General features: G+C 51.3%; 2 protein-coding genes across 8 annotated transcripts; both read right to left on the bottom strand.

Annotated features, from left to right (window-relative positions):
* Nucleotides 1–13,352: 13,352 nt before the first annotated feature.
* On the bottom strand, nucleotides 13,353–43,199 carry TRAIP (TRAF interacting protein). Of its 2 annotated transcripts, none has more exons than XM_023231625.1 (15): nucleotides 42,991–43,199; nucleotides 36,482–36,539; nucleotides 35,868–35,951; nucleotides 32,984–33,023; nucleotides 31,937–32,153; nucleotides 30,596–30,690; nucleotides 29,980–30,093; nucleotides 28,550–28,637; nucleotides 27,842–27,931; nucleotides 27,331–27,419; nucleotides 16,908–17,060; nucleotides 14,754–14,802; nucleotides 14,352–14,501; nucleotides 14,193–14,243; nucleotides 13,353–13,984 (listed from the first exon to the last, which is right to left on the bottom strand). In XM_023231625.1, exons 5-15 carry the CDS (start codon nucleotides 32,117–32,119, stop codon nucleotides 13,862–13,864), a joined length of 1,185 nt encoding a protein of 394 aa, XP_023087393.1. In that variant the 5' UTR covers nucleotides 32,120–32,153; nucleotides 32,984–33,023; nucleotides 35,868–35,951; nucleotides 36,482–36,539; nucleotides 42,991–43,199; the 3' UTR covers nucleotides 13,353–13,861. The 2 variants fall into 2 exon arrangements, with proteins under 2 accessions (XP_023087393.1, XP_023087392.1); XM_023231624.2 differs by having other exon boundaries at nucleotides 13,371–13,984; nucleotides 31,937–32,064; nucleotides 42,991–43,196.
* A 1,417-nt stretch (nucleotides 43,200–44,616) lies between these two features.
* Nucleotides 44,617–56,923, bottom strand: CAMKV (CaM kinase like vesicle associated). 6 transcript variants are annotated; one of them, XM_023231367.2, is made up of 12 exons: nucleotides 56,726–56,874; nucleotides 48,924–49,032; nucleotides 48,675–48,806; nucleotides 48,421–48,495; nucleotides 48,069–48,207; nucleotides 47,809–47,929; nucleotides 47,573–47,648; nucleotides 47,346–47,482; nucleotides 47,101–47,179; nucleotides 46,801–46,888; nucleotides 46,400–46,511; nucleotides 44,620–46,306 (listed from the first exon to the last, which is right to left on the bottom strand). In XM_023231367.2, the coding sequence occupies exons 2-12, from the start codon at nucleotides 49,016–49,018 to the stop codon at nucleotides 45,948–45,950; spliced, it is 1,413 nt and encodes a 470-aa protein (XP_023087135.1). In that variant the 5' UTR covers nucleotides 49,019–49,032; nucleotides 56,726–56,874; the 3' UTR covers nucleotides 44,620–45,947. The 6 variants fall into 6 exon arrangements, with proteins under 6 accessions (XP_023087133.1, XP_023087134.1, XP_023087135.1 ...); XM_023231368.1 differs by having other exon boundaries at nucleotides 45,891–46,306; nucleotides 48,716–48,806; nucleotides 56,726–56,871; XM_023231369.1 differs by having other exon boundaries at nucleotides 45,924–46,306; nucleotides 48,069–48,078; nucleotides 56,726–56,877.
* Nucleotides 56,924–65,972: the final 9,049 nt, after the last annotated feature.

The raw sequence follows: 65,972 nt of genomic DNA, 5'->3' as shown, positions 1-65,972 counted from the left end.
TCTCAAAAAAAAAAAAAAAAAAAAAGAATTGCGAAACGTAACCTCTTATGTCTATTTTTTTCACTTAGAATGTTTTCAAGGTTCACAGAGTTTATAGCCTGTATCAATATTTTGTTCCTTTTAATGGCTGAATAATAGTCCATTATATGTATCATACCACAATTTGTTTATCCATTCATCTTTTGATGGATATCTGGGTTATTTCTAACTTTTGGATTTGTGAATAGTGCTGCTATGTCCTTTTTTATTTATTTATTTATTGTTTTTTGAGACAGAGTCTCACTCTGTTGCCCAGGCTGGACTGCAGTGGCACAATCACAGCTCACTGCAGCCTCGATCTCCTGGGCTCAAGTGATCCTGCTGCCTCAACCTCCCAAGTAGCTGGGACTAGAGGTGTGCACCACCACACTCAGTTAAAGTGGTTTTTGTTTGTTTGTTTGTTTGTTTGTTTTTGAGACAGGGTCTTACTCTGGTTGCCAAGGCTGGAGTGCAGTGGTGTGATCATGGCTCACTGCAGCCTCAGTGTCTTGGGGCTCAAGCAATCCTCCCACCACAGCCTCCTGAGTAGCTGGGACCACAGGCATGCACCACCACATCCGGCTAATTTTTCTTTTATTTTTTTGAGACAGAGTCTCGCTCTGTCACTCAGACTGGAACGCAATGGCACGATCTTGGTTCAGTGCAACCTCCACCTCCTGGATTCAAGTGATTCTTCCCACCCAGCCTCCCGAGTAGCTGGGATTATAGGCACCCACCATCATGCCTGGCTAACTTTTGTATTTTTGTAGAGATGGGGTTTCACCATGTTATCCAGGCTGGTCTTGAACTCCTGACCTCAGGTGATCCACCCACCTTGGCCTCCCAAAGTGCAAATTTTCTTTTTTTATTTTTAGTAGAGACGGGGTTTTGCCATGTTGCCTAGGCTGGTCTCAAATCTCTGGACTCAAGCAATCTGCCCACCTCAGCCTCCCAAAGTGCTGGGACTACAGGTATGAGCCACCACACCTGGCTTTGGCTAATTTCTTAATTACTTGTTTCTGTAGAGATTGCGGGGTGGGTATTGCTATCTTGCCCAGGCTGGTCTCGAATGCCTGGCCTCAAGCGATCCTCCCACCTCGCCGTCCCAAAGTACTGGGATTACAGGTGTGAGCCACCATGCCCAGCCTGATTCTTGAACAAGTACTATATTGCCCAGGCTGGTCTCAAAATCCTGGGGTCAAGTGCCTCAGCCTGCTAAAGTGCTGGGATTACAGGTGTGAGCCATGGTGCCTGGGCTGTTTGCAGTTTTTCTGGGCATATACACAGGATTAGAGTTGCTGGGTCATATGGTAATTCTGTGTTTGTTTGTTTGTGTGTTTATTTTGAGACAGGATATCACTCTGTCACCCAGGCTGGAGTGCAGTGGCTCAATCTGGGCTCACTGCAGCTTCAGACTCCCTCCCAGACTTAAGTGATCCTTCTGTCTCAGCCTCCCAGGTAGCTGGCACTACAGGCATGCACCACCATGCCTAGCTAATTTTCTGTAGAGACGAGGTCTCACCATATCGCCCAGGCTGGTCTCAAACTCCTGGTATCAAGCAATTCTCCCACCTCAGCCTCGCAAAGTGCTAGGATTACAGGCATGAGCCACTGTGCCTGGGTTTGTGTTGAACTTTTTGAGGAACCACCAAACCGTTTTCCCCATTTTATATTCCTACCAGCAACGTACAAAAATTTCTATATATCCACACTGTTGCCAATACTGGTTATTTTTCTTTCCTTTTAAAAAAAAAAATTATAATCCCAGCACTTTGGGAGGCCAAGACGGGCGGATCACGAGGTCACGAGAGCAAGACCATCCTGGCTAACATGGTGAAACCCCATCTCTACTAAAAATACAAAAAAATTAGCCTGGTGTGGTGGCAGGCGCCTGTAGTCCCAGCTACTTGGGAGGCTGAGGCAGGAGAATGGCGTGAACCCAGGAGGCAGAGCTTGCAGTGAGCCGAGATCCAGTCACTGCACTCCAGCTTGGGTGACAGAGCAAGACTCCATCTTAAAAAAAAAAAAAAAAAAAAAAAAAAATTACACCAATCCTAGTGAATGTGAAGAGGTATGTCTTTATGGTCTTTTGTTTGTTTTCATTCAATAACATTTACTGGGTGTGACAGAAGTACTAGGTACAGAAACCAGGGCTGGATTTTGAAGTAAAATGCTATCTTTAATAGACTCCAAAGAGTATTTAAGGAAATTTAGTATCCATTCCTGCTTTTTAAAACTCTCATTAAAATAGAAATAGATAAAAATTTTAAATTGTGGTAAAATATACATAAGATAGAATTTACCATTTAAACATTTAAGTGTGTAATTCAGTGACATTTAAGTACATTCACAATGCTGTGTAACTATCACCACTATCTATTTTTAGATCTTTTTTTTTTTTTTTTTGAGACAGGGTCTGGCTCTGTTGCCCAGGCTGGAGTGCAGTGACGCCATTTTGGCTCACTGCAACCTCTGCCTCCCGGGCTCAAACCATCCTCCCACCTCACCCTCTGGAGTAGCTGCGACTACAGGCACAGTGCTACCACGCCCAGCTAATTTTTGTATTTTTTGTGGAGACAGGATTTCACCACATTGCCCAAGATGGTCTCCAACTCCTGAGCTCAAATGATCTGCCTGCCTTAGCCTCCCAAAGTGTTGGAATTACTGGTATGAACCACCATGCCCAGCCAAAAATTGTTTTAAATTAGCTGGGCATAGGCCAGGCATGGTAGCTCATGCCTGTAATCCCAGCACTTTAGGAGGCCATGGTGGGCGGCCTTAGGTTAGGAGTTCGAGACCAGCCTGGCAAACATGGCGAAACCCCATATCTACCAAAAATACAAAAATTAGCTGGGCATGGTGGCAGGCATCTATAATCCCAGCTACTCAGGAGGCTGAGGCAAGAGTATTGCTTGAACCCAGGAGGTGGAGGTTGCAGTGAGCTGAGATTGTACCACTGCACTACAGCCTGGGCAACAGAGTGAGACTCCATCTCAAAAAAAAAAATAATAATAATTAGCTGGGCATGGTGGTGTGCTTCCTTAGTCCCAGCTACTGAGGAGACTGAGGCAAGAGGGTCTCCTGAGCCCAAGAGGTGAAACGTGCAATGAGCCATGACCACGCCAGTGCACTCCAGCCTAGGTGACAGCCCTTGTCTCAAAAAAAAGAGGGGGGACAGGCATGGTGGCTCACACCTGTAATCCCAGCACTTTGGGAGGCTGAGGCAGGCAGATCACGAGGTCAGGAGATCAAGACCAGCCTGGCTAACATGGTGAAAACCCATCTCTACTAAAAATATAAAAAATTAGCCAGGTGTGGTGGTGGGCCCCTGTAGTCCCAGTTACTTGGGAGGCTGGGGCAGGAGAATGGCGTGAACCTGGGAGGCGGAGCTTGTGGTGAGCCGAGATGGCGCCACTGCACTCCAGCCTGGGCGACAGAGCGAGAACTCCATCTCAAAAAAAAGAAAAAGTGTGTCTCTCCCCATCCCCTCATTGTATCCCCGCATTGCATCCCCCATTGGCTTCTTCTCTTACCATGTGGTCTCTGCACATGCCAGCTGCATGTTGTCTTCTGCTGAGTACAAGCAGCCTAACGCCTTCACCAGAAGCAGATGCTGCTGCCACAATTCTTGTACAGCCCAGACATCTGTAAGCCAAATAAAGTTTTCTTTTTTTTTTTTTTTTGAGACGGTCTCAGTCTGTCTCCCAAGTTGGAGTGCAAAGGTGCAAACATGGCTCACTGCAGCCTCCTGGGCTCAAGGAATTCTCCCACTTCAGCCTACCAAGTAGCTGAGACCACAGGCGTGCACTACCACGCCCAGCTAATTTTTTAAAATTGTGTAGAGACGAGGTCTTACCATGTTGTCCAGGCTGGCCTCAAATTCTTGAAAGCAAGTGATCCTCCCATCTTGGCCTCCCAAAGTGCTGGGATCATAGGTGTGAGTCACCATGCTCAGCCGAGATTATTATTACGTTTTTTTGAGACAGAGTCTCAGTCTGTTGCCCAGGCTGGAGTATAGTGGTGCAATCTCGGCTCACTGAAACTTCCACCTCCCCAGTTCAAGTGATTCTCCTGCCTCAGCCTCCCAAAATGCTGGGATTACAGGTGTGAGCCACTGTTCCTGGCTGAGATTTTGTATGACTGATTCAATACCCTTACTAGTTATAGGTCTATTCAGGTATTCTATTTCTTCTTTGAGACAGTTTTTTAGTTTTTGTGTTTCTAGGAATTTATCCATTTCGACTATGTTATATAATTTGTTGGCATAGAATTGTTCATCATATCCTCTTATATTTTTTTTTTTTTTTTTTTTTTTTTTTTTTTTTTTTTTTTTTTTTTTTGAGACAGGGTCTCGCTCTGTCTCTCAGGCTGGAGTGCAGTGGCACGATCACAGCTTACTGCAGCCTCAACCTCCTGGGCTCAAGCAACCTTCCCATCCCAGCCTCTTGAGTAGCTGGGACCTGGGACCTGGGACCACAGGCCTGTTCCACCACACCCAGCTAATTTTAGTACTTTTAGTAGAGTTGGGGTTTCACCATGTTGGCCAGGCTGGTGTCCAACTCCTGGACTCAAGTAATCCACCTGCCTCAGCCTCCCAAAGTGTTGACATTACAGGTGTGAACCACCTTGCCTAGACTAGTTTGTTCTTTTTCTAGTTCTTTCAGGTATACAGTGAAGTTACTGATTTTAGATCTTTTTGTTGTTTGTTTTTTGAGACAGGGCCTCACTTTGTAGCCCAGGCTGGAATGCAGTGGCATGATCACTGCTCACTGCAAATTCTGTGTCCTGGGTTCACGTGATCCTCCCATCTCAGCCTCTCAAGTAGCTGGGACTACAGGCCTGCGCCACCACGCCAGGATAATTTTTGTATATTTATTTTGGTAGAGATGGGAGGTTCACCATGTTGCCCAGGCTGGTCTCAAACTCCTGGGCTCAAGTGATCCTCTCACTTTGGCCTCCCAAAGTGCTAGGATTACAGGCATGAACCACTGCACCCAGCGAGATCTTTTTTTAAAATACAGGTTTTTACAGTTATAAATTTCCCTTTTACAGCATCCCATAAATTTTGGTGTATTGTGTTTTCATTTTCATTCATCTCAAAGTGTTATTCATTTCCCTTGTGATTTCTTCTTTGACCTATTGATTGTTTAAGGATGTGTTGTTTGAAAGTCATGTGAGCTGGGCATGCTGGCTCACACCTGTAATCCCAGCATCATGGGAGGCTGAGGCAGGAAGATGACTTGAACCCAGGAGTCCAAGACCAGCCTGTGCAATACAGTGGGAAACTGTCCCTACAAACAAACAACAAAAAAACCCTCTAGCCAGGTGTGGTGGTGGGCACTACTAGTCCCAGCTATTCAGGAGGTTGAGGGGGGAGAATCGCTTGAGCCCGGGAGGTCGATATTGCAGTAAGCCATGATCATGCCACTGTACTCCAGCCTGTGTGACAGAGTGAGACCTTGTCTCAGAAACAAAATAAAACAAAAAGTCTTATCACGGAGGATGAAGGAGCAGAGAGTTCCAGGAATCCATCTCTCCACAGCAAAAATTGAGCTGGCTGAAACTATCTGAAGCAACCATTTTGGAAATCTGGTCTAGTAGAACATTTTCAGCATCCAGGGGAGAGGTTGATGAAGAGGCTGGTAAACTTCAGTAAATTTTCACTTTTCTCATAGCAGCTGCTGCCTCCAGTCCAGTGATAAGCATCTACGTGGAGAGCTCCTATAGAACCCTTCTTCTACACACAGTTTCCCCTATTGAAGTTGCTCCCAAGTTTTGGCAATTATAAATACAGCTGCCATAAATATTTATGTACTGAGTTTTGTGTAAACATCATTTTTTTAAATGCATTTGCTAGCTTTGGGTTTTTAAAAACTCATTTGGGGCCCGGCGCAGTGGTTCATGCCTGTAATCCCAGCACTTTGGGAGGTTGAGGCAGGCAGATCACCTGAGGTCAGGAGTTTGAGACCAGCCTGGCCAACATGGCGAAACCCCATCTCTACTAAAAATACATAAATTAGCCAGGCATGGTAGCAAGTGCCTGTAATTCAGGAGGCTGAGGCAGGGAGAATTGCTTGAACCCAAGAAGCGGAGGTTGTAGTGAGCCAAGATCATGCCACTGCACTCTAGCCTGGGCAACAGAGCAACACTCTGTCTCAAAAACAAACAAACACTCATTTTGGTCTTTGGAAAATAATGAAAAGCACAATTGCTGCATTAAGACTACATTTAGCTTTGTAAGGATGCCTTGGGTGTGGTGGCAATGCCGGGATTAAGACTACGTTTAACTTTGTAAGAATGCCGCAGATGTGGTGGCTAGGCCAGGCATGGTGTCTCACATCTGTAATTCCAGCACTTTGGGAGGCCTAGGTGGGCGGATTGTCTGAGCTCAGGAGTTTCAGACCAGCCTGTGCAACATGGTGAAACCCCATCTCCTCTAAAAATACAAAAAAATTAGCCAGGCATGGTGGTGCATGCCTGTAGTCTCAGCTACTCAAGAGGCTGAGACGGGAGAATCACTTGAACCCAGGAGGCAGAGGTTGCAGTGAGCCTAAATCAAGCCACTGCACTCCAGCCTGGGTGACAGAGTGAGACTCTGTCTCAAATAATAATAATAATAAAAATACAGGGCCGAGCGCAGTGTAATCCCAGCACTTTGGGAGGCGGACGAAGGCAGATCACATGACGTCAGGAGTTCGAGACCAGCCTGGCCAACATGGTGAAACCCTGTCTCTACTAAAAATACAAAATTTAGCCAGGTGTGGTGGCACACACCTGTAATCGCAGCTACTTGAGAGGCTAAGGCAGGAGAATCACTTGAACTTGGGAGGTAGAGGTTGCAGTGAACCGAGATCATGCCACTGCACTCCAGCCTGGATGACAAGAGCGAGACTCCCTCTCAAATAAATAAATATACAAAAATTGTTCAGGTATGGTGGCAAGAATCTGTAATCCCAGCTACTCGGGAGGCTGAAGCAGGAGAATCACTTGAGCCCAGGAGGTGGAGGTTGCGGTGAGGTGAGATCACCCCACTGCACTCTAGCCTGGGCTACAGAGCAAGACTCGGTCTCAAAACAAACAAACAAACAAACTGCCAAAGCGTCTTCCAAAATGGCCATATACCATTTTGCATTCCTACCAGCAATGAATGAGAATTCCTATTGCTTCACATCTTGTCAGCATTTGGTGGTGTCAATGTTTTGGATTTTAGTCATTCTAATAGGTAAGTAGTGCTATCTTACTGTTTTAGTTTGCAGTTCTCTGATGACATGTGATGTTGAACATCTTTTCATATCCCTACTTGCCATCTGTATATTTTCTTTGGTGAGATGTGTATCCAGATCTTTGCCCATTTAAAAAATTGGGTGATATGGCCAGGTGCAGGGGCTCACACCTATAATCCCAGCACTTTGGGAGGCCAACGTGGGACAATTACTTGAGGCCAGGAGTTTGAGACCAGCTTGGCCAACATGACGAAACCCCATCTCTACTAAAAATGCCAAAAATTAGACGAGTGTGGTGGAGCACAACTGTAATCTTAGCTACTCAGGGGGCTGAGGCATAAGAATCGCTTGAACCTGGAAGGTGGAGATTGCAGTGAGCCAAGATCACGCCACTGCATTCCAGTCTGGGTGACATAGAGAGACCCTGTCTCAAAAGGAATAAATAAATAAAAATAAAATTTGAGTTATTTGTTTTCCTTTTTTTGTGAGACAGAGCCTCACTTTGTCAGCTAGGCTGGAGTAAAATGGTGCTATCTCGGCTCACTGCAACCTCTGCCTCCTGGGTTCAAGCAATTCTCCTGCCACAGCCTCCCCAGCAGCTGGGATTACAGGTGCCTGCCACCAAACCCAGCTAATTTTTGTATTTTTATTAGAGACGGGGTTTCACCACATTGGTCAGGCTGGTCTCAAACTCCTGACCTCGTGATCCACCTGCCTTGGCCTCCCAAAGTGCTGGGATTATAGGCGTGAACCACAGTGCCCGGTCTGTATTTTTTCTTAGAGATGGGGTTTCGCCATGTTGCCCAGGCTGGTTTCCAGCTCCTTGGTTCAGGCGATCCTCCTGCCTCAGCCTCTCAAAGTGCTAGGATTACAGATGTGAGCCACTGCATCTGGTCTAATTCCAAAGTTTATATGGAAAAGCAAAAGGCCAAGAATAGCCAATACAATATTGAAGAAGAACAAAGTCAGAGGAATGACACTTTCTGACTTCAAGACTTACTATATAGCTATAGTAATCAAGACAGTAAGAACTGGACATGGTGGCTTACACCTGTAAGCACTTTGGGGGGCTGAGGCAGGAGGATCACTTGAACCCAGGAGTTTGAGACCAGCCTGGCTACACGTGAGACCTGGTCTCTATATTAAAAAAAAAAGGGCAGGGGGCTGGGTGTGGCAGCTCATGTCTGTAATCCCAGCACTTTGGAAGGCTAAGGCCGGCAGATCACAAGGTCAGGAAATCGAGACCATCTTGGCTAACACGGTGAAACCCCGTCTCCACTAAAAAAATACAAAAAAAATTAGCTGGGCGTGGTGGCGGGCGCCTTTGGTCCCAGCTACTCAGGAGTCTGAAGCAGGAGAATGGCGTGAACCCGGAAGGCAGAGCTTGCAGTGAGCTGAGATCGCGCCATTGCACTCCAGCAGCCTGGGCGACAGAGCAAGACTCTGTCTCAAAAAAAAAAAAAAAAAAAGATTCCTGTGAGTAGGCCATACTTCCCTGTTTCTTCATATACTTTATAGAGAACTGAATATTCTGGCCAGGCACAGTGGCTCACACCTGTAATCCTAGCATTTTGAGAGACTGAGGTGGGCAGATCCCTTGAGTCCAGAAGTTTGAGAACAGTCTGGGCAATATGGTGAAACTCCATATCTACTAAAACTACAAAAAAAATTAGGCCAGGCGTGGTGGCTCACACCTGTAATCCCAGCACTTTGGGAGGTTGAGGCAGGCAGATCACCTGAGGTCGGGAGTTCAAGACCAGGCTGACCAACATGGAGAAACCCCATCTCTACTAAAAATACAAAATTAGGCCAGGCACAGTGGCTCACACTTGTAATCCCAGCCCTTTGGAAGCTGAGGGGGGGGGGGTCGATCACGAGGTCAGGAGTTCAAGACCAGCCTGGCCAAGATGGTGAAACCCTGTCTCTGCTAAAAAAAATACAAAAATTAGCCAGGCGTGGTGGCAGGCACCTGTAATCCCAGCTAGTTGGGAGGCTGAAGCAGGGAATTGCTTGAACCTGGGAGGCAGAGGTTGCAGTGAGCCAAGATTGCACCACTGCACTCCAGCCTGGGCAACAGAGCGAGACTCCGTCTCAACAACAACAACTAACTGGGTATGGTGGCGCATGCCTGTAATCCCAGCTACTCGGGAGGCTGAGGCAGGAGAATCGCTTGAACCTGGGAAGCGGAGGTTGCAGTGAGCTGAGATTGTGCCATTGCACTCCAGCGTGGGCAATAAGAGTGAAACTCCATTTCAAAAAAAAAAATATTGCCAGATGTGGTGGCCCAGGCCTGTAGTCCCAGCTACTCAGGAGACTGCAGCCTGGGTGACAGAGACCCTGTCTCAAAAAACAAAACAAAACAATAAAAATAGAACAACAAAAAACCACCCAAAACGGAATATTCCGAGTATTTTTTTGTGGTAACTCTGGAAATCTTATTCTCAAATTCCTTAGGGATTGTTCAATTGTTTTTTTTTTTTTTTTTTTGACACTGGCAACTCTGTTGCCCAGGTTGGAGTGCAGTGGTACTATCTCGGCTCACTACAACCTCTGCCTCCCTGGTTCAAGTGATTCTCCTGCCTCAGCCTCCTGAGTAGATGGGATTACAGGCATGTGCCACTGCACCCAGCTAATTTTTTGTATTTGTAGTAGAGATGGGGTTTCACCATGTTGGCTCAGATGGTCTAGAACTCCTGACTTCAGGTGATCTGCCCACCTCGGGCTCCCAAAATGCTGGGATTACAGGTGTGAGCCACCACACCCGGCCTAAATTTTTGCTTGTTGAGGGCTGGAGCCATCTGTGATTTTTCCAAACTAGTTATGCAAAGTGTGTGTCTCCTGTATGTATGTGGTCACTGAAGTTTGTTATCTCTTATAATGCTAAAAACCTCAATTACTTTTGCACCAATCTAATATTTTATTTTATTTTGCAGCAACCTAATTTATTTATTTATTTATGAGCCAAGGTCTCACTCTGTTGCCCCAGCTGAACTGCAGTGGTATAATCACTGCTTACTGCAGTCTCCAACTCCTGGAATCAAGCAATTCTCCCGCCTCAGGCTCCCTAGTAGCTGGGAGTCTGCAGGCATGCACCACCACACCTGGCTAATTTTAAAATTTTTTTGTGGAGACAGGGTCCCACTATTTTGCTCAAGCTGGTCTTGAACTCCTAGGTTGAAGTATTCCTCCTACCTCAGCCTCCCAAAGTGTGAGCCGCTGTGCCCAGCCTCTATTATCTCTGTAGTCAGCTAGTGAGTGAGCTCACAAAGATTTTCTGGCTTAAAAAACAAACAAAAAAAGGCACAGGTCCTTTAAATCTTCTGTGTTGCCAAGGTGGGGTGGAGTGGGGTGTTAATGCAGGAATTGCATCTAAGAGGCTGAAACCAAGGCAAGCATCTCAGAGTACCTCCAGGTCCACCAAAGCACACAACCCCCCAATTTTTGGAGGGCAAGGTCCCCAGACCTGTTCTGCCACCAGTCAGCTGGTTTCAGAACTGGTGCTGTTATCCCCACAGCCGGGTGGGGCTGAGGAATGGGAGTAGTAGCTGCTTGATTCACACTACTCTCTTCATCCAGCAACCCCCTTGTTAAATGTCTGATCAGGAACCAGAGTTCTGAAACGGTTGATTATAATCACTGCTCTTTTCAGCTCAGTGATTGCTTTGATCCAGGAATCAACCCCTAGAGCTTCCAATTCCACCATTGTGCATGCCTTCGCTCCACACTCTTTTGATTACTATAGTTTTGTAGTTAAGTTTTTAAATTGGGAAGAACTTTATCTTTTCTTTAAAACAATTAAAAAAAATGTTGTGGCTATTCAGAGCCTCTTGCAATTCCATATAAATTTGAGAATTAGTTTTCAAATTTCTGCAAAAAACAAAGGCCATTGGAATTTTGATAGGGATTGTATTGAATTTGTAGAATGCTTTGGCAGTTATAGTCTTAATTACAGGCTCCGGCAGGGTTGCTCTAGCAGATAGTATTTTTTGTTTTGTTAGTAGAGACGGGGTTTCACCATGTTAGCCAGGATGGTCTCGTCTCGATCTCCTGACCTCGTGATCCGCCCGTCTCGGCCTCCCAAAGTGCTGGGATTACAGGCTTGAGCCACCGTGCCCGGCCGCCATCTTAATATTAAGTCTTCCAATCCATGAACACAAGATGTCCATGTATTCAGGTCATAAGTTCAATTTTTGGTAACCATCATCCCTGTCTATTTCCAAAACTCTTTCATCACCCCAGACAGAAACTCTATCAAGCAGTAACTCCCCTGCCCCCTCCCCTCTATCCCATGCTAACTTCTATTCTGTCTCTGTGAACTTGCCTGTTCTAGACACTTCATGTAAGTGGAATCATACAATAGTTGTCTTTTTGTGTCTGGCTTATTTCACCTAGCTGCCATAAGTTCTTAACCTATACGCAATACAGATCCCCACTTTATTTTTATTTTGGGGAGTCTCGCTCTGTCGCTCAGGCTGGAGTGCAGTGGAATGATCTCGGCTCACTGCAGCCTTTGCCTCCTAGGGTCAGGTGATCCTCCCACCTCAGCCTCCCAAGTAGCTGGGACTACAGGTGCACACCACCATGCCCGGCTAATTTTTGAATTTTTGGAGAGATGGGGTTTCACCATGTTGGCCAGGCTGGTCTCGAACCCCTGGGCTCAAGCAATCTACCTGCCTTGGCTTCCCAAAGTGCTGGGATTATAGGTGTGAGTCACCACGCCTGGCCCAGATCCCTACTTTACAGATAAAGAAGCTGAGCACAGGGGCCAGGCGTGGTGGCTCACGCCTATAATCCCACCACTTTGGGAGGCCGAGGTGGGTGGATCACCTTAAGTCAGGAGTTTGAGACTAGCCTGGCCAACATGGTGAAACCCCGTCTCTACTACAAACACAAAAATTAGCCAGGCATGGTGGTGCATGCCTGTAGTCCCAGCTACTCAGGAGGCTGAGGCAGAAGAATCGCTTGAACCCGGGAAGTGGAGGTTGCAGTGAGCTGAGATTGTGCCACTGCACTCCAGCCTGGGTAACAGACTGACTCTGTCTCAAAAAAAAAAAAAAAGAAGAAGAAGCCGAGCACAGAGAGGCCAGGTAATTTACCTAAGATCACTCAGCTGGTAAGGACAGTGCTAGCAGCCAGCCCCTACACTCTTAACCTGATGCTTCACCTCACATCACTAAACTTCCTTGGCTCAAGTCAGCTGCAGAGGGGCCAAAACTCATAACCAAGAATGGCACCTCCTTGCCACAAAGCCCCATACTCCTCCAGATATGCTAGAGATCAGCTGGGCAACCTCCACTGCAGCACTCACTCACTCCCTATGCTCTTAATCCCCATGCTGGGTCCTGGGAAAACAGGTGAACTCCTACCTAATAGTGGGAGAGGGAAATTTAGGGGACTTCACCCAGGCTAGGGGTCAAGAAGTGAAGCACTTGAAAGAAAGTGCCCTTGGCTGGGTGTGGTGGCTCACACCTATAATTCCAGCACTTTGGGAGGCCAAGGCAGAAGGATCGCTTGAGATCAGGGGTTTGAGACCAGCCTGGGCAACATAGCAGGATCTTATCTCTACAAAAAGTAAAAATAAAAAAATTAGCCAGGTGTGGTGGCACGTACCTGCAGTCCCAGCTACAGGTTGAGGTGGGAGGATCACCTGAGCCTGGGAGGTTGAGGCTGCAGTGAACTGTGATTGTGCCGCTGCACTCTAGCCTGGGAGACAGAGGGAGACCCTGTTGCAAAAAGAAAAAAAAGAAAGAAAGAAAGTGCCTTTGCAGCCAAAAGTCAAAAGCTAGTAATTTGGCTGGTAGCGTTTAAACGTGGGGAGGAACGGAAGGTAGTGGTCGCTGGTTATTTGCTGTGAGTATCCCTGTATAGATAGATTTCTGTTTAGTCATTCACTTTCCTACTTATGGCCTTTAGGTTGTGCCCAGGTTAGAGATTGTGAGAAAAGCAGAAGTGATCTCATTTTTGCTAGAGTCTTCCCGTGCCCCATGAGAAGGCACATGCCTAGGGAAGGAACTTCTAGGTCTGAGGCTAGGTGATATTCCTGCTTTAGAAAGTCATGCCAAACAGTTTTCTAAAGTGTTGGTGGAAATTTACACTCTCAGAACCAGGAAGAAGAGATTATTATTATTATTTTTAATTTTATTTTACATGAAAGTCTTCCATCCTCTCCATACATCCCATTCTATCCTCCATTCCCCAACCTACTTGGCCCAGGCTATGCCTAGCAGCAAGTCAAAGGCAGGTAGAAGCTCAGGCTGAGGCTGCCTGAGATGCCTCAAGTACTCTGGTCCACAGAGGCAGTCAACAAGCGACCGTGGTCTCCAGGCCCAGAAAGAGACCACATCTGATCATGGCTATAAACAGGAGCCTGGCAACAGGAGCAGGCCCTGCTGACAGGATCGGTGGGCTGGTCATGTCAGCTCCCAGTCATGGGAGTGGGGCAGGGTGAGGGCAGGAAGAGCAGTCTCTGGGAGTCACACTCCCCCTCACCTGTTTGTCTGCCCTTACTCCTCAGGCTGGTCCCGAAAGTGGGGCTCTGCCCACAAAACCCCCTGCCTGGACAGTCCTTAAATCCTACAAGTTGGAGGCATGTGTCTGGCCACTGGTCAGACTCACTGTTCTCACGACCACAGGAAGGTGTCCAGCTTGGCCTGGGAGAGAGAAGGCACTGTCTTCACCCTCACTCTCTGCTTAGCCTTGGTCTTGGGCTTAACAGGCAATGGGCGGATCATGGCTGTGTCAGTCTGGAAGAGCTGTCAAGGAAGAGGCTTGGAGAAAGGTCTGTAATGCAGGGCAAGAAAGGCTCTGAGCCGGGGCTGGGCAGCCCCAGTACACAGAATGAGGCCCAGCACTGCACACCTGAGGCTGTTGGCACTGGCAGGCTGGGAGTATAGGTGAGGCATAGTATGAGCTGCACAGCTCAGCTCAGCTCAACACCAAGAAAAAGGATACAGGCCGGATGAATTTTGTCCGGCCACCGAGCCCATCGAAGCCTGTCCTTACCTAGGGTGGAAAAAAGAGATGAGTGGGCCAGGCTAACGGACTGGGTGGCTGACCACCCATTTCTACCCAAGAGGGTTGGCTCCTGCCACTGTGAGAAGCCATACTCACCACATCTTTGCTGCGACAGGACTCTGACCTGGGCCTCTTGGGCTGTTTCTGGCCCAGGATGGCATTCCGGACAAAAATAGGGAAGGCACCAACCAGTTCCTCATCTGGCTCTCCTGCACAGCTCTGGTCACCCAGTGAAAGCTGGGACTCCTGCAGGGAAGACCCCAGGGCCAGACTTGATAAGCCAGATGTCAGCAAAGGAGAGAGGGTAGTGGTGGTGGAACAAGATCAGGATCTCTGATGCCTCACTAGGAGGCAGGAGGATAATGAGTAGAATCCCAAGAGTGGCTCCAAAGTACCTCAGTTCTGGACCAGGAGTGACAGGGCTCTGGCAAGACCGTGCCCTCCCAAAAGTCCAGTCCTGGCAATGGTTAGACTGTGCTTCTCCTAGAAAGCTCTTACCTTCTTGGGGCCTTTGCATATCTTCTTGGGGACATCCTGAATTGGGGAGCTACAAGAATAGAGAGAAGGCAAGGGGTAGGTAAGAAAGACATGAGGGCAGGTGAACCAGCCTCAGCACACGTACCTTGGGGAGTTACCATGTGGCATTGCTGCTGCCATGCCTGCATTCTGGGCAAGGCACCTCAGTGATCCCACCCCAAGTGCAGGTCTGTAACAGCTGGACAGTCATAGCCAGTAGGGTGGCAGAGACAGGGATGACTGGGGATGACTGGACCGTGTTCCAATCCTGTGGCTTCCACTCAAGGCCAAATTCCAATGCTCCTCAAGTCCTCGGGCACCTTACCATGTCCCAGGCTCTGTATGGGGCTGGAGAGCCCAACCAACTCACCACCCACAGGAGGAAAGCCAGTCATGCCCTGATATGAGCAAAAGGCATCTTATGAGCTCAGGCCTAGTCCTGCCTTCCCAGAGAGGGGACACTTCCTCTCAGAACAGAGGGCCAGGCCATCTCCCTAGAGAGTGTGTGTAGGAAGGGCCTGGGGCAGAATAGCGCATGGCCCCAGGCCCTGGCCTCCCAATCCCAGCCCCAGAGCTGGAAGATGGTGATATTTATTTATCTATCTATTTATCTATCTATCTATCTATCTATCTATCTATCTATCTATCTATCTATCTATCTATCTATCTATTTAGAGGTGGAGTCTCACTCTGCCGCCCAGGCTGGAGTGCAGTGGCGTGATCTCGGCTCACTGAAAGCTCCACCTCCCAGGTTCACGCCATTCTCCTGCCTCAGCCTCCCGAGTAGCCGGGACTACAGGCGCCTGCCACTAGGCCTGGCTAATTTTTTTGTATTTTTAGTAGAGACGGGGTTTCACCGTTTTAGCCGGGATGGTCTCAATCTCCTGACCTCGTGTGATCCACCCGCCTCAGCCTCCCAAAGTGCTGGGATTACAGGCATGAGCCACCACAACCGGCCTGAGAAGATGGTGATCTAAGACTGGCCCTGTGGCTTCTCAAGTCATAAGGACAGGCATGGGATCAGGGCCTGGTGGCTGACTCCTCTGCTCTTGCCTTAAAGGCCTGTGGTAAGGCTACATGACAACCAAGGCTCCAGAACGGATGAGCTAAGTTAGAGACTCTGAACTTCACTACCTCCTTCGCTACCTCCACAGGCCCTGAAGGTGGTAGAAATGTCTCTGAAAGGCCTGGCAGCCTGAAGACCCCAGATGTCCACCTTCAACCTTTACAGCGGAAGACGGGCAACGGGAGGAAGCCAGAGTACACAGCAGACACTGACAGGATCCCTGGGGACTGCAGCCCACGGGTCCTAGGTTTGTTTCTCATTGCTACCAGGCCTGGCCCTCTACAACAGGGATGCCCATGCCCCTGAGGTTTGGGAGGTTAGATAGCCCAGCTGGCTTGCCCTCTTGCTCCCTTCCACCTCCACTGTCTAGCATCTCAATTTCTTTCTCTTTCTCTTCTTTCTGTCCAAAGTCTTTGAATAAGAGGAAACCTGCCCAGCCCTTGACCAGCCTCACCTGAACAGTACCTGTATGAATGAGTATAGTCCTTGTCTCCACAGTGAACCACACTTGGCAAACCTGGTCAAGGAGACAGCCTCCCTTTTTCTGGTCCCACAGTACCCCAGAGCAGGTTCCACCTGCCCCACTGGAGTTCCAGACAGCTTCTCATGCCTGCCCCTGTGGGTCACCCCCTTGGGTGGTAAGGCCCTGGGCTCTGTGGTTTGAGATGATCCTCCGTCAGGCATGAGCCTCAGAGGCAAACATAGAAGAGGAAGTTCAGAGTCCCTGGCTCAGAACTCTGGTGGGCAGACCTTCAAGGTATTGGGAGCACCCTCTCCAACTCCACTGGCCCAGACCCACACCTTCTGGCATCCCTACATTCTCTCTAATTTGCATTCCAATGCCTTTGCCTTGAAGGGTGATGGTGAGGAATAATGAGACAAGAGAAGGGGTTTGCACAGATTGAGTGCTCAGGTAAGGGAACAAGAGGTAGCTGGAATCAAAGCCATAGCCAAGCCTAGGCAGTACTCACTGCCCCATCAGCCACTCAGAGCTAACAGCACAGGGCCTGCAGAGCTGTCTTAGCTATCCCCCCACCAGCCCATGGACAGTGGCAGGGACTACCACTCACTGTGACTTCTCTAGGCAAAGTTTTTTGGAGTAACCATGCTGGGAGCTGGAGGGCCGGGCTGGGGGAGTATCCACATCAAAGGTAGCATTGAGATCAATATCCTCACTGAAGGATGGCCGGCGGAGCTTCAGTTTCACCTCCACAGGGGCTGGGCTGAAGGCAGAGATGACCTGGTTACTTGGGGCCACAGTGGTAACCCAGAAGGACAACAGCTCCTCAAGCATCGGAGACAACTCAGCTCCAGGGACCTGGAGCCCACTCCTGACTCAAGGCCACCCCTCAAGAAAGCCCTACTCTCGGCCAGGCACAGTGGCTCACGCCTGTAATCCCACCACTTTGGGAGGGTGAGGTGGGTGGATCATGAGGTCAGGAGATCGAGACCATCCTGGCCAACATGGTGAAACCCCCATCTCTACTAAAAATACAAAAATTAGCTGGGCGTGGTGGCTCATGTTTGTACTCCCAGCTATTCAGAAGGCTGAGGCAGGAGAATTGCTTGAATCCGGGAGGCGGAGGTTGCAGTGAGCCGAGATTGCGCCACTGCATTCCAGCCTGGCAACAGAGCGAGACTATGTCTCAAAAAAAAAAAGCCCTACTCTCTAGAGAATAAACCACTTGACTCAGTCCTTTGCATAGTCACGGGACCAGTGAAAGTCTGGAAGACAAAGAAAGAAGCAAGCCAAAACCCAGAGAAAACCTAAATGTATAAACAAAAGCCTACTGCCCTTTGACCACATGGCCTCATGTCTCAGAATGCAATGTAAGGAGCCAGTCAGAGATGTCACCACAGATTGATGTGGAGGGAAGGTCTCCCTTCCTCTCCCTGTGATGTTGCTACTTATCCCAGCAAATGGTACAATATTAGAAACCATCAAAATGATTCCCTAGGGGACTGGCAGTCATAGCTTAAATATGACATAGGCAAAAAGTAGTGTTTACAGAGAGTAAATTTAATAACATGGGGAAATGTTTGTATGCTAGATTTATTTATTTTTTTGAGACAGAGCCGAAATCGCGCCACTGCACTTCCACTCCAGCACTCCAGCCTGGACGACAGAGCAAGACTCTGTCTCCAAAAAAAAAAAAAAAAAAAAAAGCATGCAACAATAATCCCTGATTGCACCACTGCACTGATCCAGACTCTGTCTTAAAAAAATTTAATTTGGGCCAGGCGCGGTGGCTCAAGCCTGTAATCCCAGCACTTTGGGAGGCCAAGATGGGCGGATCACGAGGTCAGGAGATCGAGACCATCCTGGTTAACACGGTGAAACCCTGTCTCTACTAAAAAAATACAAAAAAAAAACTAGCCGGGCGAGGTGACGGGCGCCTGTAGTCCCAGCTACTCGGGAGGCTGAGGCAGGAGAATGGCGTAAACCTGGGAGGCGGAGGTTGCAGTGAGCCGAGATCCGGCCACTGCACTCCAGCCCGGGCGACAGAGCAAGACTCCGTCTCAAAAAAAAAAAAAATTTAACTTGGCCGGGCATGGTGGCTCACGCCTGTAATCCCAGCACTTTGGGAGGCCGAGGCAGGCAGATCACGAGGTCATGTGATCAAGACCGTCCTGGCTAACACAGTGAAACCCCATCTCTACCAAAAATACAAAAAATTAGCCAGCATGGTGGCGGGCGCCTGTGGTCCCAGCTACTCAGGAGGCTGAGGCAGGAGAATGACGTGAACCCAGGAGGTGGAGCTTGCAGTGAGCTGAGATCGCGCCACTGCACTACCCTGGGCGACAGAGCGAGACTCCATCTCAAAAAAAAATTTAATTTAAAAAGCACACAAAACTCCATGTATAGTGCAATTACATGATTTGGCACCCCCCCACCACTCCCAACCCCACCCCCACATGCAGAAAAAGGAGTAGAATATTCCACATGTCAACCGTAACTACCTCTATAATTCCCTATTTTCCAAATTCTCAATGAGTGTGTTTTTACTTTTATAACGGGTGGGTGTTGGAGGGGGGAGTGAAGTTTTATTCTATTAAAAACTACAGCCCACAGGATTCTTCCAGCCCACCCAGACCTGGCAGGACTCCCCAGCTCCTGCCATACAAGGAGAACCCTGAGGAGTGGCAAGGGTAGCTCCAAAGATGCCTTCTCTCTTTCCTTCCTCAGGAACTTTTCAGGGCTGCACCACAGTCTCACTCTCACTGGGGTGTACACATCAGAGGGAGGAAGGCGACCTGCATTGATCTGGGTGGCTAAGCAATCCAGGCAGCCTGGACTATTTCTTCCTTTCCTTGTCCAGGACCCTAGAAGCTCTACTTCTGTCCTTGCCTGCAAGTGAAAATGAAGGCTGCACAAACCCACCTCAAACCAACTCCAGGCTGGCTGCTTTGCTTCCTCCTCTGGGAACCACAGCAGCCAGGACCACTCATGCCAACTTTTTTGCAGTATCCATATTCTGCCACCATTTACCAATCCCAGCAAGTTGAGGCTCAGGTTAGGAAAGGTAAACTCAAGAGGCAGGCAGGATCTCGTTGGGTGCTATGAATTTTACCGTCAAGGTGGCTCAAGGCAGGACTTCCTTTTTTTTTTTTTTTCAGACAGAGTCTCGCTCTGTCACCCAGGCTGGAATGCAGTGGCCGGATCTCAGCTCACTGCAAGCTCTGCCTCCCGGGTTTACACCATTCTCCTGCCTCAGCCTCCCAAGTAGCTGGGACTACAGGCGCCCGCCACCATGCCTGGCTAGTTTTTTGTATTTTTTAGTAGAGACAGGGTTTCACCGTGTTAGCCAGGATAGTCTCGATCTCCTGACCTCGTGATCCGCCCGTCTCGGCCTTCCAAAGTGCTGGGATTACAGGCTTGAGCCACCGCACCCAGCCAAGGCAGGACTTTCTACTCCCAGCCATCCCCTAAGGCGTTGCCTAGTGGTACCCAAGCTCAAGACAAGCCAGGCTTATTCACTTGCACCTCCTGGTCATCCACAACACTAAACTCAAGACTCAGGAGGTTCTCACGGTGCCTCCCTCACTCCCCATATCCACATCTGGATCATAAGGACACATTTCTTCTTCTCTTAGACTTTTTTTTTTTTTTTGAGATGGAATCTTGCTCTGTTGCCCAGGCTGGAGTCCAGTGGTGCAATCTCGGCTCACAGCAAGCTCTGCTTTCCGGGTTCACACCATTCTCCTGCCTCAGCCTCCTGAGTAGCTGGGACTACAGGCACCCGCCACCATGCCCAGCTAACTTTCTGTATTTTTAGTAGAGACGGGGTTTTACCATGTTAGCCAGGATGGTCTCGATCTCCTGACCTTGTGATCTGCCCACCACGGCCTCCCAAAGTGCTGGGATTACAGGTGTGAGCCACTGGGTCCGGCCTTCTCTTAGACTGTTTCTATATTCTTCTTCCTTTTTTTTTTTTTTGAGATGGAGTCTCGCTCTGTCGCCCAGGCTGGAGCGCAGTGGCCGGATCTCAGCTCACTGCAAGCTCCGCCTTCTGGGTTTATGCCATTCTCCTGCCTCAGCCTCCCGAGTAGCTGGGACTACAGGCGCCCGCCACCATGCCCAGCTAGTTTTTTGTATTTTTTTAGTAGAGACGGGGTTTCACCGTGTTAGCCAGGATGGTCTCAATCTCCTGACCTTGTGATTCGCCCATCTTAGCCTCCCAAAGTGCTGAGATTACAGGCTTGAGCCACCATGCCCAGCCTATTCTTCTTCCTTTATGAGCTTGAAACCTGTTTCCCTTTCTGCCAGGGGTCCACTATCTTTCCTTCCCACCTTCTGTTTGTCCTATAAGGAGGAAGAACCTAGGGCTTAGTAGTCCTTCCCTCACTGGTTGAGGCTGGCTTGAGGCCCTCCTGAGTGACACTATCACCCTTGGGACACCCACCCATGGTCAACTTACAGGGCTTCATGCCAGAGGCCTCAGCGGGTCAGGCAAGACACTCAAAGCTCCCCTTTCCAGAACATAGCTAAGGCTTGAGCAGCTCATTGCCTGTGTGGCATGGGATTAGTCAATGTCTCCTCCATGAACTCATGGCTCCTGGTAGCCTCACCCTACCCTAAGGAAAGATCTCCCTGGCTCTCTCCAGCCTAGAGTTCAGGGGCCCTTGGGGCCCATGAGAGAGATCTTCCTAACACTGACTTTGTAGTTGGGGTGGTGGCTACCTGCTGATGCCTCCCTAAAATGACAGGTATGAAGGGTAATCCTACTGCAACAAGTAGAAAGGGCAACCACCATCAGCCCTCAGAGATTTCCAAAAAATTCTGGGAGAGAAAGCATGGCCAGCGGACAAGAGACTGACATAGCAGCCAGAACCCACAAGGAGGGGTCCATGAAGGCAAGGGAGGGCCTTGCAAAAACATTAAACAGGCCTGAAAACTGGAACACTGATGAAATTGTGAGCTTGGCTCCACCCCATCCTAACCTCCATTGGTAGAACACTAGGCAGTCAGGCTGCTGCCCTGGGCCAATAAATAGAAGAGCTTTTCTCAAAGACACTAATCAAACCATGTACAATGACCTAGGGCAGTCAATATTACTGGACCCAACAGTAAAGCCTTCGGCATCCTGGGTTCATGTAAGACTCAACATGACGTGAACTGTCTGCACATCTCCCCCACACCCTACCCACATAGGTTGGCCTCCAAAGTAGCCAAGGACTACCAGGTATGGGAGAGGAGCCCAGGAGAAAGTCCACGGTGCACAAATACTGACTCTGAGACAAAGAGAAATATGAGACCATAAAACAAGAACATCCCCCATCTCTACTAAAAATACAAAAAATTAGCCGGGCATGGTGGCGGGCGCCTGTAGTCCTAGCTACTCAGGAGGCTGAGGCAGGAGAATGGCATAAACCCAGGAGGTGGAGCTTGCAGTGAGCCGAGATTGCGCCACTGCACTCGAGCCTGGGTGACAGAGCGAGACTCCGTCTCAAAAAAAAAATACAGGTTGGGTGCGGTGGCTCAAGCCTGTAATCCCAGCACTTTGGGAGGCCGAGATGGGCGGATCACGAGGTCAGGAGATCGAGACCATCCTGGCTAACACGGTGAAACCCCATCTCTACTAAAAATACAAAAATCAGCCAGGTGTTGTGGTGGGCGCCCGTAGTCCCAGCTACTCAGGAGGCTGAGGCAGGAGAATGGCGTGAACCCAGGAGGCGGAGCTTGCAGTGAGCTGAGATCCGGCCACTGCACTCAGCCCGGGCGACAGAGCAAGACTCCGTCTCATTCAACAACAAAAAAACAAAAAAACAAAAAAACAAGAACCTCGTGCTTTGCAAAACAGACATACCCAAAAAGCAAGAAAGAATGCTCGCAAATTTAAAACATGAATACTGCCAGGCACAGTAGCTCACGCCTGTAATACCAACAATTTGGGAGGCTGAGGTGGGAGGATGGTTTGACGCCAGGAGTTCAATGTTGACCTGGGCAACATATTGAGACTCTGTCTCTACAAAATATATAATTAAATGAATTAACTGGGCATTGTGGCACATGCCTGTAATCTCAGCTACTTGGAAGGCTGAGGTGGGAGGATCCCTTGAACCCAGGGGGCGGAGGCTGCAGTGAGCCGAGATCATGCCACTGCACTCCAGCCTGGGCAACAGAGCAACACCCTATCTCAAAAAAAAAAAAAAAATTTAAATTAAATATGATTACTGATTCAGCCTTAAAAAGGAAGAAAATTCTAATACATGCTACATGGATAAACCTTGAAGACATTATGCTAAGTGAAATAAGTCAGTAATAAAAGGACAAATATTGTATAAGTTCACTTATATGAGGCTCCTAAAGTAGTCAAATTGATAGAGACAGAAAGTAAAATGGTAAGTGAAGGAGCTGAGGAGAAAGGGGAAAGGGGAGTTACTGTTTAATGGGTATAGAATTTCACCTTGGGGAGATGAAAACATTCTGGAGTGGGATGGTGATGATGGTTGCACAGCAAGTAATTGTATTTGACGCCACAGAAATGTACTTAAAAATGGTTACGATGGTGAAGTTTGTTTATATTTTACCACAATAAAAAATATTGCTGCAGTAAAAAGTTATAAAAATTAAGAAGTTTCTTAAAAAACTTAAGAAACTTCTTGGGCCGGGCGTGGTGGCTCAAGCCTGTAATCCCAGCACTTTGGGAGGCCGAGACGGGCGGATCACAAGGTCAGGAGATCGAGACCATCCTGGCTAACCGGATGAAACCCCGTCTCTACCAAAAAATACAAAAAACTAGCCGGGCGAGGTGGCGGGCGCCTGTAGTCCCAGCTACTCAGGAGGCTGAGGCAGGAGAATGGCATAAACCCGGGAGGCAGAGCTTGCAGTGAGCCGAGATCCGGCCACTGCACTCCAGCCTGGGCGACAGAGCGAGACTCTGTCTCAAAAAAAAAAAAAAAACAAAAGAAGGAAACTTCTTAATTTTTTTGTTTTTGTTTTTGTGACAGAGTCTCGCTCTGTCATCCAGGCTGGAGTACAGTGGCACGATCCCAGCTCACTGCAACCTCCACCTCCCGGGTTCAAGCCATTCTCGTGTGTCAGCCTCCCAAGTAGCTGGGATTATAAGCATGCACCACCACACCTGGCTAATTTTTGTGTTTTCAGTACAACCACCATATCCAGCCAGAAATTTCTTAATTTTCCTAATTTTAAATCAAGAAATGGTGGTGGCTGGGCATGGTGGCTCACACCTGTAATCTCAGCACTTTGGGAGGCCAAGGTGGGAGGATCACTTGAGGTCAGGAGCTAAAGACCAGCCTGGCCAACATGGTGAAACTCCATCTCTACTAAAAATACAAAAAACTAGCTGGGTATGGTGGAGCGTGCCTATAATCCCAGCTACTCGGGAGGTTGAGGCAGGAGAATCGCTTCCTCCACTGGGAAGTGGAGGTTGCAGTGAGCCAAGATGGCACCACTGTACTCCAGCCTGGGCGACAGAGCAAGACACTGTTTCAAAAAGAAAAGTAAGAAAAAAAAGGAAAGGAAAGGAAAGGAAGGGGAGGGGAGGGGAAGAAAAAAAAGGTGGCTCACACCTATAATCCCAGCACTTTGGGAAGCCCACGCAGGAGGATCGCTTGAGGTCAGGAGTTCAAGACCAGCGTGGGCAATAAGTGAGACCCTGTCTCTACAAAAAATTAGTTGGGCGTGGTGGTGCATGCCTGTAGTCAATCCCAGCTACTCAGGAGATTGAGGCAGGAGGATCACTTAAGCCCAGGAGGTGGAGCTACTATGAGAAAATTTACTGAAGTTTACCAGCTTCTTCATCAACCTCTTCCCTGGATGCTGAAAATGTTCTACTAGACCAGATTTCCAAAGTAGTTGCTTCAGATAGTTTCAGCCAGCTCAACTGTTGCCACAGAGAGATGGATTCCTGGAGCTTTCTACTCTTCCACCTTCCTTGACATGACTTTTTTTTTTGAGACAGGTCTCACTCTGTTGCCCAGGCTAGAGTGCAGTGGCGTGATCATCGTTCACTGCAGCCTTGACCTCCCAGGCTCAAGTGATCCTCTCACGTCAGCCTCCCGAGTAGGTGGCCCAAGAAAACTTAAGACTTCTTCCAGACCTCTGTAGTAACACATTAGCAGTCACAGGAGAAAGGTAGAGGCAGAGTCTTTGAGGTCACTTGTAGTTGTGAGGGTCTTGCCATCAGAACACAAAGAAGACAGGGCAATGCTATTGCTGAGGGTTCAACAACTATTTTTTTTTTTTTTTTTTTTTTGAGGCGGAGTCTCGCTCTGTCGCCCGGACTGAAGTGCAGTGGCCGGATCTCAGCTCACTGCAAGCTCCGCCTCCCGGGTTTACGCCATTCTCCTACCTCAGCCTCCCGAGTAGCTGGGACTACAGGCGCCCGCCACCTCGCCCGGCTAGTTTTTTTGGTATTTTTAGTAGAGGCGGGGTTTCACCGTGTTAGCCAGGATGGTCTCGATCTCCTGATCTCGTGATCCGCCCGTCTCGGCCTCCCAAAGTGCTGGGATTACAGGCTTGAGCCACAGCGCCCGGCCTCAACAACTATTTTTGAGAGCTTGAGGCTCTGAGTTTAGAAGGCGCTGCGCCTAGGCTGGGAATGGTGGCTCATGCTTGTAATCCCAGCACTTTAGTCCCAGCTATCCAGGAGGCTGAGGCAGGAGGATCACATCACCTGAGCCCAGGAGGTCAAGGCTGCAGTGAGCTGTGATCACACCACTGCACTCCAGCCTGGGCAACAGAATGAGACCCTATCTCAAAACAAACAAACAAACAAACAAAAACAAGAACAGACTGTGCTGGTGCTGCCTAATGCCTAGTCAAAAGAAGGGCTTTTGCTAAAAACAAACAGACCTGCCACCGTAATTTTTTTTTTCTTTTTCTTGGGACAGAGTCTTTCTGTCACCCAGGCTGGAGTGCAGTGGTACGATCTCGGCTCACTGCAACCTCCACCTCCCAGGTTCAAGGATGTCCTGCCTCAGCCTCTCGAGTAACTGGGATTACAGGCACCCACCACCACACCCAGCTAATTTTTGTATTTTTAGTAGAGATGGGGTTTCACCATATTGGTCAGGCTGGTCTCGAACTCCTGACCTCAGGTGATCCACCTACCTCAGCCTCCTAAAGTGCTGGGGTTACAGGCGTGAGCCACCATGCCTGGTCTCTCAAGAGAGACAGGGTCTTACTCTGTCTCCCAAGATGGAGTGCAGTGGCACAATCATAGCTCGACTCTTGGGCTCAAGTGATTCTCCTGCCTTGGCCTCCTGAACTACAAGTGTGTGCCACCATGTTTGACTAAGTTTTAAGTTTTTTGATACAGGGTCTCACTATGTTGCCCAGGCTGGTCTTGAACTCCTGGACTCAAGCAATCCTCCCACCTTGGCCTCCCAAAGCGCTGAGATTACAGGTATGAGTCAGTGCACCCAGCCAACCACTTCGATAGTTATGCCCAGAAAAATACTGGAGACAAAAATGAATGAAGTCATCCTCATGTGGCTTGATGACAAGCCCAGCCTAGCTTACGAAGATTTGTCAGTTTAGTGTCCTGCTGGCCTGAAAGCCAAGGGAGACTATTGTTGTCCTCCCTGTACCAAATGGGCTACAGGCCCTGGCATGAAGCTTACTCAGAATGAGGTGGGCCTGTCCCCAACTGGGAGCTACAGATCAGATTCTATAATGTAGTGTATAGCTAGTGGGCTGTGGGCTTAGCCATTGAAACTCCCAGCTCATCTATCCCACTGGAACATAAGCTCCAAGAGAACAGAGAAGGCCTGCCATGCAGTGGGCACTCATCAAGGACCTGCTGTAGGAGTCCAGGCCTTCCAGCACACTGAAGAGGTAAAGAAAGTAAACAAAAGCAACTAGGCATGGTGGCTCACACCTGTAATCCCAGCACTTTGGGAGGCCAAGGCAAGTAGATCACGAGGTCAGGAGATCGAGACCATCCTGGCCAACATGGTGAAACCCTGTCTCTACTAAAATACAAAAAATTAGCCGGGCATGATGGTGTGCACCTGTAATACCAGCTACTTGGGAGACTGAGGCAGGGGAATCGCTTGAATCCAGGAGGCAGAGATTGCAGTAAGCCAAGATCGTGCCACTGCACTCCAACCTTGCAACAGAGTGAGACTCCATTTAAAAAAAAAAAAAAGACTGGGGCCACTGACAGGAGTTGTGTGCTTTCTGTCTGGGTCCTTGCTGGGGACTTTCGGCAGGCAGGAAGTAGCCTTGAGGATGCTCTCAGCTAGTCTGTTTCTGTGAAACTCTCAGGAGCAGAAACGGATGCCCAGGCTTGCGGGGACACCAATCCTTCTGCCTCTTGGCTCCCTCTGCTGGCAGCTTTAAAGCACGCACTCCTGGCACTAGGGGAATTATTTTAGAGTGGTTTCATATTTGTTTCAAAATCTAGGGTGGATAGATACATGTGGGGAGCTACTCCATAAACAGGATGCCCCAAGACAATCAGTGCTCCTGCCCTATTCTCAGACCACTTCTAGGTCCTCTGGCCTTCTCTGGCCTCTCCGTGTCAGAGCCTAATTTGCTTCAAAGCTGCTTGCCAGCTAAATCTTGGCTGGCTTCCAGGGCAGGCTGTCTGCAGACATCAGGTCCACAAAGGTCACCCACCCCACCAAAGCCAGGAGGGGTAAAGACTGTTACCAGGGCCGGGCGCGGTGGCTCAAGCCTGTAATCCCAGCACTTTGGGAGGCCGAGACGGGCGGATCACGAGGTCAGGAGATCGAGATCATCCTGGCTAACACGGTGAAACCCCGTCTCTACTAAAAAAAAAATACAAAAAACTAGCCGGGCGAGGTGGCGGGCGCCTGTAGTCCCAGCTACTTGGAGGCTGAGGCAGGAGAATGGCATAAACTCGGGAGGTGGAGCTTGCAGTGAGCTGAGAACCGGCCACTGCACTCCAGCCCGGGCGACAGAGCGAGACTCTGTCTCAAAAAAAAAAAAAAAAAAAAGACTGTTACCAGAAAGCTCTCCCACCTTGTGACCCCTGTACCGCCCAAGGCTCAACAAACCTCTCTAAAACCAGGCGGTCGACAGTCTCATTGGCCACTGGTGGCAGGTTCAAAGTTTCCTGCAGCATCGTTAGCTTCTTTTTCAGGCTCTTGGGGAGGGAAAGAAAACTGTGTGAGAGAAAGGCTGAGGCATCAAGTCCAGAGATAATGCAGAGGACATGAGTAGCATGCATGAAAGGCCGGCCCACTGGGAACAGAGCAAGGCCTGATACCCCATTATTAGGCTCAGGAGGCCAAGCCCCAGGTAGAGTCCCTTCTCTGATGAGGGACCTCAGGGATCTAAGTACAGGACAGACTATGAGTGAAGACTCATGGTGCTATCTGCCCTCTGTTGAGGAGGCCCAGGTTCCAGTTCGGACCAGGGCCAAGGGGCACACCCTGACCCAGGAAGATGCAGGGGCCCAGAACTGCCACTGACTGGTGCAAGGGTCCTGGGCAGAGATAGCCCAGCCCTGCTTTGGGAGGGCACACAAACCACCCCTCATTCCTGTCAAGCAGGGATGTTCCTCACCATGATTTCCTTGTCAGCACTCTGTAAGTCCTTCTGGGCTGACTTCAGTTCTAACTTGGCCTGATCCAATTCAGAGTAGACTGTCTGCAACTATAAGAAAGTGTAGGGAGTGAAGGACAAACCAAGTGGTAGCCTTGTTCCCTGCCCCCTCCTGCTGCTCCCCAGTGAGTGATCAAGGTAGCCTAGAGTCCAGAAGAGACTAGGGGTATGGGAAGAGACCCCAGCTCTCTGAGGCTAGGCCTCAGTCTGGCAATGCACATCTGGAGCTGCCCAGAAGCAAAGGTTGCTTCCTATATCCTGCAGCCTGTGGATGCACCATGCCAGAAGTAAAAGCAGCTGTGCTGACCGAATCAGGTTCCAGGAGCTCTCCTACTCCAGACATGGTGCAAAAATAGGCCTCTGATGCTGTCACATTTGGGGCCTCTGCTCTCCAGCCAGCTGAGAGGTACCCAGGAGCCGGGAAGAGCAGAGGGGAGCATGAGTGTCCACATGTTGGGGGATACCTCTGTGATCTGTCTACCCCTAGTGGACAAGCCACATATTCAGACCAATGCCCAGTAAGGACTAGTAACAAATCTCTATAAGTCATCCAGCTGCCCCAGAGAGTCAGCTGTGCCATCAGGTCCCACAGCCTTGCTCAGGAGACCACAGTGAGCATGACAAAAGGAGAGCCACCTCTCCTTCAACTCATGTTCACTGCTAAGTTACCTTGCTTCTGGAGGAAAACAAATCCTTCCTCAGCTTCTCAGCCAGCTCCCCTGAGGCCTTCCGTGCCTCTTTTAGATTCTCGTACTCTCTGCAATGTGGCCATGGAAAGAGATGCCAGAAAAGAACACCTGCAGGTCAGACTGAGCCACAGCACTAATCTAACACAAAGCATTGCCCAACCCCTCAACTCATTCTCATTCCTACTTTGACACCTGAGCCCAATAAGTACCAGGTGGTACTGTGGAGGGTCCTGCAGAGAACGCAAGGAAGTGACTCCTCCTGCCTGTCCTGCAGGCACTGGTGACTTGAGAGGGCATGCAGAAAGCCCCAGTTTCACTAGGGGGCCCCCTAAACCACCTGGTCTTAAAGGAGGCATCTTGGACCCTCAATGCCTCTCAGCTAAGTGACCCTCCACCCTTCCTGCCAACGTTACACCCACCAGAGTAAGAATACGAGTCTGATCCAAGCCAGGCAGGATCATAGTGCTAGAGGGGAACAGGCTCTAGATATCAATCACAATGGGGCTTAAAGCTCAAAGAGCTAGGTCAACTGCCTTAGAAACAGCACTTAAGATTCACACTCAGGCCGGGCGTGGTGGCTCACGCCTGTAATCCCGGCACTTTGGGAGGCCGAGGCGGGCGGATCACAAGGTCAGGAGATCGAGACCACGGTGAAACCCCGTCTCTACTAAAAATACAAAAAATTAGCTGGGTGCGGTGGCGGGCACCTGTAGTCCCAGCTACTCAGGAGGCTGAGGCAGGAGAACCGTGTGAACTCGGGAGGCGGAGCTTGCAGTGAGCCGAGATCATGCCACTGCACTCCAGCCTGGGCGACAGAGCGAGACTCCATCTCATAAAAAAAAAAAAAAAAGGCCGGGCGCGGTGGCTCAAGCCTGTAATTGCAGCACTTTGGGAGGCCGAGACGGGCGGTTCACGAGGTCAGCAGATCGAGACCATCCTGGCTAACACGGTGAAACCCCGTCTCCACTAAAAAATACAAAAAAACTGGCCGGGCGAGGTGGCGGGCGCCTGTAGTCCCAGCTACTCGGGAGGCTGAGGCAGGAGAATGGCGTAAACCCGGGAGGCAGAGCTTGCAGTGAGCTGAGATCTGGCCACTGCACTCCAGCCCAGGCGACAGAGCGAGACTCTGTCTCAAAAAAATAAAAAAAAAAAGATTCACACTCAATCCTCTCAACAATCCTATGAGGCAGGTCTACTACTATCTCCATTCAGGAAGTTGAAGGTCAAAGAAGCCAAGAAACTGGCACCAGGCCACATAGCTGCTGAGAGGTGGAATCAGGGTTCAAAGGCAGCATGGCTCCAGAGTTTGCCCCTTAGCTCCATCTGCTTTACAAGAGATGAGAAGCAATGACATGGCGGGAGCCCCATGGCCTATCTCCCGTGTTTGCTGAGAGGGGCCAGAGTACGCACTTCTTGAGAGACACACAGTACACAGCCAGCTGCTCCACCGCTGACTGTCCCACACCCATGTCTCGGATCATCTCCTCCACCTCTGGGCGCTGGCTCTGGAGTAGAAGCTCAATCCTGAAAAACACACCCAGCCCACGGCATTTGCAATCTGGAGGCTGATGGGTAGGTACCCAGTGCAGCTCTGCCTTCCTTTGCTGCCGTTGCTAAGGTAACAGGCTAGGCTGCTAGGATGCTTAGCAGGTGGGTGTGCCCAAGGAAAGGCCCCACGGCAGAGATAAGCATAGCTCCAAGGATGCTGCTGAGAAAGAAGAGGTGCTGAAAGAGGGTCTCAAGGTCAGGGATTTCCTGGAGAGGTTCCTGAAGGGAAAAACCCACCAGGTCATCTGGCCACAGGCAACAGAGAAAGGGAGGAATGTGGCAAGGGCTCCCATTCCTTGGAATGGTGGAAGAGTTCATAGAGGCTAAGATCTGTGCCCACACCCAGCTGACCTGAGCCCTCCATGGCCTATGGAGATTTGAGCCTCGGACATGACCCAATCCCACTCCCTGCTGCAGTCCTAAGAACTTGCAGGCCCTGGGGGCAAAGGCACAGTGCAGGACCCAGCTCCAAACTCACTGCTCCATGGTCTTCATCTTGCTCCTGAGTCGGCGGGCCTCCTCTTGCGCTTGTTTGGTCTCATCCTGCTGCTGCTCCAAGTACTTCATCTGCTTCTGAAAAGCAAATACACCCATACCTGATGCTTGGAGGCCCTCAGGAGCCATTGCTAAAGTCACTAGGAAAACTGCTCCAGGACTCTCTGCAGCTTATGTTTTGAAAATGCTGATAACCATGTACTCCCAAACCCCAGGAGGTAAAGCTCCTGGGTCCCACTCTCACTTGTGCTTCTGCTAAAAGGCTCTAAGCCAGCTGCTGCTTCACCTCCCTGCCTGCTTCCTCCTGAAAGGTTTCTTACAGTAGGCACAGCCCACTGCCAGCATTTACAGGCCCACTGTGGGCTGCCAAGGTCCAGTGGTCTGGGCCTCATGGTACATGTTGTACAGGTGGCTGAAGAACTCCAGAGCACAAACCCAGGCCTCACCATCCACCACCCAGACCCATGGACAGTTGCCAAGAATGAAGAATTGAGCCAGGGGAAGCTGGCCAGGCTGCCTTCAGCCTAAGACCACTTGTCTCTGACCTGAGAATACCATTAGAGACTCCTGCTCTGCAGCCAGGTGCCAGTTTGCTCCCTCCCACCAGCCAGACCACGTGATCCAACCCAGCCCCCAAGCAGGAACAGAGACAATGAATATCCTGGGGCCTTGTCTGTTCACAAGGATGGCTCCCCTTCCCTTTCAAATGGCATCCAGCAAGGACTGCTCCTGCCTACAAGGCCAGAATATCAATCGTGGGTTCAGATCAATCACCTCTCATGCCCCTTGGAGAGCAAGAGGCTCATCAACCCAGGCTGATGCAAAATTCATCTGGGTCTAAGACTGTTCACTCTGCAGGCTTTGATCTGGCTGGTCAGCTCAGCACAGCTGACTTCAAAGGCCCTTGCTCCTCCCTAGGATGCTGTTTGATCTGGCTCAGGAGAGCAGCCCAGCCAAGGACTGGAGTGCTAATGGAAGGTTCTTCAGGCTGGCCTCATCAGTAGAGTATGAACCACTTTTGGAAACATGGCCCAGCCTCACCGAGCTCTTAGTTGAGCATCCCTTCTGTGAGGTACTGGGAAGGCCTTGCCTCTTCAAACTACCTAGCACAAAACCCCAAGTATAGCCAACATGGCCCTTTTCTTATGGGATGGATGGGTACAGTATGGGAGGGCAAGGGGAAGAAGTGATTTGCCTCTATTTTACAACTCCCCAAACCAAGGTATTGACTGAAGCAGAACCAGAAGATAAACCCAGAATGGGGAGTCCAGTTCTGGGGCAAACCTCCCCACCAATTCTGTACCCATAAAACCTGAGGACCTACTTTCAGTGTAGAGCACAGCATCTCCGCCTTGCCCAAGGCCTGCTGCAGAGATACCACAGTAGCATTGCGTTCTTCCAGCGTGTCCCGCAGATTGTCGATGATGACCTGGCTGTCTCGTTTCTCCTTCTCTGGAGCAGCGGTAGAGGGTAGGGGAAAGGGAAAGGCCTGTCCATCCATCAGCATAAGAACTTGGGCCCTTGGCTTCAGTGCCTGATCCCTTAGTCAGGTGAGAAACAAGACTCAGGCCAGAAAGCTGGGTGGCCCATTTCCTTTTCTGGGATGTGCCAAACCACAGAAGCTGAGCCAGAGCCTTCATTCAGGTAAAAGCCCACTTTCTGCTGCTTGAACTACTTAGGAAAAAAAATTTTTTTTTTTTTTTGAGACAGAGTCTCGCTCTGTCGCCGAGACTGGAGTGCAGTGGCGCAAACTCAGCTCACTGCAAGCTCCGCCTCCCAGGTTCACACCATTCTCTTCCCTCAGCCTCCCGAGTAGCTGGGACTACAGGTGCCCACCACCACACCCAGCCAATTTTTTGTATTTTTAGTAGAGACGGGGTTTCACTGTGTTAGCCAGGATGGTCTCAATCTCCTGACCTCGTGATCCGCCCGCCTCGGCCTCCCAAAGTGCTGGGATTACAGGTGTGAGCCACTGCGCCCGGCCAGGAAAATATTTTACTGCCCACTCCCCACCCGTCATGGGTACAGTTAGTTCATCATCCCAGGACTCAAGGAGGTTCCAGTCAAACTCAGCTGCTGAGCCCTCTCCCAAAGATATTCTGTCTCATCAGGTAGCCCCCTCCCATCTTGGTTCCTGGGCAAGAAGCTGCACTCAGAGACAAGAGGCTCACCTGGTCTAGGTGAACAGCTTCAGTCACCTCCCTTCCCTCTCTTTTTCTGCCAGCCACAAGAGCTAGCAGGACTCTTGGACATACAAAGCAGGGAAAGGCCCTGGCTCTCCCAAACGGTTTGAAACCTTCCTCCTAGGGCCCCCTTCCTGCAGCCTCCAAGTCAGGGGCTCCCCAGCACCCCCTGTCTCTTGCTAACTCACCTTTCTGGGAAAGCTGGGCTCTGATATTGTCCAGTTCATTCTGAAAGGCAATACCCACAATAAGCAGCAGGAAAGCATCATAGCCGACCTCCACGTGGTCTCCCATAAGGTTGTGGGGAGCCCCAGGATTGAACAATGAGGCCTTCTAGGGCATGAATCCTGCAGTGCCTCAAGGCCAAGCTAAGCTAACAATGGAAAGATAAGCACTGCTTTAGCTCTATGTACCCTTTTGAAAAGTAGGTAAGATGGAGGAATAATCTCAGGGGCAAGGCCCCAGGACAGGTAAAGAGGTAGAATAGTGGAAGGGAAGTAAAGTTGGGCCCCTGTGATCAGTCTCCATGGCAGAAGCTTCTATCGTTTCCTTGGCCTCATTGCTCTGTGTTGGTCTCATTCCCTCTGGGTATCAGCTGCCTCACCAGGGACACACAATAGGAATGGCCAAGGACCCTGGGCCACTACTCCTCCTCTCCTACCCTGGGTCTTCCTGATTCATAGTCTACTTTCCTCCAAGCTCTGAACTAGCTCTGTGTACCACAGACCTTCCAGACCTAGGATCAAATAGAGATAGGTGCCAGAATAGCTTTGTACTCCTGGATGAAACCTCCCATGTGTCTAGTCTCTAACTAGACTGTTGTGAGGATCAAATGAGCCTCTCAAAGCCCTTGCAAATGTTCCACAGCCATGCCACAGAATCACTGAGAAGCTGTGGCAGAATTGAACCCCGTTCCTATTCAGGATGCCAGAGAACTCAACATCCCCATGAGTAAGAGAGGTGCCTGCTCCATAACAAAGAAAGCCAAGGACTTTTACAAAACTGAAATGCTTGACCAAGGGTCCATGGTGGTAGTTATATGGAATCCAGGCAAACCTTACTCTAGATCACTCGTCTAAGGTCAACAGAAGACTCAGAATTTCACATGTGACCAGCAGTATGGCCCAGGCCCAGTGGGTAAACAAGATCCTGCTGTCAAACTCTCCACCCAGGACTCTGGGGGCAGGAGCTTCTGGTGGCTGGGCTGGTTAGTATAAGCTGAACAGCTGGGAGTGGAAGTGGTGGGTAAGGAAGAGCACACAGGGGCTGCCTGAGAACAGATACTAGGCCATGGCTGCTGCACCACTACCCATAGTCCTCTGGCTTCTTCCACACTCCAGCAGGGGCTTCCAAGCCCTTGCTCCAAACTACCCAAGATGTTGCTACTTATCTCACAAACCTGGCTTTGAAAGCTGGAAATAAATGAAACTGCCTTTGTTGCTTTCATCACAGGGAAGACACTACTTAAAACTGGGAGTAGTTACCATGACGATGAACATACTTGCTCTAAGCACAAAAGCTCCATGTTCCTGAAGCAGTGAGGTTCCAAGGACATCATGACACCCTGGGGCCAAAGCCAAATGAACTCTGACCTGACGGATACCCAGTAAATTAACCCTCAGAGTCCAGGGATCATTTGTGAATCCCAATCCAACTTCCTCAAGAGTTCTCTGCCAATGCAGCCTGCTTGCACACACAAAAAAGCTAAATTTTAGGTTAGGAGGAGAAGCAGTAGACTTACAGGAGGGAAACTACCCACTTTCCCCTCCATTCCCACCTGAGTTGCAAATCTTGATTCCAAGAGCTCTGGTCTGGGGAAGGCCCAGGCATCTGACTTTATACCAAGCTCCCTAGGTAATTTTTTTTCTTTTAACTTTTTTTATTTAATAGAGATGGGGTCCCATGTTGCCCAGACTGGTCTTGAACTCCTGGGCTCAAGTGGTCTGCCCACCTTGGCCTCCCAAAGTGTTGGGATTACAGGCATGAGCCATCACGCCCAGCCTCCCCAGGCACTTTTGAGGCACAGGCAGGCTAGGGAACACTGAGTCCAAAAATCTTCTGTGACTGGGGAGTAGAAGAGTTTTCTAATCTGTCGCTAACTATCCAACCAGCAAAGTGGGCTATACAGGATGGCTGTAGGTTCTTTAAAAGATGAGGAAACAAGACCGCAGGAGAGAATTAAGGTTGGAATTGACCTGAAATCACAAGGGGAGGGTTTACAGTCAAGCAGCTCCCCTTTTCCCTCACAGTGTATTTCTCTGATGACTGTGTCTCATCACTTGTCCACTGCTTTTTGTGTCCCCACCTTGAAAACTGTACCAAGTCTCACCTCTATAACTTCATCTCCATGCTCCAGGAACCCTCCACTTACGTGGAAATAGAAAGTGAACTCCCAGGCCAGGCACAGTGGCTCATGCCTATAATCTCAGCACTTTGGGAGGCCAAGGTGGGAGGATTGCTCGAGCCCAAGAGTTCAAGACCAGCCTAGGTAACATAGCAAGGCCCTATCTCTACAAAAAAATTTTTTAAAAATTAGGGCCGGACACGGTGGCTCACGCCTGTAATCTCAGCACTTTGGGAGGCTGAGGCGGGTGGATCACTTGAGGTCAGGAGTTCGAGACCAGCCTGGTCAACAAGGTGAAACCCCATCTATACTAAAAACACAAAACTAGCCAGGTATGGTGGCACGCGCCTGTAGTCCCAGCAACTCAGGAGGCTGAAGCAGGAGAATTGTTTTAACCCAGGAGGCAGAGGTTGCAGTGAGCCAAGATCATGCCACTACACTCCAGCCTGGGTGACAGAGTGAGACTTCATCTCAAAAATAAATAAATACATAAAATAAAAAAATTAACCAAACATGGTGGTGCACCCCTATAGTCCTAACTACTAGGCAGGCTGAGGTGAGGAGATCCCTTGAACTCAGGAGTTTGAGGTTATAGTGAGCTATGATTGCACCACTGTACTCCAGTGTGGGCAAGAGTGTAAGACTCTGTCTCTTAGAAAAAAAAAAAAGAAAGAAAGTAAACTCCCAGAGGGCTTGGAGTTCAGTAGAATCAGATAAATTCTGGGTACCTTTAAGAATTCTGCATCCAAGACATTCTCCTCCTCCTGGGCAAGATCAAAGAAGAGCTTATTGATAATGGTTCTTTTGCCAACCTAGATGGGAGAACAAGATAAGAGTATGATTGTGTAGCTGGGCATGCGCAAGGAGGAGAGTGTTGTACATGGGTCTGACTACCTGCCTGACATGCATGTTAGGCCTGTTCTCAGACCTAACTTTTCAAAGTACATCCTTTAGAGTCAAAAGACCTCTTTACCCCTGCAGGTACCCCAAGCTGGGGCTGCTGGTTTGGTGGTCACTGAAGTCATATTACTATAGACCTACATGGTTAAGTGCTCAAAAGATACCTGAACTCTAGGTGCTGAGTCATTGAGGAAAAGACAGTGAAGGAGGCCAGCCAAATCTATCCAAGTCAAAATTGGCCCAGGCAACAAGTCCATCTGCCAGCTACCTGTGGGTGTAAGCAGGCCCCCCAACCAACTCAAGGACACAAGTGCGGCTCAATTGGCCTTAAACCAGGAGGGTCCAAAAAGGTCAGATATATTGCAGTTTCAGAGCTCTTTTCACATTCCTGCTGTCTGCTAAGATCTCTTCAGTTGATGTGGTCCCACCCCAATACTCTCACCTGGATTCGGCACTGTGGGCAGGTCCGACTTGGTGCTGTCTCGAACCACTGAATTAGGCTGGAATGAAAAGCAGAACAATAGATTGATGAGCCTTGGTTTATCTGGGGACATAAGCCAGGCAAACATTCTCACCACGAAAGGGTTTGTTCTGCTCCTCCTTGACCCAATGCCTGCCCAAATAAGAGGGCAGCAGCACAGACAGTTACAGCACCTCCCTCAAGGTCTGACAGGTACTCAGGACTCCAACCAGCTGGCCCTTTTTTTTTTTGGCCCTTTTGGCTTGGCCAAAAGCAGTCCTTCAGGCAACCTTCTGGGCTTTGACTGGGGTTGGGAGAGATATAGTCAAAGCTCAGGGGCCCTCAGGGATGGGGACTCTGATAACACTCCCATTTTAAGCTGGAATCCCAAAGACTACACTTTCAAGGTGAGGATCAACCAGAAATAAAAGTAAGTAAGGGTACAAAAATAAAGTTAGATATAATGAATACAATCTAGTATTTGATAGCACAACAGAGTGACCACAGTCAATAATAATCTACTGTACATTTTACAGTAACTAAAAGAATATAATAGGAATATTTGTAACACAAAACAATGATAAATGCTTGAGGTGATGGCTACTCCATTTACCCTGAAGTGATTATTACACACTGTATCCCTGCATCAAAATCTCTCATAAATCCCAGAAATATGTATACCTACTAAGTACTCATAACTTTTTTTTTTTTGAGATGGAGTCTTGCTCTGTCACCCAGGCTAGAGTGCAGTGGCGCGATCTTGGCTCACTGCAACCTCCACCTCCTTGGTTCAAGCAATTCTCCTACCTCAGCCTCCCAAGTAGCTGGGATTACAAGCATGCGCCACCACGCCCAGCTAATTTTTGTTTTTAGTAGAGACAGGGTTTCACCATGTTGGCCAGGCTGGTCTTGAACTCCTGACCTCAAATGATCCACCTGCCTCAGCCTCCCAAAGTGCTGGGATTACAGGTATGAGCCACCATACCCAGCCATAAAATTTTTTTTAATTGAAATTTTTGTTTGTTTTTTGTTTTTTATAGAACAGAGACAGGGTCTCACTATGCTGTCCAAGCTGGTCTCAACTCCTGAGCTTAAGTGCTCCTCCCACCTCGGCCTCCCAAAGTGCTGGAACTACTGGCGTGAGCCACTGTGCCCAGTCAAAAAAAGCTTTTCAATAAAAAAAAAAAAGGGGGGGTGGGGCGTGGTGGCTCACACCTGTAATCCCAGCATCCCAGCACTCTGGGAGTCCGAGGCAGGTGGATCACGAGGTCAGGAGATGGAGACCATCCTGACTAACACAGTGAAACCCCGTCTCTACTAAAAATACAAAAAATTAGAGGGGCATGGCGGTGGGCACCTGTAGTCCCAGCTGCTCAGGAGGCTGAGGCGGGAGAATGGTGTGAACCCGGGACGCAGAGCTTGCAGTGAGCCAAAGCCGAGATTGTGCCACTGCACTCCAACCTGGGCGACAGAGCGAGACTCCGTCTAGAAAAAAAAAAGTAAGTAGTGGTAAAAGCAAAACATAGCTGAGCTTTGCATCATCTATGCAGGTGGTCCAGCAAAGCTCAAGCCTTAAACTTTAATTAGTCTCCTACTAGTAGACTCCCCTACTCCTAGGGACCAGGGTGAAACTAAGTCCTCTCTGGAAAATGAAACCATCATCCTGGCCTCAAATATTCCTATAAATACATTTTCTTTTCTTTTTTGTTTTTTGAGATGGGGTCTCATTCTGTCACCCAGGCTGGAATACAGTGGGGTGATCTTGGCTTACTGCAACCTTCGCCTCCCAGGCTCCAGCGATCCTCCCACCTCAGCCTCTCAAGTAGCTGGGACCACAGGCTTGCACCCACCACGCCCGGCTAAAATTCCTATAAGTTTTCAAATACCATGTACAACATATAATCAAGGGTAACCAGAAACAATGGGATACTACACAGCAACAATTAATGAGTCTACAACTAAGAACAATATTATGAATAAATCACAAAAACATAATACTTAGGAAGAGAAGCCAGACATAAAAAATTATATTCTGTATGATTCTATTTACACAGAGTTTAAAAGTAGGCAGGCCAGGCCCAGTGGCTCACGTCTGTAATCCCAGAACTTTGGGAGGTCGAGGCGGGTGGATCATGAGGTCAGGAGTTTGAGACCAGCCTGACCAACATGGTGAAACTCCATTTCTACTAAAAATAGAAAAATTAGCCGGGTGTGGTAGCACGTGCCTGTAATCCCAGCTACTTGGGAGGCTGGGGCTGAAGAATTGCTTGAACCTGGGAGGCGCAGGTTGCAGTGAGTCAAGATTGCGCCACTGCACTCCAGCGTGGGGGACAGAGTGAGACCCCGTCTCAAAAAAAAAAAAAAAGTAGGCAAAATTCATCTATGCTCTCAAAGTCAAGACAGTAGCTTTTTTTTTTTTTCCCTTGGCCTCCCAAAGTGCTAGGATTACAGGCTTGAGCCACCACTCCCAGCCAATAGCCTGCGTTTTCCTGTTTTCTTTCTTTTTTTTTTTTTTTAAGGGAGACGTCTTTTCAGACAAGGTCTCACTCTGTCACCCAGGCTGGAATGCAGTGGAGCAATCACAGCTCACAGCAGCCTCTACCTCCCAGGCTCAGGCAATGATCATCTCAGCATCCCAGGTAGCTGGGACCACAGGCACATGCCACTATGCCCGGCTAATTTTCTGTGTTTTTAGTAGAGATTTCATCACGTTGCTCAGGCTGTTCTAGAACTTCTGGGCTCAAGCAATCTATCTACTTTAGCCTCCCAAAGTACTGGGATTACAGCCGTGAATCAACATGCCCAGCCAAAAAAAAATTTTTTTAAGTAAATAGGTACACAAGAAAAAAAAGCACTATGAAAACAAACCAGAAGAAATGCCCACAAAGACTTTAGGTAGGCCAGGCGCGGTGGCTCACGCCTGTAATCCCAGCACTTTGGGAGGCCAAGGCAGGCAGATCACGAGGTCAGGAGTTCAAGACCAGCCTGGCCAACATGGTGAAACCCCATCTCTACTAAAAATACAAAAATTAGCCGGGCATGGTGGCAAGCACCTATAGTCCCAGCTACTCGGGAGGTTGAGGCAGAAGAACTGCTTGAACCCAGGAGGTGGAGGTTGCAATGAGCCGAGATCGAGCCATTGCACTCCAGCCTGGGCGACAGAGTGAGACTCTGCCTCAAAAACAAATAATAATACAGGATACAAAAGTTAATGGAATAGAGGCAATATATGAAGAGATAATGGCTCATAATTTTCCAGCACCGATTAAAGAAATTGCTTCACATGGCCGGGAGTGGTGGCTCAAGCCTGTAATCCCAGCACTTTGGGAGGCCGAGGCGGGCAGATCACGAGGTCAGGAGATAGAGACCATCCTGACTACCACAGTGAAACCCCATCTCTACTAAAAATACAAAAAATTAGCTGGGCATGGTAGTGGGCGCCTGTAATCCCAGCTACTCAGGAGGCTGAGGCAAGAGAATGGCATGAACTCAGGAGGCGGAGCTTCCAGTGAGCTGAGATGGCACCACTGCACTCTAGCCTGGGTGACAGAGCAAGACTCCGTCTCAAAAATAAATAAAATAAAATAAAGTAAAGTAAAGTAAAATAAAATAAAATAAAATAAACCAGATGAAAAAAGATATACCATGCAGTCACCAAAAGAGAGCTGAAGTGGCTATACCAATAGCAGATAAAATGGACTTTAAATTAGACAAGATAGGCCGGGCATGGTGGCTCACACCTGTAATCCCAGCACTTTGGGAGGCCGAGGTGGGGGGATCATGAGGTCAGGAGTTTGAGACCAGTCTGGCCAATATAGTGAAATCCCATCTCTACTAAAAATACAAAAAAAAAATTAGCCGGGCATGGTGGTGTGCGCCTGTAATCCCACCTACTCAGGAGGCTGAGGCAGAAGAATCATGTGAACCCGGGAGGCGGAGGTTACAGTGAGTCGAGATTGCGAGATTGCGCCACTGCACTCCGGTCTGGGCCACAGAACAAAACATTTTTTAAAAAAAAGAGAGACTTTGAATTAAAGTTACAGGAGACGAAGAAGGACAAAGAAGAACATTAACAAAAAGTTTAATCCTGCAAGAAGAAACAATTATAAACTCCAGCCTAGGCAACACAGCACCATCCTGTTTCAAAAAAAAAAAAAAATTATTCCAAACAAAAACTTTATTTAAAAACATACAACTGGCCGGTCCTGTTGGCTCATGCCTGTAAACCCAAGCACTTTGGCAGGCCAAGGAGGGTGGATCACTTGAGTACAGGAGTTTCAAACCAGCCTGGGCAGCATAGCAAAATTCTGTCTCTAAAAAACAAAATTAGCTGGGCATGGTGACATGCACCTGTAATCCCAGCTACTTGTGAGGCTGAGGCAGGAGGATCGCTTGAGTCCAGGAGGTCAAGGCTGCAGTGAGCAGAGATTGCACCACTGCAGACCAGCTTGGGCAAGACAGAAGGACTCTGTCTCAAAAACAGCACCAACAAAAAAAATACCACATATACACCAATTAAAATATTCAACAATAATGTAGTGGGAAGAGAGTGTTAGTATTCTAAGCTCTTTGAGTTGCCTGGGAAAATGAGAAAGGTGTTGATTAACCTTGAAATTGGTAAGTTAAGGATACATACCTTAATTTCTAGATAACCACTTATAAATGGAAATGGGGTACATAACATCCAAACTAACTGAGGGAAAAATGGAGAAATACAGAATATTTAACCAATTCCCACCAAGGCAAGAAACGAGAGAATAAGATATAATAGGCAAGACAAAACAGAATCGACTAAAGACAATAGATTTACTCTTCATTTAATCAGTAATTGCAACGATTTTAAGTAGACTAAATGGTTCAGTTAAACACAAAGATTATCAGACTGGATTTTTAAAAGTCCAACTAAATGCTGTTTTCCCAGGCTGGGCACAGTAGCTCACACCTGTAATCCTAGCACTTTGGGAGGCCAAGATGGGTGAATTGCTTGAGTCCAGGGGTTCGAGACCAGCCTGGGCAACATAGCAAGACCCCATCTCTACTAAAAATACAAAAAAAAAAAAAAAATTAGTCGAGCATGCTGGCAGGCACCTGTAGTCCCAGCTATTTGGGAGGCTAAGGTGGGAGAATCACCTTAGCCCAGGAGGTCAAGGCTGCAGTGAGCTGAGATGGCACCATTGCACTGCAGCCTAGGTAACAGAGTGAGACCCTGTCTCAAAATAAAATAAAATAAAGACCTTTGGGGTAAGCTAAAGTAATTTTTAATATATAAAAAAAGAAATAAATGCTGTTTTCAAGGGATACACATAAAACACAAGTACACAGAAAAGTTTAAAATAAAAGGATAGGTCCTAGCACTTTGGGAGGCCAAGGCGAGTGGATCACCTGAGCTGAGGAATTTGAGACCAGCCTGGCCAACGTGGAGAAACCCCGTCTCTACTAAAAATACAAAAATTAGCTGGGCGTGGTGGTGCACGCCTGTAATGTCAGCTATTCGGGAGGCTGAGGAAGGAGAATCACTTGAACCCAGGAGGTGGCAGTTGCAGTGAGCTGAGATCGCATCACTGCACTCCAGCCTGCGTGACAGGAGCGAGACTCCATCTCAAAAATAAATAAATAAATAAAAATAAACAAATGAAGTAAAAGGATAGAAGAAAATAGAGTAGGCAAATAGAAAATAACAAGCTTAATTTCTAGTCTAACCAAACAGCAGTGGCTCCCTCAGCATGGGGCTCAGGCTGTCAGCAACACAGATCTAAACAAAGTTTTGCCAGTAAGCCAGCAGCCATAGGGTCATACCTGCCTCTCTGCTTCCTAGGGCCTTTAGCCCCACAAGCCCCCTGTGATTATTATCACCCACCATCCCCAGGGGTAACTCTGCCTTATCTCTTTTGCTAGGAGGTCCAAACCAGCCTGCCCATATCTGCTAGGGGAATCTTTCCCCACCAGCTGTACACTCAACAGAATGGCCCTACACGGTCAGCAGGACCCCTGGATAGGGGAGCATCTCCTTGCTTTCCCCATGTTAAACGGGTTTGCTGACGTGGCGAATACACTGGGGTGTCGGGATAGTGAGATGACTCTGGGTAGAATAATTCCAAACCATCAAGTAAGCCTACCCTCTTGGGTTGCCAGAAACCTACCAGGTTTCTATCTGGAAGAAATAAAAGGACTTGTTGATGTGGTGAAAGCTCACCCTTGCCCAGGCTAACGGTTGTGAAATCACATCTGTTTGTATAGGTGATCAAGGAAGAAATTTGTCTTCACTGAGCCATCTCAGTCCCCCTCACGCTTAGCTCAGCTATCACCTCTGCCAGAAACCCTGTCTTGACCCACTTCTGCCCAAGTTGGGAAGCTCTCGTGCGGCCTCATCTAGGAGGAAGGTTCTCATCACTTGTCTGGATTCCGGGGAAGGACCGCCTGGAGGCCCGACACCTCGCGGCCCTGAAGCGGTACCCGGGCAAACATCGAGCCCCAACACTGCAATCACTCACCACTGCAAGTGGAAGGTGTGGCCGCAGTGGATGGCGGCCACGTCGCGGGAGTGATCGAAGAAGTCGGAGCAGATAGTGCACAGAGCACGGATAGGCATGATGGCTGGACTCAGGGGGCCCAGGCAGCCAAAGACACTGCCACAGGTCCGGCTTCGCAGACGCGCCCCCACGCCTCCACTCGCTTCAAATTTGGCTCCGCAGCACGACTTCCTGGAGCAGGCCGGAAGTGACAACACAAAACTTTGGGCGGAGCGTAAATATTTCGTCTGGATTGGACAAATCCTCGGGTGGGCGGGACTAGGGGGCGGGGCTTAGTGGCCCCGAGGCCGTAGAGAATCCTGGGCGGAGCGCGGTCTCTCTCAGGCGTCATCTGGGAGAACTCGACCTGCCACTTGAGAGCGCAGCGTTATATCAAGGCGGGGAGCAGCGAGGCTGCCAGCTGGACCCTTCTCCAGGGCGAAGCAGCGCATTGTAGTCCCACGCCAGAGCTGGCGCGAGGCAGGCTGGGCCAAGGCAGAGAAAACCGCAGCCGCAAGGGAATAGAACAATGGTCCCGATGGGTCCCTTGGGCTCTGGACAGTTCTGGACCATGCGCTGTGGTCTGTATTTCCCATAGACCAAAATACTCTACCCTCTCAGTCGTCAGTTCCGGGCGATTCTGGAAAGATTGACACATAGGCCCCAGTCCCTCAGGTCACCCCAGGCCAACCTTGGCTTCATCCAAGTAAGACATGACTATCCTTGAGTTTGGAGACACTAGGGCCAGTACCCTGACTTTAGCTCTTAACTCTCAGGAGGATCGGTTATGCTTGGGACTGTAGTAGGGTTGGAATTTTGGAGGCCCAGATGCTTCAAAGACTAGAGACTAACAAATCCTTTTTATTATTCCCACATCAGAGAAGTTATCTTTGAGGAGGTTATCTTTGAGGTCCTCCCAGAGAGCAGCATCCCTGGTGAGTTCACCCAGGCCCACGTGGGGTGTAGTAAGTAAACTTTTGGGTTTTTAGGCTTAATATCTGTAGCAATGTTACTCCCTCTACCCAGAAGAAACCTTATGCATAGCCCCATAATATAAAGCTGATCTGCTCCAGCTGAAATAGACCCAGAGTGAGATTTCATTTGGGGCATATGTGGAAAGCACAGGTGTTCACAGGAAGAATGCAGAGCATTATAGAATCTTTGTGCATTGCTCACCCTACACCCTCTCCCCAGCTCAGAGAAGCTATCTTTGGCTAATAGCAGGGTCTGTCCTTGTGGTGGCTGGCCAAGGTAGATTCCAGCTCTATGCCTAAATCAAGAGTAAGGCTCCTCGGTCAACAGGAGTCAAAAACAGCAGCCCTTACTTGAGCTCTCAGCCCAGGGAGTATTCCTTGGTCCAAATGCAGCCCAAGACCCACTACTCACATAGATTTCTAAAGTCCAGAGGACCCCCACCACCACCACCATTGTGGAATACATTGTGGTGAGGATGATCTTCACTCTCAGCCCAAGAAATCCACAGGGCACTGTTCACTACTACTCCCAGCCACTACTTATGAACCTGCTCCCAGTCTCTCCCCTCCCCACTGCCTTCCAGGGGCTCCTCCCCAGTAGGACAGAGGAAGCAAAGGCGAAAGGGTGGCCAGAGGCTTTGCAGGGTGATGTTTATTTGCCAGGTTCAGCAGGCACACAGTTAACCCACCGACCTTCACACACCAGAGCAGACCCACAGGCATGCAGGGAGAAGGGCAGGACCACCAAGGAGTGCCAAGCAAGGGCGAGGACCAATGTGGCTGCCTGTCCAGGCTGTGATAGGGTCTGACAAAGGGCACCTGTCAGGAGCCTCCCTCAGGAAACTGGGGAGTTTAACTCTACTTCCTCATCCCAGCAACAGCAACTCAATGTGGCTCTGAGGCACCTGGGCCTCTGATAGAAGTGAGCTGTAGAAGTAGAGGGAGTTCCTCCTCATTTCATTGTTGAACTCAGCAGAAAATCTGCCCCTGTAAAGGGCAAACCCCCAAATCAGATTATGGGATATTGCCATGCAGCAAGCCCCCTAGGGTGGAGAGGACTTGTGGGCTGAGACTGTAGGGGGTGGGCATCTAAGAAGAACAAGGAGATATCAGCCCTACCTGTTTGGCCCAGGGTAAGGACCTAGTTAGGCTGAAACACTGGGTGCTGGGCTTGTACTCTGCCCTGCCAGGTCTCATTACCACATCCTAATTGTTCCTCCTTTCCCTTAGAGGCTCATGAGGCTCAAGGTACAGGGCAGCCCACTGCAGCACTCGGGAGGGCAGGAAATAACACAAATAACAGGGTCTTAGGAGGGACAAATATGGAAGCTTCTGCCTTCCTACTCATTCTCTCCACTCCTGAGGACCCTCACAGCTAGAGAGCAGTGTCCCTAGCCATGTGCCCAGTCTGGACTTAAACATACTGCCCTACCTTTCTGCATCCTCTATACCAGCCTGTATCCGCTCCTAGAGCAGCCCACACACCACAGGCACACACCTTCATGTGCAGGAGCCTAAGACCGCTGACAGGGCCTCGCTGGAGGACCAGCTCTCAGGGCAAGGCCGCCCAAGTTTAGGGCCTGGGAGAGTGTGGGACCTGCAGGGCCTGCCTAGGGGAATGGTGAGGCAAGAAGGGAAAGGGAAGGAGAGCAGGAGCCCCCTGAGTATCCCTAGAGCAGCATCCCACAAGGAACAGAAACTGGTGAAGCTAGCAAAAGACAGAAAAGCCACAAGGAATCCATGCAGGGGCTGGGGCCGGCCCTGCCACTGGCCTGCCCACCACTCACACACATACACACAGGAGACGAGACTGCTCTCCCGTGACCCCTAAGTATGCCCCACTGGGATGTGGGGGCATGGGGGAGCGAGGGCATCATGCCAGTGACTCTATGTACAGTGAGAAGCCCCTCATCCACTCTCCCACCCTCCTGCCCATCCCCCGCCCCCCCTCACCAGGCTGCCTACTCAGCTGGCCTCCTCCCTTTGAGACTCCTGGGCATAACCAGCAGCCTCTTCCCCTTTACTAGAGGGTGGAGCCTGGCCTGTGGTGCCCTCTGGGGCTGTGTTGTCCGGCTGGGCCATAGCCGGCTCAGGGGTGGCAGCTGCCTTGGTAGCCAGTGTGGCACTGCTTTGGATGGTGGGCACAGTGCTCTCTTCTGTGGCTGGTGTGGCTCTCCCATCAGTGGCTGGAGTAGCGCTCCTGTCAGTGGCTGGGGTGACACTCCCATCAGTGGCTGGAGTGATGCTTCCATCAGTGGCTGGGGTGACACTGCCATCAGTGGCTGGGGTGGCACTTCCATCTGTGGCTGGGGTGGCACTACGGTCTGCGGGGGCCACATTATCACTCTTTGCAGCATGAGCAGCATCACCCTCAGGGGCTGAGGTAGCTCCACTCGCAGCTGCAGCTGTGGCCCCACCTGCAGCCCCGGGGGTGGCAGTGTCTGTGGCTGAGGCCGACTGGGCTGCAGCCGTGCTGGACTGCTCTGGCGCCCGGAGCCGTTTCATGAGGGTAGTCACTCGGACAGCCTTCTGAAAAGAGCACAGTGGAGAAAGGCTAAGGGTGAAGCTTGCTGAATCCATTGCTTGGCAGTGACCAGACCAAACTCTTTCCATAGTACCCCCGGCCACCTCCATCCACCCCAGGGCCAAGTACCCAGCTGCTCAGCACTCCTACTTAAGGTAATCACAGTGGCTACACCCACACCTGATGGCCTGAGAAAAGCTTGTGTGTGGCTGCAGGGGTGTGATGCAGGCAAGAAACTGAGTGCCAGAAGGAATACTTGGGATAGAGCCAAGAAGGGAGCTATCCAAGCCTTACCTTCCACTTGGCCCTGGCAAAGTTCTTTTCAATCTGGGCACAGACACCATCCTTGATGTTCTTATCAGAAGCAGCATTGCCAGAAATCCTGGAAAGGGTGCAAGTGTGTCTGGATCTAAGAGAATGAGCCTTTGTGGAGACTCTGCCCAGCCCTTCCATGTGGCATCCAGGGACTACCACGCAGAGCCTCTGGGCTGGCCTGAGCTCTAGGTGCCTGCACCCCTTCTAGGCCTCAAAGATGTGGCTGCTAGGTGTGAGGGGGACCCTGGCCTCTCCCACCCTCCCCTGGGCCCTGCTCACCACTCATGGGAGATAGCCTCTTCTGCAGTGATCCGCTGGTCTTGCTCCACCTCCATCAGCCTTGTGACCAGGTCTTTGGCTGTGGACAAAACCAAGGAGGGGCTAGGCATGGGCACCCCATCTCAATGTCTAGAGGTGATGAATGGGCTGGGGGACAGAAGCAGAATACCACAGAGAAAGCTGAGAGCAGGACCCCCTCCCCACTCCCTTGCATTCTACCAAGTACTGGGCAGGCACCTCCTCACCTGCCTGCGAAATATCATCCCAATATGGAGAGTCAAACTCATAGTCACCAGCCAGGATCTTGCGGAAGAGATTCTTATCGTGGTTCTCATAATCATCTTCTTCCACCTCCTCATAGAAAGGTGGGTTGCCTGAAAGCCTGCATGGGGGAAGGGTCACACAGAAAGGCCACAGACACATGCCCCCACACCCTCTGACTGTAAGCCTGCTTGTCCATCTGTCCACTCACAGGATGTACATGATGACTCCAATGGCCCAGCAGTCCACAGGGCGTCCATATCGCTGCCGGCCTACCACCTCTGGGGCTACAAACACAGTGCCCATCTGCTGGTCAGTATCAGGCCTAGCCAGGTCCAGTACCATCCACACCAGCTTCCTGAGATGAGCACATTTTCCCCCTGCCCAGAGCAGCTCCCTGAAGGCTGCCCCCCATTCTCCCCCTGCCCTGCCCCACCCCCTGCTTGCCCAGATACTCGGGGGTCCCACAGGGCTCCTTGATGAGGCCATTTTCTAGCTTAGCCAGATGGAAGTCACTGATGACAATCTTAGAGTTCTTCAGCCGGTTGTAGTAAACCAGGTTCTCCAGCTGTGGTGTGAGAATAGCATGTGGGTGAGCAGAAGACACCATGAGGACCTCGGAGGCTAGACCAAGGCCCCGAGGTTCTGCCCACCCCAGCACCAGCCCAGTTGCCAACTGGCCCCTTTGACTCTGGCTCTGACCTCACCTTGAGATTCCTGTGCACGATCTTGAGTGAGTGCAAATAGGCCACGGCCTCCAGGACCTGCCGTACCACGTTGCTCGTGTCTCGCTCCGAGTAGTAGCCCTGGTCCAGGATCCAGTCAAACACCTCCCTCCCCGTGGCCCTGAGGGACACCAGCCCCTGAGCCTGGTGTGGGCAGAATTGGGGGTAGGGCAGGAGCACTTGGGTGAGCTGCCTGCGCCAGGCAGCTGGCTGAGCAAGGCACAGGGACCTGGGACGCCAAGGGTCCAGAAAGGGGGTTTCCTTAGCTGCAGAGGGTGGGAGAGGTGAAAGCCCTGGGCGCTGGGGAATCTTGGGACCCCAGACCCACACTCACAGCTCCAGGAAGATAAAGTACTCCTTGCGGGTCACAAACACATCCACCAGTTGTAGGATGTTGGGATGCTTCACCCTGGCAACAGGGAGGGGAGCCAGTAGTTAAGCCTAAATGAACCCCTGGGAGAGGCTGTAGTTGCCACAGTGGCCACAGCAGACTAATTGGCCAGAGGCTGGGACTGCCTGAGGCCACTTGCCCTCTAAGCTCTTCCCTGCTGCCTCCCACCCTGCCCCAATCCCAGGCCTCAAACTCACATCTTGAGGATGCCTATCTCGTTCTTGGCAGCTTTCCGCACCTTGCGGCCATCCCGCTTCTGGAACTTCTTGCAGGTGTGCAGCTTGCCTGTTGTCTTGTCCTTGGCCCGGAAGATTTCACAGAACTCCTCACTGCGGCCGACAGGCACCCACTCAGGCCTGGTCTTAGTGTCAGCTGCACTCCACTCCCACTTCCCTAGCCCTTGCCCACCAGCCCACCCAGCCCTGCCTGACAGGCCTGGCACTCACGTCTTGATGACCTGTCCCAAATCATATCTGTCAGTCACCTCCGATGGCTGGTTATAGTTCTTCTTGTCGCCCAGAGTCACACACCCAAACGGCATTGCCGGGCTCTAACCTGCGGGCACGATGGGGTCTGGCTTAGCTGTACCACTCTCCACTTCCCCACAACATAGGGGCTGCTTTTGGGAGACCCTAATCTGGCTCAGGCCAAGCTAGGGGCAGAGACCATACCAGGAGGGGCTAGAGGATAGGCAGGCTCAGATCCTACCCCTGCTTTTCTGGCTAGACATCCAGCTACTCAGCTTGGCTGCCTGAACTACAACAGCCTACATAAGAAAAATGTATTAAACCGATATATAAGGGAATAGTTTTGTATTCTATACACTCAAAAAAAAAAGGCTTATCAAACAGTTTATTTAAATTTCAGCTATTTTACAGATGAAGGGGGCTATAACCACCCACCCACCTGCTAATCATCTCTGAAGGTCTAGAGCTAACAAGTGTTAGCGGATATATGAGGAACATCAGCACTGCTAGCAGAGGGCAACCTCCCCTTTGTAAAGCAGTTTGGTAAAACCACTAAAGTCAAACAAACATACCCTAGGAACCAGTAGTTGCACTCCTAACTCCTAAATACGTGCCTACAAAAGTGCACATATTCGTGCATCAGGACAGCCATACAATGCTCAGAGTGGCCATATACATAATCACCAAAAATTGAAAACAGACCAAATACCACCACCAACAGGATGTAATGTGGTAGAGTCACACAATGGAATATTATACAGCAATGGAAGCAAAGGACTACAGCTATACCAACCACCTGGTGACTCTTACACAGTGTTAAATGCAAAAAGACACAAAAGAATACATATAGTATGAGTCTATCAATAGAGAGTTCAAACAGGCAGAACAAACCCATACTGGGGATACAAACACAGCAGTAGAGCTATAAAGAAAAGCTAGGAAATAAGCAGAGTCAGATAATGGTCCCTTCTAAGAGAAAAGTAGGGGTTATGATTGAATCAGGACACATGGGGGGATTCTGGAAGACCTATTTCTTTTCTTTTCTTTTCTTTTCTTTCTTGCTTTCTTTTTTTAGAGACAGGTCTCACTATGTTGCCCAGGCTGGAGTGCAGTGGCTATTCATGGGCGCAAGCCCACTACTTACCAGCACAGGAGTTTTGACCTGCTTCGTTTCTGATCTTGGTTGCTTCACCCCTCCTTTAGGCAACCTGATGGTCTCCAGCTCCCAGAAAGTCACTATACTAATGCCAAACCTAGTGTAGACACCCAACTGGCATAGCACACTACAGCCCAGAGCTCCTGAACTCAAACGATCCTCCTACTGCAGCTGGGATTACCGGCACCAGCACCACACCCGGCTGTTCTGTCACCCAGGCTGGAATGCAGTGGCACGATCACAGCTTACTGCAGCCTCAACCTCCTGGGCTCAAGCAATCCTCCCACCTCAGCCTCCTGAGTAGCTAGGACCGGACCCCAGGTGTGCACCACCACAACTGGCTAATTTTTAAAATTTTTTTGTAGAGACAGGATTTCATTATGTTGCCCAGGCTGTTCTCAAACTCTTGGGCTCAAGCAATCCTCCTGCCTCAGCTTCCCAAAGTGCTGGGATTACAGGCGTGAGCCACCACACCTGGCTTGGGTAAATTTTTTAAAGTTTACATACTGATATACACTCACAAACTCTTTTCTGGAAGAACGCTGAAGGAAACAAGAGTTCTCTCCTGGGCAAAGAATTGGATGTCAAAAGGGCAGACATATCTTCTGTTTATTAATTTTCTGTGTGAATTTTTACAATTTTACTTTAATGACTTTGATGAATTTAGTAAATACTGCACTCAGGCACAGTGCTTGAGTGATTCCTCAGAGGGATAATCTGGGTGGAGGGGCAAGGTAAAGCTTTGGAGGCAGCATTAGGACTCAGAAGGGAAGGATTTGCCAGGAGGTATGTAGGTATACTGGTCAGGAAGAGCAAAACAAGCCTGCTCCTGGTCCCAGCTTTCAGCTCTGCATATGCATTCATGTCCACTGGGGCCCACAGGGGACCTTGGCTGTCATGTCCAGGTGTGAGGCCCCCAAACAGAACAGATACAGCTGGCTCAGTGAGCTCTAGGAACTCTTTCCACCTGGGGCACGGTGTCCCATAGGTCTGCAATCCTGCCAATTACAGCCCAATCCTCATCTGTGGTGGTGGGTGGGCTGACTCCAGTGTCGAAAGGAAAAGGCACTCATAGCCCATGCTCAGAGGTGGGGGTGGGAGGTTAGTGACTAGACCTTCACAGATCTGACGCCAGGGTGTGCCTCCATAATGCCTGGTCAGTGTGACACGGACTACAGCAAGCTCTGCACTGAGGCTGCACTGAAATTGCTCTGCCTCTGCTGACTATGCATGTTTTCCCTCCATGCCAATTAGCACTTGCTGTGTGCAGGGCCTGAGCTAGGGCCTGGGGGTACCTAGATGTTCCCTGACCTGAAGGCACTCACAGCCTCAAGGTAGTGGAGAAGGGAGGAGGCAGCTTTGCAAGATGAACTCTGCCAGGCAAAGTCAAAGACCAGGACCCAAACAAAGCCCCATGGCCAACCCTGGCTGCTACTTGCTTCCTCCCAGGCAGAAGCCAGCCACTAGGCTGTGATTCCCAGGAGTCACAGCCCTGGAAATTCTCCCTCAGATTTGCCTTCAGCATTAGGGAACAAACTCTATAATTCCTTAATCTGGGTTTCTTGGGCTCGGGGAATACAAATGCTTTTTTTTTTTTTTTTTTTTTTTTTTTTTTGACACAGAGTCTTGCTCTGTGGCCCAGGCTGGAGTGCAGTGGCACGATCTCAGCTCACTGCAAGCTCCGCCTCCTGGGTTCATGCCATTCTCCTGCCTCAGCCTCCCAAGTAGCTGGAACTACAGGCGCCTGCCACCACCCCAGCTAATTTTTTGTATTTTTAGTAGAGACGGGGTTTCACCACGTTAGCCAGGATGGTCTTGATCTCCTGACATCGTGATCCACCCGCCTCAGCCTCCCAAAGTGCTGGGACTACAGGTGTGAGCCACGGTGCCCAGCCACAAATGCATTTCATCAGCGTCATTCCAGACAGGGTTTAAGCCGTCTTGTGAGGCACAGCAGAGGCAAAGGAGAGGCTTTGAAGATCGTCACTGACTGCATGTCTGCCACCATGGCCACAACCCTGCATCTCCTCCACTAGGGAGAAGCATGTGGCCAGAATCTCATCCTCACAGCTGAGAGCAAAAGCATAGCCAGTTACCATTGCCGGCCACACATTTTCATACAACATCTGCGGGAGGGGGCCTGCAACAGTCCTCTCAGTCTAAGGGCCATGTACTGGGCAGGAGGGTGGTACCTTAGACTGCAGTCTCCCAAGAGGGCTGGAAGGGACCTGTGCCCCAGCTCTGTTGTTTTGCTTACACCATTCCCTCTGGCAAGAGTGCCCTTCCCCCAAAAGCCTCCCGTCAGATTCCTATTTGTCACGGCAGAGTTATTTATAACACTAAAAAAAATTCAGCAACTACCTAAATGTCCAACAACAGGTGACTCGCCAGCTCAACTGTGTCCACTCAATGGTAGGAAGTGTGGGCACTGACAAGAGCTCTGCCCACCTTGGCTTTCCTGTGGAGCAGCTGCCACATGAGCAAGGTGCTGAGAGCAGAACTGAATCTCTTCTTTCATTGTGATTGCTGACATTATAAGGTGGTTTGTGCAACACATTGTCCAAAACAATCCTGATGCTCCAAGGCCAGACTCAAATGGTCCTTTTCTGAGATACCTTCCACAACCTCCATGCCCCACCCCCCACCCCACTCCAACAGCTCCCGGCTCTACCAGTGTGGCGTGGGCGGGAGGTTTTGTGCATGCCTGTCCCTGATCCTGGCCCCAGCTTTCAGTTCTGCATGTGCATTCATGCCCACTGGGGCCCAGGGCTGGTCATGGGGGTCTATCTCTACCACAGAAAGCTGGGCCTCCACCCCATAATGTCAGCCTGGAGCCATGTCCTGCAGCCTCAAGGCTGAGATGGGAACAGATCTGTCTCCCCTGCCCCCTACTATGGCTGCCCAAATTTCAGCCAGTCACTCCTCCTCCTCCTCCTCCTCCTCCTCCTCCTCCACCTCCTCCTCACCAGTCTAACTATACTGGCTTGGGGACCCGGACTTGGCCCCAGGGCAAAGAGAGGAGAAACAGGGGCCTGGCTTTCAATTAGCACCCTGGTTCCCTCTGCCCACCCCCACTCCACCATCTGCTATCCACTGTTGCTCCCTGGGAGGCTTCTTGTGTGTGCACCAAGCCCTGGGCACCTGCTTGCAACAAAGGAGACCTGAGAGGGACAGTCAAGGGACAGCTCTCAGAAAGGGAGGAGGCCAGGTGGAAGGGGTTTGCATTTCTCACCCCCATGGCCCAGACCCAACACCCAACAATGGAGAGCTCTCCTCTCAGCAACACAGGACCTGAGCTCTTCCTCAGGTACACTTAGGCCATGGAAGGGCACGGGAGCCCCACAACAGTCATTTCCCTAGAGACATGGCTCCCTCCACTCTCTGCAGAGGAACTGAACAGTATGCACTGCGGGCTGGCCAAAGGGAGCTTGTGGGGCGTGCAGGCCCTGGTGCTGCCATTGCCCTCCAGCTGGGTCTCAGGGAGCCTGAGAGCCAAGCACTCCCCAGTTACGGCCTGCTCCCAGGGCCCGACCACTCGGCTCAGGGAATTGAGCCTCCAGCAATCCTGAGGGGTCCTCTGTTGCTGCTCTGGTGACAAATGGTCCCCCAAGGACTCTACTGCATCTTTAGGTAAGTCTGACCCAGGGAAAGCCCAAACAAAACAAAGGCCAAGAGGTCCAGAGGCCCCACATTGGGGTCCTGTCCCCTCCTCCACTGAGATCATCCTGGTTCAGGCCCTACCTGTCATAGACACAAACAGAGTTTCCTGCTACCTTGGTCCCCTGCCACGTGGGACTCCAGAGTTTGCAGTAAATCTAGGGAGGCCAGGAGAGGCCTAAGAGGCCTCCAGCTGCCTCCCAACAACTGTAGGCAGCACCTCCCAATTTAGTGGTAGCTGTGAACACCAGCCTGCAGGCACCCCCCTCCTCTCTGCTGCTCTACTCTCTCAAGGACTGGGACTGGGTTTCCTGCTGCAATGAACATGCTGAAGCCCAAGCCCTGCCTAACTCACAGCTGAGGTGTCACCCACAGGAATAGGGGAGCTGAAGACCTCACTCAAGGTCTATTAGGAACAAGGGCCAAGCTTCTAGACCACCATCCAATTGCTTCAGGGGACTGGTCAAGGGGCTGCCCTGACTGAGCCTCAGGCTCCAGCTAAATCATGGTAGAAGTTCCTACAGCTGAATTTTGCCCATCTAATGAAGGAGTATTGTGGGGAGGTCTCTCCAATCCTGGGGGTGGGCATGCAGTCCAGTGCTACGTCCTGAAAGTTTGGCTGTCAACATGCAGGCAAAGCCAAAGGTCAGCTGTCTCCTCCCAAGCACTTGGGGTCCAAATCTCTGAACCCCTGAAGGAGAATCCACTGGAGGCTCTGCTTCCCTGTGGGTGGAGGAGGGGAAATGCAGAGGAAGGCACTAGAGTAAAGGGTTGCTATGGTGATGGAAGTTTTAAAACAAGGGGAGGGGGAGGGGAGATGTGTTGGTTAGGTCCCTTCTTCAAGAATTTCCTGAGACTTTAGCCTGGCTCCTTCTTCAAGGTTCTGTGACCCAGGTCCCCATCAATAAAGAAGAGGTGGGGAGATTGAGAGAATCTAGAAAAAAGAGAATGGGGCAGAGACACAGACAAAGACAGAACCTGTGATGGAAGAGGAGCAAGGAGATGACAAAGTAAAAGGGACACAGGCACAAAGGGCAGGAAAGGGGAGGTGGACTGGAGTTCTGAAGGGGGCGGATGCGTGCCCAGCAGAGCCCTAAGGCCTCCATGGCGATGTGCTCTAAATCCCTGGGCCAGGAGCTATCCATGGTACCTGGACCTTGGCGCTTGCACCCTCCTGTATCCCCCAAACATACACTGAACTTGGCGTAGGAGGCACAGCCAAAAGGAGGCCAGCTCCTTGGAGCATCTTGGTGGGGAAGAGGCCAGCTGCTACAGCCCCCCAGTCAGGACAGTTCCCAGCCCATCTCTCTGCCATCACGGCAGCTTAGGTAAAGCAGGTCCAACATGTTGAAGGCAGACGCACAGGGGGATGGAAATGAGGCTTGGATGCCTGGTTGCTTCCCTTTATAGTCCCTCTTCTCAGTTGGCCCAGCTGTACCTAGACCCTCCCAGCCAACCCCTCCCCCATCTGCTATCCTCTCCAGGCTTTGGGTCCCCAGAGCCCCTCTCACAGCTCCTCTTAATCCCCTCTCACCACCCCCAACAGCCGATCCTGCCATGAGTGCCAGAAACGGCACCACAAGCAACCCAGAAACAGAATAACTGCACAGCCCTTCCCCGCCCCATGCCTCAGTTTCCCCAAATAGAAACCATGGAATCTGGCCTTTTCCCAGAGCAGAGGACGGCTTGCTTGCCACTGCTTGCTTGCCTGTGAATGGTGGCCAGGGCATGGGGCTGGAGAGTAAGGCCATCAGAGATATGTGAACAGCCAGTCTAGGAGGGACACCTGAAGGGTGCGCACCAAATGCTGTATTAGAAAAGGGAGACCCTTGCCCCACCCTGGAAACCAACCTGACCCTGAGGGGAGTGGAGACACCAGTTTCCCAGTTGAGGAAACTGAGGCTCAGAAGTCGCTGGAGCTGCCAGGAATCAACTCTGAGGGTGGGGGAGGGCACCAGGTCTCTGAAGGTAGTCCTGGGGGCTCAAAGCCTGGACTTGGGGGTAAGGGGAGTACAGCACAGGGACTAGACTACTGCAGACTCTGAGCTTTTAGTGTGGGACAGAGGGCCCTGATCCTTAGGAAGGAACCTGGTGGAGCAGGCTCTGCCTGGGAGGTGCGGACAAAAGCAATTTGGCAGAGCTATGCGGGGAGGGGGCTGGGGCTCAAGAGCCCAGGGTCTCTGCCAGACAGTACAAGCTGGGGAAGGCAGAAGCTCACGCTGTCACTATCCCAGCCACCTCCTGCCAGGGGCCCTGCTCCCCACCGTGGTGCCACCCTGACCCCCTTCCCAAGTGCTGCTGGCTCGCCCCCGCTGGCACAGCAACACACATGCGGAAAGCACACGTGTGAGCACCAAGCCCCGCACCTCCCAGCAGGAACATGTGCGCCCCCACCCCCACCGTGCACGTGGGTCCATGCACTGGACCCCCGGCTAGCCCCCAGGTGAAGGCTTAGAAGCTGAATTTTGGCTGGGGGGCTGCTGGTCCCCAGGGGCTTGGAGCTTCCTCCCCCACTCCGCGGCAGCCCCGCCCAGCCCCCTCCGGGTTGTCGCCCATAAAGAACTCTCCGTTGTCATGGAAATTAGTGACTGCTAAGCGGGAGGGAAGGGGCCCGGGGACAGTTGGGAGGGGCTGGAGGCGGCTCTGGGAACGGGGAGGGACGGCTCAGCTCTCGGCCCCTATCCTCACGGGGGACCACGAATCTTCGAGGGTTAATCTTTTCATAATTCCGAGCCGCAGAGGCTTCCCCCCAGGACCCCAAGCCGTCCAAGGTAATGGGGAACTTTAGCCCGACCCCGCACTCCGTCCCCCAAATCGGCAAAGCCCGCGCGCTCTGACCCCGCCAGGACCTCGAGCCCTCGCTGCGCCCCCGCGCACTCTGCATCCCGAACCTCGAGCCAGGGAACCAATCCCCCAAGGCCCCACAACGTGAGTTCGGGAAGCGCCCCCAGCCCGGCCCGCTCCGCACCTGCAGCGCCGGTTGGTCACAGGGAGGAAGCGATCGCGGGCTCAGCGGGGCGCCGAGGTCTCCGGGGACGGCGGGTAGAATCCGCTCCGAGCACGCGGGGCAGACGCGGCCCCAGATGCAGCCGCTTCGGCTAGCGAACCTCCAGCATCGCCAGCCGCTTGCCGGCACCGGATTCGCACCCCGGGCCGGGGGCGGGCTGGGGGCGGGGCCTCCCAACCGGCCCCGCCCCGACCCTGGCGGAGCCTTAAGGGCAGAATCCCACTGAAAAGGAGGCGCGCGCGGGATGGCAGCGGTGCTGGTGAGCACTGGCCTGCTTAGCCCTGGCCAAGGTTCTCAACGGCTCCCTTAGGCCCTCAGCCTAGGGTCGGAGGGGGCCTCCAATGCCCAATGTAAGGGGTGGGGAGTGGAGAGTTGGGGGAAAGCCTGAGTCCTGAAGCTGCATAGGATCGCTTGCCAGCCATTAGTCTCTAGGGAACCGGGGCTTTGCCCAGCTCCCCGAACCCGACCCAAAAGGCAGGACCAACTTAGAAAAACCAGATGGACAGTCGGGCTAGGGCAGGCTCCCCTATAGACTGGCATCCCCTAGCTAGGAGCAGTTAATACACAGAGGTGTCTGTTTGCAGGTAGTCAGTGTGAAAACAGTGAGTGCCCTAGACTCTGGAAGCAAAATCTCCTATCCCACCCCACCCCCAACTCCTGCAAGGCCAGTCTTTCCCAATCATAAGTCCCAGCAAGGGTGACTGGCACAGTCAGCCCCGTCCTGTGTGGCACCAAATTTCCCAAACTATAAAAGTCACCTGTGACATGGTGTGGCCTCTGCTTTCTTTTCAGTCTAATCACTCTCAAACACTTCATGACTAGCATCACTCTAGGTGGCCTGGCCTGGGATATGGGGACACAGGAGAACTGTGGCACCAAGGTATCTCACCTGGCCTGGGCGTTAATCAGAGGGAGGAGGCTCAGAACCACCAGGAGGAAGCTTTGAAGGAAGTCCTTGGCCATTTCTCTGTCCCTTGTCAGTGAGGCTCACGGACCCAAAGCCTTACCCACACCCCTCACAAGCCCTCAGGACCATCCTAAGGCCAGTATCTGAAAGCCAGACTCAGGCCTCTCAGTGTCTGGAGCTGGGCTTTATCCCACCCCACTCCTCCCAGCAAGCCTCCTGACCCTGCTGTGGGAGAGGGAGTTGGGGTCATCCCCAAACCCTCAGCCATCTTGAGGCTCCCCTGCATGGCCACCCATGGCCTATGACAGGAGGGACTGTCCAAGTCCAGAAGCTGGGGCTGGGGCTCAGACTGGAAGGCTAGCTTAGGAAATGACCACCTTAAACAAGGTTCCTCAAAATTTTCCTCCAGAGGGGGTACTGAGCCCTTCACATTCCTCCCTGGCTTGGGGTTACCTCCTCTGGGCCAGGCTGGTGCCACTTCTGGGGTCCCTGGGTTCTGAGTGGTCTCGGGTTATGGGATCCACCCCACCACTGGGTAGGAATCTCCTGGCAGGCTGGGTATCTGCAAGGCAGAACCCGTTTCTCGTATCAGTATGCTCGGTTGATGTCTGCAGAGTGAATGAATGGCCTGGCACTGAGTCCTTCCTGCCATCTGCCCACTATTCTTGAAACAATGGGTCTCTGAGTTTTATGGTGTAGCCAAGCTGTGGCTTGCTGACCCCACACATGCCACACACATGTTTTCTGTCTTTCCTGAGGGTCATGGCTATCCAGGCATGGGGTCAAGGAGAAGCTGGAATGGGGATGTTTAGGCAGGGGAAGGGGTGGCTTCTTAGCGCCCTGTCTGCTGCTGGCAGTACTCCACCTCTTCTTGGTCCTAAGCACGCTCTGTGCATGTGGGTGAGAGCACGTGGCAGGGTGTGTGTGCACACGTGTACGTGTGTGTATGCTGTCTTTTGCCGAGGGAGATGCAACAGTATAGTGTATGCAATGGTGCCCAGGGGCACGTGTGTCTGCATTCTTTGTGCACCCAGGCATGCTTGCTGGCACGTGTGTGTGGATTCTAGCTGATTCCTGGAGTTGTCAGTCCCTTTCCTGCCTGACACAAGTCTCAGGATTGTGGAGACTGAATCAGGCTTTGAGAGCCGGACATGGGAAGGGGGCTGGACGATGTCCAGGGGCGGGCAGGGTCTGTGCTGATCCTACATCATTGGCTCTTTTCAGGCTCCCCACCAGAGCAGCCCCTTGATCTCTGGTGTATGTGAAGATAGACAAGTCTTTGCCATTTGTGGAGGGCAATCTGAAGACAAGAACCCAAGGCTAGGATTGAGCCATGGCTTATCCCTCAGCCCCCAGACAGGAAGGCACAGGCAGGGTAGGACCGGCTTCAATGTTTTGGCTTCACCTCCAGCTGCCTTTCAGGCAGGAGATAGTAACACCAGCTCAATGCCATCCTCTTAGCTCTTCCAGGGCAGGGACTGGACCAATGCTGAGCTTTGTTCTTACTTCCACTATTCAAAGCCAGATGGGGTCAGGGGACATGATTTCTTACCACTCCACTGGCCAGAGGGATGGCAGGAGGTCCTTTAGCACAGAGCAGAGTTTGGAACAAGAGCAGAAGCAATTGAGATTGGCATTGCCTAGTAGCCTTTATGAGGATACTCCTAAGGAGGCCTGTTCCCTGAAGACAGGGGCTGCCTGGGTTGGGAGGCTGAGGAGGAGAAGAGGGCCCAAGTTCATAGTTCTGGCTCCCACCAAAGCTAGAAAGAGTGGCATAATAAGGTGTGAGCCTCAGTATCCACAGAACTTCATCCCCCAGCTCAGGTTGGGCCTCCTACCCAGGATCCAGGACTTATCTGCGCCCCCAACTCCTTGCCCTAGGGTACCAAAGGCCAGCACTCCCATGCCCTTAGATTCTGGCTGGCTGATAGAAGCCCCTGCTAACCCAGCATAGAGCTCCAGCAAAGGTTCAGACTGTACGAGGTACCTAGATTACCAGTGCAGCTCTCCCAAGAAGCCCGAACTCTGACAGAACCCCCTCACCCCAGGACCCCAGCCATCTTTGAAACTGCCTGACTGTTATCCATGTTGCTTGGCTTCAGCCCCTAGAAGAGGGCCCACAATGGGGAAGGCAAGCAGGCTTTTCCTCTGGAGCCAGGGGAGGGGGCTACCCCCCCCACCCCCCACCCTGTGACTCACTCCAGGCTGTGTGGGTTATTACATTATGTTTGAAATTGCCATGGCAACAAGCTGGCAATCAAGGGTAATTGCACTTGTCGTCAGGGCAACGGGGCAAAACCCACAGCAGCCACTCTCTGTGGTTGCCCTTGGGGTGCAGTAAAGGTCAGGCCAGATCAGAGCCAATGCCAGTCAAGGGGCTCCGGGGCTGTCTAGAAAGGGTAGGTTGCCAGGGCCCATGGAGTTCCAGAGTGCAGAAGCAGAGCATGCCTTGGGAGAGCCAGGGCCCCCATCCGTGACCCCATGCCTGGACTCCTGCTTTTCCCACACCACCATGTGGCTGAAACATGCCACGGCGCTTAAAGCAAGCAGAACCAGAACTTTTATGTGCTCACAGCTGGTACTTATAGATAGCCCATGGGCCCTCTTCCTCATACTCCTGGCGGCTGAGCCACAGGTTCTGGAAGGAGCTCCGGGATGCCATGATGGAGCCCCCAAGCCAGGCAGCAACCGCACGGTGGGGAGACCCCAGCACAGCGGCACCAGGGCCCAGCTCCCGTCTCAGGCGCTCGGGGAAGCCACTCACGAGGGTGCTGCCACCGTCCAGTACCACATTGGCCAGTAGCTGCTCCTGCTGCTTGGCCTCCAACCGGCTGATGCTTAGGAGGGCCAGCTGTGGGAGGCCCGGCTGGTTGAGACCTATCAGATTGGGTTGGAAGAGGGCCTCGGGACAGCAGAAGCGCTCAGACCCCAGCGTGATAACTTGCTTGTCTGGAAGCACAAAGTTCACCTGGGCCTGCACCTGGGTGCGGGCCCTCTCAGCTGCCACATCCATGGCCACATAGCAGCAGGCCTCTTTCATCTGGTTGATCAGTCCTACCTGGGGCAGTGAGTGGCCACTTCTCTGCAGCAGCTGGGCCAAGTAGTCAGTAAGGTCAGCACCAGCCACATCCAGCCGGTAGGTGTCAAGTGGGGCCAGATCCCCAGTAAGGATGGGTGCCACATAGGAGGTACCATGGCCACTGCCCAGCACCAACCCAGTGGTACGTCCATAAGCATAGAGTGCCAGCAGGGCCTGATGCACTGTCTGCATGGCTGGGACATGGAAATGCTCAAAGAGTATTTCAGCCACCTTTTCTCGGTTGGTGTGTGGTGAGATGGGTGAGTCGGCTATGAGCACAGCCAGCTTCTCGGGCTGCACACCCAGCCTGCAATAGAACAGGTGTTGCCATAGCACCTCTAGTGCATCCCAGTCATAGACCACACCTCGGTTCAGCACTGAATAGAATCCCTCTTGGTTTTCAAGCACTGCATACCGTGGCTGGCCCTGGGCTGGGTGCTGCAGCAGCTGAACTCGTGAGGGTACAACACTGAGGACATGGTCCTCTCCAGCCAGTCCACATTTGGTGAATCCTGTGCCTGTATCAATCACCACGGCCCCCATGTCCTCGAAGGGTCCCAGTGAGTGGCAGCAGAGCACTGGTGACCGAACTGGCAGAGCATCCATGGTGGACACCAGTTCGTAGCAGGCCCCGCAGGGCAGGCCAAGGTGTGCAACCACTGATAAGCGTGTAAGATCCTCAGCTGTCAGCTTGAATGGGGCACTCTGGGGCTCAGTGGCCACCATGGCCATGGGCAAGACCTTGCGTCCAGTGCCAGGTGTGGTAAATGTGATCAAGGGAAGCTGCTCCTCCTGGGCCCTAGGGGAGTTGCCAGGTTGCTGCTGATGCATGATGGAGTGCTGAGTATTACTGATGCCAACCTTGTCTCTACTTATATAGATACAGGTCTCCTCAGGGGTCAGGGGCACCTGAAATATCCCTACATGAGTAAGCAGGCCTAAGGGCTCATCTTCCCGGGTGGAGACCTGGCCAGGTTCTCCAGGGTTGGGAGACCATCTTGAGAGAGTGGGCTCTTTGGTGATGGGGGGTTCTTTAGATAAAGAGGGATTCCTAGCAAGGGGTGTCTGCCCAGTGAGAGGGGGTTGGTCAGTAAGAGGGTGCTCAGGTAGGGGTGGCTGTCTAGCAAGGAGGATCTTCCCAGTGAGAGTCTGTCCAGCATCTTTGGCCTGAGGGTTATCAGGGTGAGCAGGAATGACCTCTTTGTGGCTGCTTATGTCTTCCTGGAGGAGGGATCTGGGCACTTCTTGGGTACTGGCTGGTGCAGCAGGCTCTGAGTTAATCCACTGCAGTTTCTTGGTCTGGACTATGGAGGCATCTGGCATCCTAGAGGGTGCCATGGAAGGGTCTAGCATCCAGATGTTATGACTAGGTTCATTTTTTTCACCATCAGGCTTGGACCAGCTAGTATTAGGGACATGGCTCAGTATCCTCTCATCAAATTGGAGGGGCATCCCCAGTGGAACAGGCCCAGTGAGCATCCCAACCCTGATGGGTGTCTCAGTACCAGGGGAGTCCCATGACTCCAGACTGAGCCTGGCCTCCTTGGGAATCAGAGCTACCTCTCGGAGGCTGGAGGGCACTGGGCTGGACAGCATGGGTGTGATAGACCGAAAGCTGGAGTGATTGCTGTCAAGAGACAGGATGGGTTTGGCCAATAGCTGGGTGGACAGCATATTTTCAGGGACATAGATGGATGGGTGGCTGAGCATGAGGCCCACAAGCACTGCCCGTGAGCCCACAGGGTCATGACACAGCAGCCCCATCCTGGTGCTGCCTGTGGCCATATCAAATACCAGCACACGGTCTTCCACAGCTTCCTGAAGCTGGCAGGTTGGGGCACTGGAGAGGGGGATCTGCATGGCTTCCTTGGGAGACTGGAATGGGGACTGCTTGTGGCAGGTTACTTCGTAGGCAGACAGTGGCACATTAGAGTTGGGATTGTCACAGACATTGGGGGACTGCTTCTGTGGCTGAGAGCTACAGACCTCCTGGCTACTCCTCTGGGACTTGGAGATAACTGGGTGCTCTGGGCCTGGCATTGGGCTGCCTGGCCTGGAGGTAGAGACTGGAAGTTTCTTCATGGGGTTCTCAGCCTCCTCGGTTGGCACCTTCCTTCTGGTAACCTCGTCCTCCTGGGCATGGTCTGGGCGCTCTTCTAGACTAGGCACTGGGGTGGGAGGCTCCTCTTTAGAGTGGAGATTCACTTTGTCCTGGCAAGATGCGACCATTTTGGAAGACTCCAAGACAGTTGACCACTGATTGCCACACTTCCTGAGAAAGAGGTCTTGAGATGGGCTCTTGGTGACTGCAGTGGTGTCAGTCAGGTGGTCAATGGTACGGGTATCAGTTTCAACTGCAGTGGGGATTGGGGTCACATCCAGAGCTGGAGTCGTAGCCCAAGCTGGAATTGGAGGAATCAGTGACAGAAAAGAAGGTATAAGGCCGGGCATGGTGGCTCACGCCTGTAATAATCCCAACACTTCAGGAGGCCAAGGCAGGTGGATCACCTGAGGTCAGGAGTTTGAGACCAGCCTGACCAACATGGAGAAACCCAGTGTCTACTAAAAATACAAAAATTAGCTGGGTGTGATGGTGGGCACCTGTACTCCCAGCTACTTGGGAGGCTGAGGCAGGAGAATCGCTTGAACCCAGGAGGTGGAGGTTGCAGTGAGCTTGAGATTGCGCCATTGTACTCCAGCCTGGGCAACAAAAGCAAAACTCCGTCTCAAAAAAAAGAAAAGAAAAGAAAAGAAAGTGTAACTAGGGCAGCAGTCTGAGCTGGACACTTACCCTGGTCCTGATCTTGGGCTAGATCCTGAGCTGGAGCCAGAAGAGCACCTTGGGCTTCGGGAGCACCATTCTCTCCTGGGAGGAAGACGGGTAGCCACCAACTCTTCCTGCTGCCCAAGGAGGCTATCTGGTCGGAGCTGCAGGGGCCTTTGCCCCAGCCTACCAGGACCTTAGCTGGAGGCTTGCCTTCCCCCAAATTCTGCACCTGAAGCTGAAGTCGGCAGGGTCCACGCTGGGCTATGTCACTAGTGCTGTCACTGTGCGTGCACACTGGTAAGGTCAGGGTCACATCCTCCATGATGAGATGTTGTTGGGCTCCCACGATGGGGCTTGAAGATATGCTAGTGGAGGAGAGTCTCGGGGCATCCTGGGAGGCCTGTTCACAGCAGCACCGGGAGCTAACCAGAGCAGGATCCTGGAGTAGCTGGCAAATGGGCTCAGGGATGCAGGCGTGGGAGGCTGAGCCACAGGCGCCATCAGTGATGGTCTCGGTAGACAGTGACAACCCCTGCTTGAAGTATAGGGATTCTGAGCTTATCCATGGTCCCTGAGACCCTCTGAGGCCACTCCCCAGCTGCTGGCTGCTGACTGAGGGGTGGTCCTGGGGACCCGATGGATCAGGGCCCCCCACCTTCTTGGTGGCTTCCATAGTCCTCCTGCTCCATGCCCTAGGTGCCCTGCCCCCACTCCATTGCCATGGTGACCTTACACATCACAGCCCCCTGGGGATTGACTTGAAGATTCTGAGCAGAGGACCCACCCCCACCCCTGCTGCTCTCATCCCTAACCCTGCAGTGTACTGGTCCTGGGCTTCAGGGACATGTGGCTCTGAGGAGGGGGTGACATCACAGTGACCTGGGGATGACAGAGTGTAAGAAACCATGGGGCCCCATGCTCCTGAAGAAGGGAGGCCTGCCCAGGGAACCTTAGGAGACAGGGGACCAGGGGACACCAGTGAAGTCAGCCAGCTGCAGGCCAGCCTCCCCCATCGTTCCCAGCCAGGTGCACATTCTGCCCAGGCTAGTCTCACAGTGAGGATAGCCAGGATAAGGCCAGAGGAAAAAGGTAGGCAGGGGAGACTGTTAGGAAGCTCCTGGCAGAGGTCCTTTGGATGAGGGGCAAAGTCCCTTCACCACTCAGTCCTGGGAGGCAGAAGCGGGTGAGGGGCCCATGCTCAGTCCCAAGCTCCCCTCCCTATGTTCCCCGGCTCCCGCTCCAGGGACAGCAGCTCCTTGGCAGTCTCTGCTGCTCCAGATGGTTCTCCTCTGCCTGCGCTTCACAGAGCCCCCTCCCCAGAGCCACATGTCCCTAAAACCCAGGACTAGTATCCTGCAGGGTAGGGATGGGGCTGGTAGGGGTGGGGGTAGGGCCTCTGCTCAGAATCCTCAAGTCAGAATGTTCTAGCTCTTGTCACATTGTGTCAGCTTCATCTTGGCCACAATGGGGGCAGAGCTCTGGGCACAGGGCTGGGCCACAGCAGCCACAGGGCCAGCCACAGGGCAGTTACAGGATGGTAAGACCACAGTGGTCCCAGGGCTAGCTCCACAGTGGGGACATAGTGGGTGGAGGACTGAGTACACAGTGGGCACAGAGCTGCATATACAGCAAGGACAAGTCAGACAAAGAATTGGACAGGGGGATGCATAGGAAATATAAGCTACAAGACAAGGTGGGCAATTCCACCCTCCATTTCTTAAATAGAGGGGAAAAAATGGGCAGGGAGGAGTGGAACCTGCCTGGAGCAGCAGCCTAGGCTCAGAGCTGCCTTATAGCCACAAGGACAGGCCTAGGCAACAGTTTGAAGAGCTGCACATTGCCACGGGTCCAGGTCTGGAAGTTCTAACCTGTGGTAGGGTCAGGCCCTCCTCCCTCCCACCAGCTCTGAGCTCTGGGCCTTCTCCCTCTCTCTGGCAAGGCTGTGTTCTTTCAGGCCTCAGTCTTTCCATCCAGGAAACAGGTCTGTAGACAATATAACTGTAGGTTTGTTCTCTGAAACTGTTTTCACAGAGGTTAAAAATAGTGTTTACAGTTGGCTGTGGGGTGTAAGGCTGTGTGACCAGGGACCAAAGTTAACACAACAGTGCTGCATCTGCAGCTTGCTAACTTGGCACTGGGCACAGCCAGGCTCTGCCACATCTCAGGCCCCCTGTGCTCCCACCCCTCTTCCCTTGATGCTGCCTTTGGTTAAGAATGGGGACAGGGGCCGGGCGCGGTGGCTCAAGCCTGTAATCCCAGCACTTTGGGAGGCCGAGACGGGCGGATCATGAGGTCAGGAGATCGAGACCATCCTGGCTAACATGGTGAAACCCCGTCCCTACTAAAAAATACAAAAAACTAGCCAGGTGAGGTGGCGGGCGCCTGTAGTCCCAGCTACTCGGGAGGCCGAGGCAGGAGAATGGCGTAAACCTGGGAGGCGGAGCTTGCAGTGAGC

The sequence above is a fragment of the Piliocolobus tephrosceles genome, chromosome 2, assembly GCF_002776525.5.
Source record: "Piliocolobus tephrosceles isolate RC106 chromosome 2, ASM277652v3, whole genome shotgun sequence".
Lineage (NCBI taxonomy): Eukaryota > Metazoa > Chordata > Mammalia > Primates > Cercopithecidae > Piliocolobus > Piliocolobus tephrosceles.
The sequence above is the reverse complement of the archived record's forward strand: the minus strand, read 5'-3'. Positions and strand labels throughout refer to the sequence as shown.

Bases quoted from the DNA above. Each gene is read 5' to 3' on its own strand.
- TRAIP (XM_023231624.2), bottom strand. From the start codon at position 43,088: ATGCCTATCCGTGCTCTGTGCACTATCTGCTCCGACTTCTTCGATCAC. The intron at 33,024-35,867 runs GTACCCAGAATT...ATTGCCTTTCAG, and splicing joins TGGATGCAGAATTCTTAAAG to AATGAACTGGACAATATCAG. The intron at 14,502-14,753 runs GTAAGAGCTTTC...TCTTCCCTGCAG, and splicing joins TATGCAAAGGCCCCAAGAAG to GAGTCCCAGCTTTCACTGGG.
- CAMKV (XM_023231365.2), bottom strand. From the start codon at position 49,018: ATGCCGTTTGGGTGTGTGACTCTGGGCGACAAGAAGAACTATAACCAG. The intron at 48,496-48,674 runs GTGAGTTTGAGG...CCCTGTTGCCAG, and splicing joins GAGATAGGCATCCTCAAGAT to GGTGAAGCATCCCAACATCC. The intron at 48,208-48,420 runs GTGAGTGTGGGT...GGTGTCCCTCAG, and splicing joins TACTTTATCTTCCTGGAGCT to GGCCACGGGGAGGGAGGTGT.